A 71,311-nucleotide genomic window follows, 5' to 3' on the forward strand; every position below is an offset into this window, starting at 1 on the left:
AAATGTTGGGTTTTAAGGCTCATCCGGACCAAAGTTAAACTTATAGACTATTTATGTTGGGTTGTTCTTGTGCCCTCGTAGTACTCAGTCGACTAATTAAACCATTTTCTTACATAAAATGAATAGCCTAGTGAACCTTATTTTTGGCTCAATTGGATTGCGAACATAAATTCTTTGCAAACAAGGTTGTAAGAAATTTCCTAAAAAAAGTTAGACCCAATTAAAATGCTCCAATTGTTATTTAACCCTCGGTCACTGGTAGGGAACAATTTACCTTGACTTCGCTCAAGACCAGTAGAAGTTATTTTTCCATATAAGGTGACAAATATTATTTAAAACAAAGTGTGGAGGTGCTTGTCCCATACGTTGGAATGGTAGTAAAGATGCTTCCTCGGTAACATAATAATATCCATCATATTAATTCTCAATTTCTTTTTATTTATCTTGTGATTTTGTAGGTAATTTAACTACCAAAATGGAGGCACATCACTGTAACGTGGAAATTGAGGCCGCCAATCCATGTCAGAGTGGAAATTAAGGGGTATTGAACATGTTGGCCAATGACTTTGCGGAAAAATTGTATGTCTAATCTAATCAGTCCATGTCCACGTGGAATTCCTAACACTAAAATCCAACTTTCAAAGTCCAATTTTTCATTTTTCTAAATCTTTCACGCGTTCTCCCATTATTCAAGTTTTTTCTAAGAAGTTTTTATATTTTTAATTAAGAAGTACGTATTTTTTTTGTAATTATTCAAATCTAATCATTTTTTTTAATTGAGACTTTGTTTTGGCATAATAGTCTTGAAGGTAACACTCATACGAATGAAGGGAAAGAAACCAAATAAACTTGCTTTTAGCAAAATAAATTTCCAACTTCATTCTCATTGTATATATAGGAAGAAGAGTTACAATTGCAATTATGAGAACTATTACAATAATAATTAGTAGATCTAACACAACTAAAGAACTTAATAAGAAGAGATAAACCTACTCTAAAGATAATTACAAAAAATAATTACAAGAGTTGCATTTGGATGCAACTGTGCCTGATTGAAGAGATTTTTTGTACTTCAACTGTTGGATGTTCCTTAATAGGAAGGCCTTTTGTGACTTCCCTTTTTTCTCAAATCTTCTCTCATTATTTTTATCATATTTAGAGAATTCTTAATTGTATCTTAAATATGGTAAATGTTAATATAACAAAATGTAGAATATTTATTTATTTTTTTAAGAAAAACTTATTATATGTTATTCTAGGAACTTTACCATGAAGTTATTTCAAGGAAAGCTAGATGAAATTGATTTATTAGTTATACGAAATTGGAATCTGATAAGCATTATTTATCCTCATGAATACTTATTTGTATTATAATTTCTATCTATCACGTGGTCCTAGTCTTGTGAGTTAATCAACTTAATGGACGGCTACCAACCTCGAGTAAAAAATTCCATCATGTTGTTTCAAGACTAATATAAATTGCAATTGAAAGATAAAGTTTATTTAATATCAGGGAGTATGCCATCTTAAAGATTTTATTTACAATATCTCTCATCGCTTGTAGTAGGTTTGTCTAATTTCAATAGGCTGGAGATTTTAGAGCTGAGTGAAAATTCTTTCACCGGAAGTATTTCTCCATATATCAGGGCACTATCTTCTCTAAAGGCTATATCATTAGCTGGCTATAAGCTCAATGGCACTTTACCTAAAGGTAAGAATCGATTTTAGAACCAATTGTTTACAATTTGTTAGTCTTACCTATAATTAATGACCTTCAATTGACTAATAATGTAAGAAAAGGTGAAGGATCATGGTTCATCTATTTATTTATTTTTATTTTTTTTAAGGGGGATCATGGTTTATTTAACTAGTTGTATGCGCTAGGAAGCACAACAATTCACAGTTCACAATTTTTTATTTTTTAAAAAAAGTCCCGATAAATAAAAAGCTTATTTGTCTAATTCTTAAAGTGGAACATGATTAAGGTGGGCATTGCTATAATATTATTCTTTTTGAAAGAGTTGTGCGCACTAAAGAAGCTTGAAGAGTTAGACTTTTATGATAATTTATTTGAAGGAATCCTTCCATCATGCCTAAACAATATGACGTATCTTTGATTGTTAGATATATCATGGAACCAATTCGCTGGAAATATCTCTTCATCTCTAATAGCCAGCCCTATATCACTTGGATACATTGATCTTAGTTATAATCTTTTTGAGGGTCTATTCTCATTCAGCTTATTGGCTAATCACTCAAAGCTTGAGGTGACTATATTGGCAAGTGGAAACAACAAACTTGAGATAGAAACTTAGTTAAAAATATAAAAATAAAAAATAAAAATTACTCTATTCTCATTCAATAAAAAAAAAAATCAAAAATCAAAAAAATCAAAATTAGCTAAGGAGGAATGGCTTTGTGAGAAAACTAATTGAGCAGTCCAAATGTTTGAGAGCAAGATCCCTTAAATATATAAATAAGGCTCCCAACGGTGGGTAAGGGTCATTAGGCATAAATGCAACAACTCTTATACTTTTAAAGGTAAAAATAAAATTTATTTTTATAACTGATATTTAATTATATATTATTATTTATCGTGTGAAATAAATGACGAGCTTGAGAATTATTTACTCATTTACAAAATCCATAAGAAAATTTCTCCTTTTTTTAAAAAAAAATTTTATTTGAATCAACTATTGATGACATTTGGCCGCCATGACTTTCAAAACATTTTGGGTTCATTAGTGTCATAAGCTAAGCAAAGGATTGCACGTGGAGCTAAGTCTCTATTACTTCTTTCTACAATGGATGGATAATTTGGGTTTTCAAGTGCTTTTCTACCACTATTGTTGTTAGTGGTTGTTAGTGTCATGCCTCCAAAAATGGCCTTGATCAGTTTAATAGGATTACTGGTAATTGTCCAAATTTAGTTAACTGGTAGTTAACTAAAAAATCGCTTCTCTCTAGCATAATCAAATTAAACACATAGGAATGTGAAATTAAAAAATTTTATGGTATCTAAATTACTATATATATAAAATAAGACATAAGAGATATAAAACTTTACTAAAATCAAAATTGCACCAAAGCTAAATCCCCTAAATAATACACCTTCCATAATCTAATTTTTATCCTATTTACAATTTGTTTTCTCATTTCCATGGAGTGACTAAAATTCATAGTTGAGAATTAATTACCCAAGAAGTAAAAAGAAGAAGTAGAAATCTTAGCCTAGACTGCTAAACAAATGTTAAAATTCATTATTTAGGTTACGTTGGTGTGTGGAAATGCTGATTACCTAGGAATAGGAATATGCAATTCCTCATCAAAAGACTTTCAATTAAAAATGGTAGTGTCTTCTTGCTACAAAAGAAATATTGTCTCAAACATGAGATAAGTTTGTGGGGTCCACTATTGACTTATGTGGAGTTCACGTAAGTCCATAAATCTAATGGTTGATTTGTAAGATGAGATTGACTAAATATAGAGAAAATATTGACCTCTCGCATTTCTCCTTTCTAAATCCCCGTCCGATCATTTTGTAAATCTGAAGTAGTCCGAAAAATGGCCGAAAAGAAGAATGGTGAACCATCCTCCCCGATCTGTTGTCTTCTTTTTTCTCTGTGAGGACAACTTTTCAGTGTGAAAATGGAACTACGATATCAACTCCTTCTGTGTCACAGCTAATAACAAACACGGAGATTATAGACCAACATTAAGACATTCTGATATTTTCTTAATAAATTTAACAAACATAAACAATATTAAGCTAAAAGGGAAAAAAAAAATATGACAAAAGAAACAAGAAAGCCCAAACCTGAATCTGCATCAAAAGACTATTAAAAGTAGCACCTCCCTCCCCTGCATCTTTCTGCATTGAATCCAACACAACTTTGACTTGGAAACACATGCATTCCTCCATTTATGCCACCTGTTAAGTTCCAGATTAACCAAGTGTCTATGGTATCAAAAAGAGCATCCCCTGCTTTCACAGCTTCCTTAACAGCATCCACATTTTCCTTCAACCAGAGCAGCTAATTCACTGCACTGAAATAGGTGCTTATGGGCAGACCACACACCTCCACAAAATGAGTCCTTCCCCCTCGCAATTCCTTCTCCAATTTTCTGTACAATTAAAACCACAAAAATCCAAATAAGGTACTCCAATTCATCCAGAAAAAGAACATGTACTCTTATATTGATAAAATATAAAGAAAAATAGTAGTTAATATACTTAAGGAAATCCAAGCCCATTAGCTTAGGCTTTTAGACTAAAGTAGTATCCTTATATGTATATTAATGTACAACGTCCTTCTCAAATTACGCTGAGATATTTTGTCTATATAGATGTTATGACTTGCAAGTTTATTATAGTTATTAAGATAAGAGTTGTAATATGTGGCTTTTTTTACTCCAAATTTATGAATAAAATACTGACTGATCACTCTCTCAATATCCTTCTTTAATTAAATGGACGTCCAATATTTTAACTCGGAATGGTGCAATCTTAATATGTTTATTTAACTTTATCTTGGTTGTGGTTGCCATGCATTGAAGATATCCTTTATCCCCCTATTATGTCTCTCTGTAATGTATTGGGTGAGATCACATACTATGAGCACAATGCATGATATTCTTGAGTGGTCTTAAACCGCATAAGTAAGATTAGCATTATATAATTCATATTTGACAAATTAATTTTTATTGAGAATGAGGAATCAGATGAATCAGGACTATAACTGTTAAAAACATGTATTTGATACGTTTAGATAATTAGTATATTAGGTAAAATATTGCAATCATCCATATACAGATATGATGCTTTGGGCATATGATAATTAGTACCCATAGTTTGTTTTTGATTCGATACTTTTTAAATATTCATACATCTCAGATATGTGTTGCTCTCTGCCTCAAGTTTATATATGTTAACTGTAAAATTACTTTTACTTTGTTGAATATTATGCACTATTCCTTTCTAAGAAGCATGGATACAAGTGGGTAACTAGTTTATTTGTAAGAGTTTTGACTTGATTTATTTGGAGGTTTATATGCAAGTATGTATTCGTAGACTATTTATGTTGGGTTGATCTTGCACCCTCATAGTACTCAATCTATTTGCTAATTAAACGATTTTCTTAGTTAAAATGAATAGCCGCTTATTTTTTGCTCAATTGTACTACCAATAGAAATTCTCTACAAATTGGATTGTAGGAAATTTCTTGAAGGGCTAGCCCCAATGAGAATGCTCCAAATATACTTTCCCTGTCTTACTATCTTTTCAATAATTGTTGCCCATGCTGTCCTCATCTTTCCTTTATATTCTTTAGCCTTATTTTTACTGATGGCTTAGTTTCCTTCTCTACATCATATACTTCTACAAGTAATGTTATGGATCATTATTTTATGCGTTTTTTAACTTTTCATAGCTGATGTGAGTTTTAAAATTACCATTAGATCAAAATTAATAGTTATTTATCCAAAATTCAATAATAATTTAAAAGCCACATCAATTTCTAGATAATAAAAATAGTACTCCTACTGCAATATTAAGCTTGGTCATAGTTAAAGGAAAAACTTGACCCCCCTAAGAAAGAACATTATCTTTCATTTCATTTTGGATCATATGCTTAAAAGAGATGACATGATCACTCATCTTATAGTTGGGCTAAGCCCATATAAGCTACAAGTTCCCAGAATGAGGCCCAAAGCAAATACGGTTTGCAGCACTAGCAACGTCTTCTTTTTTATTTTTCCTAAGTTTAGGAAACAAAACTATTTTGCTTTCCTATCAAAATATATTTCACAATAGCTTCCTTTACATTTTCGTATACTATTAAAATATTATTTCTTTACAAAATATAAGTTCCCTACCTACCCTCACATTTCAACAAAATTTCAACACAATCCCTAATGAAGGACAAAAAGATAAAAGAGAAATATTTATATTAAAATAATATATAGGAACCACTTTTGGTTCCCTACGCATTGAAAAACACTCTAGCTAGTCAAGGATGTTAGTTAAATTTTGAAAAAATGATGTGGGTGAGTTTTTGTGATTTTTTAAAAATTTTTCCTAAACACAAGAAAGAGAAGAGAGCTGCTGCTATACGGTTGGGGCAGAAAACATGGGTTTTCTGCCCACCACTCACCACATGACACATCAATATTTTAAGAAAAATGCAAAAACATAAAATGGAAACAAAACACCAAAACAAAGAACAAAGGAGGACCATCAGAGGAGGTAGAGGAGGACCATCAGCCCCATCCGGCCACCCTCAGGCCACGGGGTGGCCGCGCCGGCCATCCTAGGCCAAGGGGTGGCCGGCGCGGCCACCCCTAGGCCATCTGGGATGGCCGGCGAGCCACTCCCATGGCTTGGGGGTGGCTATCGCGCCACCCCTAGGCCAAGGGGTGGCTCGCGAGCCACCCTGGTGGTGGCTGGGGTGGCTGCGAGCCACCCCATGAGCCCTGGGGTGGCCCGCGAGCCGCCCCCCTGTGGTGTCGGGGGAGGCCGCAAGCCACCCCAGATCTTGTTGGGGTGGCCCACGCCACCCCAGATCTTGCTGGGGTGGCACGCCGGCCACCCCCAACAACATTTTCGGGTGGCGCGGGCCACCCCATGGGCCGGGGGTGGCTCGCCGGCCACCCCCAGAATGTTTTGGGGTGGCCCGCGCCACCCCACGTGGCCGACGAAGAGATAGAGGGAGAGAGGCGACGGCGGTTCTGGCGGAGGCGGCGGCGGCTCTGGCGGAGGCAGGGTTGGTTGGGGCTGTGAGAGGATAAAAAACAGGTGCATGTGTTCTTATTTTATTTTCTTGCTCCTAGCTGATTTGGCATTCAGCTATTGGAGCGCAAATAACCCTCCTTGTTTGCCACGACCGAAGTGAAGTTATTCCCTACATAGAATATAAAGAGAAGAAGCATTGGTTGCTAAACGTGTCACTGTTGGCGCCTTTCAAGGAGCTAACAAGTCTAAATCTGTCCGGCAATGTAATTGGTGGTTGCCTACCAAATCAAGGTATGTCCTCACCCTCCTTTCCTTTCTCATACCGAATCCCTCTTAAAACAAAAAACAAGGAAGGAGAATTATATAATGCTACGTTGAAAAGCGGAACTTACAAATTACAATGATAAGATAATCAAATAGGGAAAAATATAAAAAAGCCCCCCAAACTACTAGTCGTTTTCGATTTTACTCCCTAATGTTTCAAAAGTGATAAAGTAGCCCTTCGAACTACCAAATTATTGCATTTTGGCCACTCCGTTAGTCAAAACCGTCAGTTTGGACGGAAACTGTAAAATGACGTCGTTTTGTTGGGGGTTACTTTATCACTTTTTGAACATTAGGGGGCTAAAATGAAAACGGCTGGTAGTTTGGGGGGCTTTTTTATATTTTTCCCAAATTGTTTTTTTTCATAAAAGGGCATTGTAGTAACTTAGCCATAACAAAACGACCTCGTTTTGCAATTTCCGTCTAAACTGACGGTTTTGACTAACGGAGTGGCCAAAATGCAATAGTTTGGTAGTTTGGAGGGCTACTTTATCACTTTTGAAACATTAAGGGGCTAAATCGAAAACCGTCAGTAGTTTGGAAGGCTTTTTTATATTTTTCCCTTACAAATATTAATTTATAATAAGAAAAAAATATAATTTAGCTCCCCAAACTATCAGCCATTTCTATTTTAGCTCCCTAATGTTCAAAAAGTGATAAAATAGCCTCTCAAACTATCAAAAAGTTGTAATTTGGCCACTCTGTTAGTCAACACCGTCAAATTGGATGAAAAATGTAAAACGACGTCGTTTTTTAGGTTAAGTTACTAAAATGCCATTTTGAAAAAAAAACAATCAATTTAAAAAATGCCCGACGTCGTTTTGAGGAAAAAAAAAAAAAAAAAAACGGTGGTCAGGGGTGGCTTGCCGGCCACCCCATAGGCCATGGGGGTGGCCGGCGAGCCACCCCTAAGCCACCGTTTCTTTTTTTTTTTTTCCTCAAAATGACGTCGTTTTGGGGGCCATTTTTTAATTGATTTTTTTTTTTTTTTCTAAAAGAGTATTTTAGTATCTTAACCTTGCCAAAATGATGAAGTTTTGAATTTTTCATTCTAATTAACGGTAACAACTAACGGAGTGGCTAAATTGCAACTGCTTGATAGTTTGGGGGCTACTTTATCACTTTTTGAACATTAAGAGGTTAAAATAGAAATGACTGGTAGTTTAGGGGCTAAATTATATTTTTTCCAATTTATAAAGTTTTATAATTGGTATTTTCTGTTGAATCACGGTTGTTCCGCTTGATTCTGAGTTAAGAATTACAGCGGTGGACCTTCTACAGCCTTGGAGTATACACATTGTCGATCAGAATGGTTAAGCATCACATTTTACTCATGTTGTTGTCTGTGAATTTGATAGTGCTTGGAAAAATTCCACTCCAAGAAAATGAAATGAGATCAGGAGGCCGTTTTTTTTTTAAAAAAAAAGAAAAAAGTGATGTAGCATATTTAAAATCTTAATTAAAATATTACAAACTAAAACATGACATGACCCACTTAATTTCTTATTTTATTTTAGGGAAAAATATAAAAAAGCTCCTCAAACTACCAACCGTTTTCGATTTAGCCCCCTAATATTCCAAAAGTGATAAAGTTGCCCTCCAAACTACCAAACTATTGCATTTTGGCCACTCCCTTAGTCAAAACCGTCAGTTTGGACCGAAACTGCAAAACGACATCGTTTTGTTATGGGTAAGTTACTACAATGCCCTTTTATGAAAAAAAAAAATTTGGGAAAAAATATAAAAAAACCCTCCAAATTACCAACCGTTTTCATTGTAGCCCCCTAATGTTCAGAAAGTGATAAAGTAGCCCCCAACAAAACGACGTCGTTTTGCAGTTTCCGTCCAAACTGACGGTTTTGACTAATGGAGTGGCCAAAATGCAATAGTTTGGTAGTTTGGGAGGTTACTTTATCACTTTTGAAACATTATGAGGCTAAATCGAAAATGGCCAGTAGTTTGGAGAGTTTTTTTATATTTTTCCCTTTATTTTATCACTTCTAATCTTTTTCCAATTAGTTCGATAATTTTTTCTACTATTTTATATATTTTACATACAATCAGATGCTATTGATTTTAGTTGGACGTTACTACGAGTTTTGATCACTTATCATCATTGTGCCGTTTATTTTAGTACATAACCTAATTAAATTCTATTTACATTTTGACTTTTTTAAAAAAATGATAAAGTAGATTAACCTTATTATCTGTTGAAAATAATATAGTAACAAAAGTTGAACATGAAAATTTGATTAATAATTTTAAATCTCAAAAAGATATAAGAATGATTTTAAATTAATTTTATTATTTAATTAAAATTTTACTATACCAATATTTTAAAATTAAAAATGTCTTATTTTAATTTTTTGCCTTAAACTTCAATTTTCATTCCGCCCATGTCTAACATGAAGCGCCAGTAGTTATTCGGTTTAGTTGAGTTCGAAAATGTCAAAAATCATAATTTTCTATTGATGAGTAAGGTTGTTTACTTTCAATTAACGATTAATTCTAGACAAAATGACCAATCTTTGATCATCAATACGAATAAAAAAAAAAATGTCCAATTTACTACCATAATTAAAAGTAATAGAAAAAAATTTAAGGAGAAAATATACTTTAACTCTCCGAATTATCACCAATTTCGCAATTATGCTTTCAAACTTTAAAAAGTGGCATCGAGATTCTGCATATTATCATTACGTTCAAATTAAACACTTTGGCATTTTTATTCCGTAAATACCTTTGAACTTATTAAAAAAACTAAAATTTAAAATTATATAAAAATAACAATTTAAAACTTTCAATTTAATATTGAAAGAGCCACCCGTTTTAAATAATTTTAATATTTTTCAAATTTTTGTTTTTGAATAACTTTAAGGATATTTTGAGAAGAAAAATGAAAAAGTGTCTAATTTAACATGTATTGATAGTATGAGAGGCTAGGTGTCAATTTTTAAAGTTTGAAGGTATAAGTGCAAAATAAGTGATAGTTTAATGGGCTAAACTGTATATTTCTCACAGTTTAATGTTGCTTATACAAAATTAATGAAATTTTTTAATAATAAGTGATGTGGAATTTTTTTAATAATAGAGTTTAGACCTTTCTCACAACAATTTGAGCGGAGAAATTCTTTCAGCATTGTGTGATCTGAACTTTATAAAAGTGTTCATTGTGGCTTACAACAACTTATCGAGTAAAGTTACAGATGAAAGTACAGTTTGGAACATTTGGGAGGAGTAGTTATGAAGGAAATCCATTTCTTTGCGGACAACCACAAGAGAGTTGTACCAGAAAAGACGAGTCACATTGATCACCAACAAAATTTTTAAATGCAAGTGAAGAGAAATGTATGAAGTAGATCCTCAAGTCTTCTTTGCAAGCTTTACCGCATCTTATATTATTTTCTTCTTGGGTGTAGTTACTCTCCTTTATATTCATCCTTATTGGCAACAATGATGCTTCAATTTAATTGAAGATTTTAAGTACCAAGGTTATTATTCTGTTTTTGATACCTTAAAAAGATTGTCTAACCGTTTATATCCTTAGACATATCGAGTTTCCATGGAAATTTGATTATGAATAAGAGTTTTTGTGCTCTAATATGAGATTAGGTGTTTGCTTACACTTGCTTTCTTCTATATTGTAATTCTTGTCATTTGATGATGGATATTGTCCTTGCAGCTGATAATATTATGAATAGTATGAATAAACTTAGTTTCTCAATACACGTGATTTGTGAACAGGGGCAGACCTACGTCCACGTCCCCCCAAAATTTTTTTAAAATTCCTTTAAAAGTATTATTAAGTTTACTATTATTCTTCATATTTCACTTTTTGTCTCTCCATATTACTATTTCGCCCCCTCAAACTTAGGGAAAGTGGCTTTTACGGTGTACAAAGAAGTAAAACAATATTCAAAAGTCAAATAAGAAAATAAACTGCAATCCTTTTTCATAAGATGTGCAGCTTTTCACACTGCACAAGGCTGCACTTCTTGTGGATTGTGAAAAGAGAAGTAACTTGAGGCTTTTTTGTTTATTTTATTTTTCTACCGGTAATAGTAAAATAGCTAGGTAAGAGGGAAAAGTTTATTTTTCACACTAAGAATCTCCAGAAAGAAGGGCTATTTTAGCTGATCAAAATACATTTTTATCTATTTTAGTTATTAATTTTTTAATACAAATTTTAACAGATTATCTATTTTATTTTATATTTTCTTTAAAATATCATTTTTTACATTTTTTTTTTTATTATTATTATTTTTCCACTTCTCTCTCTCACCCATCGCTCACCACCTCTCTCTCTCCGCTTTCTCCTCCATCAGCAAAGAATCAAAGGCACCCAAAGACGGATTTTTCTCCACTGTTCCTCCAAAAATCAACCCCAATCACCGAAAATCATTCAAACAAAATACCCATTCATCTCTATAGGAAATTAAGCCCAAATCAACAAAAGACCCATTTATCTCAACCCCACCTTCGTCACCGACAGCGGTACCGTGAACACAAAGAGGAGAGAAAATGGGTCAAGCCTTGTCGTCGATTACTTTGTTGAGGAAGAGGGAGAGAGCTGGGAGAGAGGGAGGAGAAAGGCGAGAAGGGAAAGAGAGACAAGGAGAGAGAGTGAGATTTTATTTTTCCTCAATTTTTTATTCTCTAGTGTGTAAACAGTGAATATGCTGCATATTCACTGATCATACTAGATAAAAAATTTACAAATTGACTATTCTGTTGGAGACCAAAAATGACTCAAAATAGTCAAATTTAACTATCTTGAGCCATTTGCCTACTCTTTTGGAGATGCTCTTACAAGTTTTATAGTTGAATTTTCTATTTTCTCTTTCTGTTATGAACCAAATTTATTTTAGGGGCAAACTTAGCACAAGGATTGGGGACTTAAGTCCCCACAAATTTAAACATCTATCTAAAATTATATTTTTTTATGAGGTCCCTTAAAAATTAGTTTTCTTCTCCTTAATTTTTTTTTTTTTTTTTTGGGTCCCCTCACTTAAGCTTCTGGTTTTGGCAGGGGTGTTAATGCGAGCGGTTTCTAACCGCCCGCTAACCGCTATAACCGTTAACCGCTAACTGTTTAACCGCCTTTTTATATAATATATTTTTATAATTATAGTTATAATTATAATAATATTTATACATATGATCATTAAATCACACATTTTTTTTTTAGATAATTAAATTACAATTTGAGTATTAAATGTATAAGATCAATACTTAATCATATGATTCAATGACAATTCAAATACTTTATTCAAGTTAATCATATTATTAATGTACAATAATAATGTGATTCGTATAATATCAAATTAAGGTGTTACTTATAACTACAATTGAAGTATTAATGTATTATCATTATAATTTTAGTAATTTATATATTATCACTATAATTGATATGATTATATCACATGATGAATTATCATTAAATCATGTGATTATATAATAACAAATAATACATATATAATATGACATAACTCATAAGTCATAAGTCTACAAGTTAATCATATGATTCATATTATTCATGTACATTGTACAATAATAATCACAATTGAATTAAAAATTGTGTTACTTATAACCATAATTGAATCAAAGCATTATTATTTATTAGATAATTTATACTTAGAAAACATATGTCACATTATCTTAGATTCTTAGATCTAAGATAGTTTTATTATAGTAAAATGAATTGTAATTTGTGAGATAATATGATCATATAATTTAAGTATGAGTGTATGACCATTAAATCATTAGGTATTTAGGACTTAGGAGTTTGAGCATTAATATAATACAATTAGATAATAAGTTCAATTCAAAAAAAAAAAAAAAAGATTATAAGTAAATATGATAATAATTTAAATCATTAATCATATGATCTAATTTAATGAGATCATATGATTATATAATATCAAATTAAGTAATTGACATTAGATTCAACAATGTGTTTCTTATAGGGGTGTTAAGAGAGCAAGCCGCTCGGGCGTGAGTTCGGGCTCAGCTAGTATAAGCTCGGCTCGTGCTTGACTCGAATATTAAATGAAGCGTTTCATGAACACAAAAAGCCCAAATGAGGGTAAAAAATGCTACAGTAATAAAAAAAGCCAAAAAAAAAAGCCAAATTTTGAAAAAGCGATTAGCGGGTGGTTATCTTAATGCATTACACATGTCATTCTTATAGACTTGATTGAAGGAAATTCCTCCAACCCAGTTTAGAGGAAAACTCTATCCTTTCAAAATTATAATTTTTAGTGTTTTTAAATAACTCACATGCTTTTTCTTTCTTTTTGTTGGCTCTCGAGGTGCTTGTCCCATGAGATTATTTATCAATTTCCTGTTATTTATCCTTTATATCTTATGATTTTGTAGGTAATTTAAGAGAAATGTTATGGGTCAATAAGTTCCTCATATTTAGCTCATATTCTCCTACAACTTCAATAGATCAATCATTATATTTGTGAAGTCTACTATTAATTAACTTATAGAGGAGTCTACATAAGTTCACAAATTTAATAATTGATTTGTACTATAAAATATGCCAAATATATATATATATATATATATATATATATATATATATTAACCTTTAACATTTACCGTAAGTTAACTACCAAATAGACATATCACGGTGACATGGAAATTGAGGCACCAATCCATGTCAGAGTGGGACTTGAGGGATGTAGATGTTTTAATGCATTACATATTTTCTAATGACTTTGTGAAAAAAGTTCTAATCAGTCCATGTCAGTTGACGTGGAATTCCTAACACTAAATTCCAAGTTTTGAACTTTCAAAGTCCACGTATTCATTTTTCTAAATCCCTTTAACATTTCCCGTAAGTTAACTACCAAATAGACACATCACGGTGACATGGAAATTGAGGCACCAATCCATGTCAGAGTGGGACTTGAGGGATGTAGATGTTTTAATGCATTACATATTTTCCAATGACTTTGTGAAAAAAGTTCTAATCAGTCCATGTCGGTTGACGTGGAATTCCTAACACTAAATTCCAAGTTTTGAACTTTCAAAGTTCAGCTATTCATTTTTCTAAATCCCTTTAACATTTGCCGTAAGTTAACTACCAAATAGACACATCACGGTGACATGGAAATTGAGGCACCAATCCATGTCAGAGTGGGACTTGAGGGATGTAGATGTTTTAATGCATTACATATTTTCCAGACTTTGTGAAAAAAGTTCTAATCAGTCCATGTCGGTTGACGTGGAATTCCTAACACTAAATTCCAAGTTTTGAATTTTCAAAGTTCAGCTATTCATTTTTCTAAATCCCTTTAACATTTCCCGTAAGTTAACTACAAAATAGACACATCACGGTGACGTGGAAATTGAGGCACCAATCCATGTCAGAGTGGTACTTAAGGGATGTAGATGTTTTAATGCATTACATATTTTCCAATTACTTTGTTAAAAAAGTTCTAATCAGTCCATGTCGAACAACGTGGAATTCCTAGCACTAAATTCCATGTTTTGTACTTTCAAAGTCCAGTTATTCATTTTTCTAAATCTTCACGCGTTGTCCCATTAATTCAAGTTTTTTCAAAGAAGTTTTAATCTTCAGACACATTTTCAGTTGTACAAGCCATGACGTTTCGTACAAGAAGGAATGCGAAGCAAGCTTATGGTAAATTAATACAAGTTTAGTTAGTAAATTAATACAAGCAAGCAAGCTTTTGTACAAGAAGGTTGCAGGGTTGGAGCTGTCCCGAGTGACATGTAATAAAATGCTAGTGCTCCGACCATTGTATGCTACCGTCCATAATACTAGTAGTTCGACCAAGTCCGGCCTCGGGTGACCCACACTACTAATGATGTACGTTATTAAGTGACCCGCCCGTTAAGGCTGCACCGGTCACGAAATAATCATTAGATTCAAGGCCCATATATCATATCCACACACAATTTGACTATAGAATCAAGTCTATATAGTAAGCTCATAGTCATTATACTGCACGTACCGGTGTACCATATCATACAATACATCTTATCAACCAATCATTAAAGCAGTTACCAGGTTGTACAAAATATAGGCATGCTCATATCATACACCTGTTCAGTAAGCTGACATATAGCACATTTTTAAGAAAAGCGTTTATAAGCATTTACTTTCTCGTGCGCTCGCTCGAATCCTTTGACATCACAATTCCCTGCTATAATGAAACATGATGCATCGTTATAAATGGTACTAGAGAACTCTCCAAACAGCATCATAAGTTTCTACCTAGCAAAAAGGATCGTTAAAACCTTAAAACGCCGGCACAACAACCTTCGTTGGCGTCGACAGAGGACGCTGGTGCATCCTCCTCTGCCGGCGTCAACAGATGACGCCGGCACATATTCCTTCTCCGGCGTTTCCAAAAGACGCTGGCATCCTCCTTTGCCGGCGTCGACAGATGACACTGGCACATATTCCTTCTTCAGCGTTTGCAGAAGACACCGTCCTTGAGATTATCTTCACCAGTGTTCACTCAAAATGACGGGAAAATGCTTTGCTGACACTGTTTAACACGGTGTTAACACCAAACGCCGGGATTACAATTCACAGCGTTTGTTTTCTCTTCCCTAGTTCATTTTAGGCGCTTGGAGAACCTTTTTTTTTTTTTTTTTTTTTTTTTTTTTTTTTTGTAGTGTGTTAAAGCTAGGCTTAATTGCTTAGTAGCTAGATAGTTTACTTATGGCTTGTAATTATTTTCTAGGAAAACATGTAATTTAGCACTTTGAACTATTATTTATTTAGTAAACTTTTATAAGAATAAAAATAAAAAAATAAAAATTATGGTTTGAGGATAGGCCTCTGGCCGGGCAGGGTCACAATGCAAGGAGGGGACAGCCCTTTGAACTATTAATATTTATTTAGTAATTACGCCTTTAAATTTTTATAAGAATAAAAAAATAAAAAAATAAAAATTATGGTTTGTGGAGGGGACAATTCGAGCTTAAAAGGGTTAATTGGAAAATGTGTGTTCGCATGTGGGGATTAAACGCAAAAGGATTTAGATTCAATGGCTCATATTGGAAGCGATTAATCAAAGGTGACAGATGAATGGTATTTTCAAAGGGACAATACATGTAGCTGAAAGTGAATGATATTTGGCATTTAATGTTGATGGAAGAGAACAAAGGATAAGGATCTCACCATTTCATTTAACCAGATTTAAGGAAAATTATATGGTTTAGAGGGCTGCTAGGCATCCCAACACTTTTTTCCAAATTCTCTTTCCAAATGATTTTGACCCCACATTCATTTAAGAAAAATATATATATATATAAATCTATTTATTTATTGAATGAACCAGATCATTTGGGAAAATGGGTTTGGAAAAAAGTGTTGGAATATCTACTATTATCCTATGGTTTATAGGCAGAAGTAACGATCGGGAAAAAGGCCAAAGAAAGGAAAAAAAAAATTACTTTTTATTTTTTAATGTTTCAATAAATATTAAAAATTCATCTAGTACATGTATCACGTTTAAGCGTGTTGATGTGAATCTCAGTTAGAAAAGACAAAACCTGAACCAAAGATGCAAGTTGGTATTTTAGTTTACGACAGGTATCCCATGTAATACATTTTGAAACCAAAGTAGCTATTTGATAATGGCTCTAACCACAACTACCAAAAAAAGCATTTAACTCTTATATAAATATATATACACACGTGCTACTTTCATAAAAAATTAAAAATAAATAAATAAATTCCAATAGTAGATTAAAGATAGATTAACATGTATTTACTTTGAATGTAAAGATAAAAAGAGATTTTCGTCTTTGGAAGACTTATTCTACCAGACATTATATACGCTAGTGAGAATGGGATTACAATATAAAAGAAAGGAAACTAATTAATAAGGTCTAGAGTCTAATATCGCATGGAGCAACAGCTAGTATTGCATGATTTAAGGCTTGATAGTGGCACTTGAGATATTGTCATTTGTCAAATATACTTGCGATATTTCCAGAAAATAAAAAAAAAAAAGAAAAGAAAAAAAAAAGAAGAAAGATAATGGTAGTTGTGGATAGAAACTATTAGTTAGCCCTATGAGCACGTTCACCAGTAGGGGACAATTTACCTTGACTTCGCTAGGGGCCAGTAGAAGTCATTTTTCCACGCAAGATGACAAATATTTGGAAAAAAACACTAAAAATAGTCTGGAGGTGCTTGTCTCATGTGCTGGAATATAATGGATGCCTATTCCTCAATTTCACTTTCATTAGGAAGAGTCCCTAGTTCAGAAGAGTCAGAAGGCTAACTCTATCTGGCCATTCAAACACGGCAATCAATCCCTTCTTCCCGTTATCATTTGACCAAATAAGGATCACAAACAATATCTCTCAGTTTGAAGATAAGAAAAATATTATATTTCAAGAACTTAATTATGAGAAAGAATACCATGAACACAGGATGATATAGATAGCTAATAATAAAAAGGGATAAATGTAAAATTAGTTTCTAAGGTTGGCCTAAATTATAAGTTACTCCTTGTGGTATAAAAAATAATTGATAGATCCTTAAGGTAGACCAAAATAACAATTTACTCCCTAAAATCAATTTATGTTAAGTAACTTAACAGAATACATAACTTTTTCACGTCATACCCAATAAAAACGCGACAGATATTATTAATTTCTGACTTTAAAAAATGACAACAAAATTTTTTCACATCAGCTAAGATTACACATCATCCCTCATTCTACTTTATATTGCTAAAGTAAATTAACCTAATCTATTCTATCCCTAAAATTTTACTATGTGTGTAACCCTTCTCATTTTCACCTTCCTCGTCATGGTTTGGGAGCATTTTGCTAGAATTTGACCATCACATCTTCTAACCCTTGAAAAATAAATAAAAACAACATTCAAGTTAATAAATTGTGACTAAGTTTTAATTCAAATTAAGTTGGAGAAAATCAGTTTAGTCCATTTATTATAGTGACATTTGTTTTTAAAGCATGAAAATTGATTTCAGGAAATAAACTGTTATTTTGGTCTACCCTGAAGACCTATGAATTATTTTTTATACCACGGAGAGTGATTTGTGATTTAGGCCCACTACATGGACCTCTAAATTATTTTTTATATTTGAGTGTGTGTGATTTATAATTTAAGCTAACCATAATGACCAATTTTGCAATATTTATCCCTTATAATAATAATAACTTCACAAGATTAATATATAAGATCACAAGATTAATATATAAAAAATATTAATTTATTAGATAAGGTATACAATATTAATTTATTAGATATGGTATACCATATCTAATAAATTAATATTTTTTCAGAAATTGATTGGTTACTTTTTTTTTTTTTTTTGGGTAATTATCATTTTTCCCCCATGAATTGCCACTCGATTACAATATACCCTCATCAACTATCAATTTTACATTACGACCCCATCAAAATATCATTTCACTACCAAAACCCCATTCCCATCAATTAAGGTCATTAAGTCAGACGGTCAACCCATCACGTGCGCATAAAGTTGGTAATTAATGGGGGTATATGGCCGGTAATCGAATGGTAGTTCATGAGGGGAAAAGATAATTACCCAAAAAAAAAATGCATATGCATTCAAGGCATGTGACGCGCACGTGATGGGTTGACCGTCCAACTTAACGACCTTGACTGTCGAAAGGGGGTTTTGGTAACGCAATGGTAGTTTGATGGGATCGTAATGTAAAGTTGGTTGCTGATAGGGGTACGTATATGGTCATTGAGTGGTAGTTCATGAGAGGAAATGATAATTTACACCCCCCCACCCCCCCCCCCCCCCCCCCCTTTTTTCACTAATCAAATTTTAAGAAATTGTTATTTTGTTGTTGAAGTCTAACATATGCAAGTCAGTTTTGATATGAGAAATGATTATTCTTAATAATTTGTCCATATTTTCTCTATATTCTCCTACAAATTTAATAGATCAAGTATTAAATTTGTGGGATCTACCATTGACTTATGTGGGGTTCACATAAGTCCATAAATTTAATGGTTAATTTCTAAGATGAGATGAGAAAAATATTAACACCAGTCATTTCTCTTTTCGTATTGCAACGCTTATTTGAATAAATATTGATTTATTAGATATGGTCAATAATCTTATTATATCTTAATCTTGTGAAGTTATTATTATTAGCTATCTATATCAACGTGTGTTCTTGGTATTCTTTCTCATAAGTTCTTGAAATATAATATTTTTCTTATCTTCAAACCGAGAGATATTTTTTTGTGATCCTTATTTGGTCAAATAATTATGGGAAAGAGGGATTGATTGCCGTGTTTGAAGGTTTAAGGCAATGGCCAGACAGAGATAGCCTTCTGACACTTCTGAAATGGAGACTCTTCATAATGAAAGTGAAATTAAGTAGGGACTCTTCATAAGCACATGTGCTGGAATATAATGGCTATTCCTACACATCAATTTCACTTGAAGGCAAGTTCGGCAACAGTCATACTAAGGGAGGCCTTTTGTTACTTCTATTTTTCTCAAACTCCAAAATAATTGGGGTAATTATTCTTTCCGCTATGAACTACCACTCGATTACCATATACTCTTATCAATTACCAACTTTACATTACGATCCATCAAACTACCATTTCGTTACCCAAACCCCCTTCCGACAGTCAAGGTCGTTAAGTCGAACGGTCAACACATGCCTTGAATGCATATGCAGTTTTTGAGGGGTAATTATCATTTCTTTACATGAATTACCACTCGATTATCATAACCTCCCATCAACTACCAACTTTACGCGTACGTGATAGGTTGATCATCGGACTTAACGACTTTGACTGACGGAAATGGAGGTTTTAGTAACAAAATGGCAGTTTGATGGGGTTGTAACTTGTAATGTAAAGTTAATAGTTAATGGGGTATATGGTAATCGAGTGGTAGTTCACGAGGGAAAGGATAATTACCAAAAAAAAAAAAAAAAAAAATCTCAGTTTCTGTTTATCTTTTTGTTGACTTCTCTTGGATTTGGTTCAATTTTCCAATACAGTCCTTTTTTCTTTTCTCTTTTTTTTTTTTTTTTTTTTTTTTTTTAAATTTTTTTAACGTAATTACCATTCTTCCGCACATTCTAACTTTGTTAAAAAAAAAATATTCATTTAATTAGTAATTTATATTATGATCCATTCTCTATCATAGTACTATCTTATAAATGGACCTGCAATTTACTGTTTTACCAAAAATCTAGTTAGGTGGGCCCTCGGTGTTTCACCCTTTGAAAGTCTGGAGTTGTAAAAATTATGGACGGTTTTTTGGATTAAATTCGGGGAGATTGGGAGGTTGAGATTAGAAAGGGTTGAATTGGAAAATGGGAGTTGGCAGTCGTAGGTGGGCATAAATGCACAGGATTTAGACTCAATGGGTCATTTTGAAGGGGATTGATTAATCAAGGGCCACAGATGAATGTTATTTTCAAAGGTGCAATAGATGGAGGTGAAAGAGAATGGTATTTGGCACTTAATGTTGATGGAAGAGAGCAAAGAGAGAATAGGATCCCCTCCGGTCTAAAATGGACTGAAGAATATTCAGTTTATGACCAGAATTTCTTCTAAAAAATCTTAGAGCCCCAAATGGGACACTTGTTTCACTAACAAAAAATAATAATAAAATATTATATCATGTTAAAAAATAATTAAAAAAAAAGAGATGGTTGTCTATCCCATCTTGGCCATAGAGGGTGGTCGGACCACCCCATTTTAGTTGGAGTGGCTTGAGAGCCATCCCCAATGGTTGGCCAGGGTTGGCCGAACCACCTTATGGCCCTTGGGGATGGTCTGAGCACCCCAAGGGACAAACTAAAAAAATAAAAAATAAAAAATTTAATCGGCCCTTGGGGGTGGCCGGACCTCCCCCAGGCCCAACGGGGATGGTCTGGCCACCCACAAGAGCCAAACAATTTTTTTTTTTTTTTTTTGGTTTTTTAGATTTGGCCCTTGGGGGTGACTAGTCACCCCATTATTTTTAATTTTTAAATATTTTTCAAATATATATAATATTTTATTATTTTTTTTTATTAATGGGACAGATGTCCAATTTATGGCCTCAGGATCTCTTGGCCATTAACTGGATACTGTCCAATCCAAAATAGACTGAAGAGGATCCGAATCCAGCAAAGAGAGGATTGAAATCTGCAAATTTTTTTAAAAATGGCATAAATTTCTTCCAAATTAATTTGGAGGAAATTTCATTCAACTTACTTCAATATGAGACAATTAAGTGTCATCTCTCACATATTTTTTTAAAAAAATTTAAGAGTTATTTATTGACATTTTACTAACTTAAGAACCTATAGCTTGATTGAACAATCACTTCCCAAAAAGATCCACTAGCATTAAATTACTCCATTATCATTTTTATTTAATTAGGAAAAACCAACAGCTTTAGGTCAGATTCCAAAGCAGTGCTCAATGTTTGAGCGAGGAAGCTAGTACTAAAATTCTTTCTTATAAAAATGGACAAAGTTTTCCTTCAACTGGGTTGGAGGAAATTCTTCCAACTTAATCTATAAAAATGACATGCGTCCCTTGAACATGTGAAAATTACATGTTTTTTTAATAGCAGGGACAATGTTAGAATAAATTGTATTAAAAATTCATGTGCATCTTACATGCTATTAAAAAAAAGTGACACATGTCATTTTATAGATTAGGTTAGAGAAAATTCATCCAACCCAATTTGAAGGAAAATTTTGTCCTTTAAAAATTACTTAAGTCTCCGACTTATGACTTGACCTCTTTTAGTTCGGACACATCCCACCCAAACGGAAAATACCCAAATGGTACTTTCGAAAATTACCATTGATGGGTTGATTAGATCATCACATTTCATTTATAGTAGTATTAGAGTAGTACCATCAATTTTTACTATAAATTATTTACAAGTTGATATGAAAGTTTATGTGATACTTATAATGTCACTCCTTAAAATATGAACTGCCACGAGATTGTCTATAGTTTTCGAATCCAATCTCAATTAGACAATCTTCTGGCATGTCAATTTTACAAAACCAATCTCAATTTACCAAGTCAGCCTTAGATAGAATAGCCTAACAAATGGTGAATTCAGTTGCCATGTATATAAACTACAAAAGTAAGTCATCGAACAAAATCAAAAGTTTGTTTTCTTTTTGAATTTAGTCGTTGAGTTACCCAGTGATGCCTTCGAATCTTCCACGTGCGAATCACTCATCTCACGCAAGTCTTTTGTTTAAAAAAAAATAAAAAATCATTTATAACTTTAATAGGATTTTACATTTACCAAGGCTCTAGCTACAAGCCTACGATCTACGCCTAGAAGAAGGGAAAAAAAAATTAGGAATAAGCACATATATATTTTGGTTTTCACATTAAACATTCAAAATTAAATATTTAAATTAGGATAATTAAATTCTCTTTTATCAACCATGTTACATTAATAGGACACGGCTTAATAGTGATTCAGCAAATGAAGCCACTATCCAATATTATAGACACGCACACGCCTCAATACATGAGAAAATAATTTTTTGGACAAACAACTTTTTCTGTGGACCCATTAATCATGGATTCGGAAATGAAACCGTCAAACTTGTATATACCTATATATATGAGAGGCCTTTCCCTTCGGTGTACACTGGTTTATTATTTAGTTACAAAATAATGAAACAATTTTTGTCAAGAATGGAGTGGCCTAGTTTTGTGAAAGCTTTGCTGTGGGGTTTACTTGTGTTTCTTCAATTTCATCAGCACAGAGGCTGCTTTCATGAAGAGAGGATTGCTCTGCTTGAGCTGAAGGCGTTTCTGAAATCCAATATTATTCATGCAGATGTTCTTCCCTCATGGATGGACGACGCAAAGAGTGATTGTTGTAGTTGGGAGAGGGTCACGTGCAACTCCACCAACTCTCATGTCATCAACCTTTCCCTCTACAACTTAAACCATGATCCTTATTACTATGACAATCGTGATGACTATTATTGCGGTGAAGATGAATATAGTTATGATGAGAACCGTTGGTTGCTAAACGTGTCAATGTTGGTGCCATTGAAGGAGCTAAAAAGTCTTAATCTATCCGCCAATTCAATTGGTGGTTGCCTACCAAATGAAGGTATGTTCTCTCCCGCCCCTCTGCTTTTCCTTTCTTATGCATATATACCACCGACCCCCTCCATAAAAAACGGGGGCAGATCGAACAATTATATTATGAACGTCTTTATTCTAGCTAATTCCCTCCACCCAAAAATAAATAAAAAGCGAAAAGATTTCCTTGAGCCCTTTTGTTCTCTTGGGTGATAAAATTAAGAATTGCAGGTGTCGGATTTACTTCTTTAGTTACAAATATTAATTTATTAAGTTTTATAATTGGTATTTTCTGTTGAATCACGGGGGTCCCGCGTGATTCTGAATTATATTAATAATTACAGCCAGGGGTCGGACCTTCTTCAGCCTTGGAGTTGGAGCATACACATATATATTGTCAGTCTGAATGGTTAATTAAGCATCACATTTTACTGATGTTGTTGTCTGTGAATTTGATAGTGCTTGGATAAATTCCACTCCAAGAGGGACCATGTTGATGGAAAAAAAGTGAAAGACCTCCAGAAAACTAAAATGAGATCAGGAGGCCTTTTGACAAGCTACGAGGTCTCTTTTTTACAATAAAGCTATATATGTGGTTACAATGTCATAAAGACAAATATAGAAGTCTTACAATCAAGTCATATTTATAACTTCAACATTCACTAACTCATGTCTAAACTTCAGTTATAGAACAGATTTGCTCCAAGCAGACTGAACCTAATACATAGGTAGCTCATATTCCTAACTTTTATTTTCTCGATCATGGGAGTAAAACCCTCACACCGAAAGTAATCATCTTCGATTCAAAGGCCAGGATAAAAACTTTCACCCTAGAGATTGCTCATGAAAGTATATAGAAGGAGAAGTCAAATCCTTATTCAAAAAACAATAAAAAAGCCAGCAAACAGCTACAATAGCCAGGACAAGGGAGGCGAAGCGCACTGGCCGGCGTGTGATGGACAAGATAGAGCTGTTTTGCGCCAATGGGCAGCTGAGGAGCTAGGGAGCATGGTGGGCCGACACATGGTTGAGCGAAACCAATTAAGTAGACTAGATCTTGTTGGGTGGACTTACGCCTATCTCAACCCTAAAAGCTAGCTCAAGAGGTGAGGCTTTCCCTCACACTTATAAAATCACCACCAACCCCTTCTACAACCGATGTGGGATAACCTCAACAATCTCCCCCTCACACATCGGGCCCTGGGTCGAAGCAAGGACAACCCGTTTCTCCCGTGGACTATTGGGCCGAGACTTATTGGTAAACCTGAGCTTTGATACCAGTGTTGGGTAGACTTGGGCCTATCTCAACCCCAAAAGCTAGCTCAAGAGGTGAGGCTTTCCCTCACACTTATAAAGTCAACACCAGCCCCTTCCACAACCGATGTGGGATAACCCCAACAGATCTAGATTTGAAAAACTAGATCTAAAGCCCAACTGATTATAGGGAGGAGAAGAGTGGTGCAGCACGGGGGGAGGAAGGATGGAGGCACGGTAGCATAAGCTAAGGGGAGAGGGAGGAAAGAAGAGGGGAGTAGGGTGGAGGGGAAAGGAGGAAGCGAGTGCTCCCTCCTCTCCACAGGGTTTTTAACCTTGAAGTTATTAAAAAATTAAAATTAAAACATATATGAAAACATATATCCTTCAAGTTATTATAAAAATAAAATTTCCTACTTCCCTCTCCTCCTATCCTTTTTCTGTACTTTCCTTCACCCTCTACACTTCCAAGTAAACCATTGGATAATTTCCATGTTAAGTAAATCCACAATACTTAAAATGAAATGAAAGCCATTTAATGTAAAACTAGATTACTCTTGCATTCCATTAGCCGAATGGTCATGGGTTGTTACACATATACGTACTGAAGTCTGAAGGCATGCATGTTTTGTATGAATATTTTAGAAGTATAGTATAAGAATTATGTAGTGAACAAACGACGTTGACAATTAGCATCATTTTTTCAATTAATTTTCCTCATTCGACCAGTAACTTTTTCTTTTTCTCTTTTGTAGGATTTGAGAAGATGTCAAGCTTAAGGAATCTGAGAATATTAGACCTTGGTTATAACTACTTTGATAATAATAGTATTTCACAGTCCTTGGGTGTAGTGACATCGCTTGAAACTTTGATTCTTACTCGGAATAACTTGCAAGGATGCCTTCCTGCTCAAGGCGATTTCTTCTATCTTATATCTTATGAGAGCATTTACAGTTTGATACCTTTGATTGTACTTAGTTCTTACTAATTTTCATTTATCTTTAATTTGGAATGCAGAGTTAATTGCATTGAGAAACTTGAACAAGCTTGATATAAGCGGGAATTGCTATAATGGTTTCCTGCCACAGCAAGGCAAGTTTTCTGTCATGGAGAGAGTAGTTTAACCCTGGGTTAGATGCATCAATGATGAATATCAATTTGAATAGATCGATCCCAAGATTTTTATCGAGTTTCTTTTGAAATTTTTGTACCGAAGCAAATATGATGGATTCAAATAATGTTCTTATTACAGGTTTTGAAAGGCTAGCAGTACTTCCAAAATTCGAGATATTCAACCTTGGTTATAACATTATATATAGCATCTCTAAGTGGACTTACGTCCCTTAAAACATTGAGTCTTGCAAGGAATTCTTTTGAACGTTGGAATACATCGGAATTAAGCTATTCTACTACTATAGCCGGCCTTTTTCCCTTTATATTTATTATTATCATTTCAAATCTCTCTTTAATGGTACTTATTCCGTGATTATATTCATTTCTTTATTATCTATTAATGGCATGCATGCATGTATTGTAGAATTATATTAAAAATATAGTACAGCAATTTTGTGGGTATATGACGCACATGGATGCATGGATGGATAAGTTATGCAGGGTGTGACGCATAGAGAATTTGCCTTTTAACTTATAGAGAACAAATTCTGTTGAGAGCACAATTTGATACCTTCCATTGTACTTACTTCTTACTAATTTTCATTTCTCTTTCATTTGGAATGCAAACTTATTGCATTGAGAAAGTTGAACAAGCTTGATATAAGCAGGATTAATCACTATATATAGTGGTTCCTTGCCACTACAAGGCAAGTGCTCTAGTATTATATATGGAGAGAGTCTTTTAACCATAGGTTAGAAGCATCAATCATAAGGTTCAAGCTAGAGTATGAAAACCAATTTGAAATAGATCACTCAGAATATTTCTATCAAATTAATCTTGAATTTTTTGTATTGAATCATAAGATGGAGTTCTATTTTGTGTCTTCCAATCATTTTCTTACAGGTTTTGAAAGGCTAGCACTACTTCCAAAATTGGAGATATTAGACCTTGGTTATAATATCTTTGGTTATAGCATTATACCATTTGTAAGTGAACTTGCGTCCCTTAAGACATTGAGTCTTGCAGGCAATCATTTGGGATGGTCGAATACAACTACAGGTAATCAACTATCGCTAGCCTTCTTCCTTGTATATTTATGATCATCATTTCAAAGCTTCTTTAATTTTACCTTTTCCGTAATTATTCACTTCTTTATTATTGAATACTTGTGATTATCAAGTAAGGTTGTCCAGAAGTTTGAATTGTGAAAATCTAGTTAGTAAGCTGTAAACTGTAAAATACTATTTTTCTCCTAAATACTACAAACTGTATACTTGCTTCTTTTTTTTAATAAATCTACTACAGGTTTAGAAAGCTTGTCAAGATTGAAGAACCTGAAAACATTAGATCTCAGTTACAACGATTTAAACAGAAGCATCATAGAATCATTGCCTGCACTCAAATCCCTTAAGAATCTGAATCTTAGTTGGAACGCTATAGAAGGATCCTTTCCAATCAAAGGTACATATGTTGATCTTTAGTGTTACTTTATAGAAACTGCAAGCAGTTCCAATTATATTTGAAATTTTCTATGTTCTTTTTTTATGTAGAATTATCGGCTTTTGAAAACTTGGAGAAGTTGGATTTAAGTTGGAATTATTTCTATGGCCCCCTAACAATCCAAGGTAATGAGCAGGACTTAAGTTTGAGGGATAAATGTATTTTTAGTCCCTGTGATTTGAAGTTTAAACAAATAACTACCTTAGTTTTTAAAAAAGTGATTCAACACTCATTGAAATAAGCACAAAAGACAAATTAGTATTTACATTTAGAAGAAAAAAAAAAAATAGTACATATTAAATTGTTCCATTTTACATAAAAGTCAACTAGTTTACTCTCAAGATAAACCATTATACCATTACTCTACAATTATACCTCTCATTTCAACTTTGAAGATAATTTTCTCAAGCATACTTCTTCAATAATAATCTTAACATTACTTATTTGTTACAAAGAGAATTATTAATCACATAGGACTCTTAAATCATCTAATTATCTGAAAAGGACGGACTCTATTAACTCACTGGAATTCTAACTCTACTAATAATCGAAATCAAACTTCGTATTAAACTCTGACACAACTCTTCCAAGACCAAAAAAGTTATGTTTACATCATTTGTTTCTCCTAAAAATTTCCTCGTTCCAGAATAAAATTCTGGAACTAAACTACTAGACAAGAAAACCAATTAACAACAATAAATGCTGGAAAAAAAAAAAAAAAAAAAAAAGTACAATAACAAAGGCATTGTCAGATGGCATTTGAAGACTCCAGTGGCCTTTTTTCATCTTTAACAAAACTCCTTGTCCTTCTCGTTTGACCATTTTTTTTTTCTTCTTTCGAATTTTATGAGCCAAACAAAACAAGAAGAAGAACAAACTCTATTTTTTCTTTTGTTGTTCGTCTATGCTCTTTCACCATCAGCTCCTACTTTGAACAAATCAAGATTTTTCCTAATGCCTTCATGTATGTACATGCCATGGTAAATGGGCTTACCAGTTCTCTTTGATTCTCGGTACTTACGGAGCAAACGCCTTGCCTTCATTTTCATTTCCTAGAATTGCCTCTAACATGATCTTCTTGTGTTTCATATCTCCTTGTGTTTTTCTTCTTTGCTTTCTTCCACAACTGGAGGTTTCGTGGTTTCTTTTGATTTTTGAATGGCAGTGATTGCTATAGAAAACAATCAACCTCACTTTTATACTACTGTTAAATTACCAGTTATCTTAAAAGCTAAGCCGATAGGAAGAGAAAAATTTAATCACTTAACCCTTACTTTAACAACTACTTGATGCGAACCCATTAGTAATCGGGTAGATTAGTAAGAAAACCTAGACCTTTGCATTTATAGAGGAACCTAGACCTTTGGTCAAACACAAAGGAGATAATTTTCTCAAGCATACTTTTTCATTAATAGTCTTCTCTTTTAATAGAGGAGCAAGACTAATTAATAGGTTCCAAAGAGAATTATTGATGCAAGTAGGACTCTTAAATTATCCAAGTACCCGACTGATTAGGACTAGGATTCTTAATTCACGCTAATAATCGACTTCATGAACGTCTACCAGTCATGAGTAAAACATTTGGTCATCTAATTTCAAAGCTAAAATAAGTTGCAATTGAAATAGATTTTCTATTTATTATCTATCGGTATGCCATTTTAATTTTATTGACACTTTCTCTCTCTTCATTTGTGGTAGTTTTGTCTAATTGCAGTAGGCTGGAGATTTTAGATTTGAGTTACAGCTTTTTGACCGGAAGTATTTCTCCTTATATTGGAGCACTTTCTTCATTAAAGGCTATATCATTAGTTGGCAATCAGCTCAATGGCACTTTACCTAAAGGTATGAATCAACTATATATAGAATCAAGTGTATATAATTTGTTAGTCTTACCTATGTAATTAATTATCTAAAATTGATTAAGAATGTGATAAAAGGTGAAGGACCATGGTTGATTTAACTTAACAATTCACTCTTTGTTATTTTTTGGTTTTCAAAAATCCCATATTTAAAACCTGATTTTTCTTGTTGATTCTTAATAATTAGGATAGAAATTTCTAATGTTATTCCTTTTGACAGAGTTGTGCAAATTGAAGAAGCTTGAGGAATTAGAACTTTATGATAATTTGCTTGAAGGGATCCTTCCAACATGCCTAAACAATATGACATCTCTTAGATTGTTAGATATATCTACCAATCAATTCGTTGGAAACTTCTCTTCATATCTGATAGCCAGCCCCACATCACTTGAGTACATTGATCTCAGGTATAATCATTTTGAGGATCTACTCCAATTCAACATATTTGCTAATCACTCTAAACTTAAGGTGATTCTATTAGGGAGTGAAAGCAACAAGCTTGAGATAGAAACGGAAAAATCTGTGAGTTGGGACTTCTCGTTTCAGCTAAAGGTCCTTGTACTATCTAACTGTAATTTGAACAAGCTCACAGGAAACATTCCCAAGTTTCTCTTTGACCAGCACAAATTGGAAATAATTGATTTGTCTCACAATAAGTTGAATGGAGGCTTCCCGATTTGGTTGCTTGAAAACAATACAGGACTACGAGTTCTAAATCTTCAGAATAATTCTTTCACAGGTAAATTTCATATGCCACCAGATCGCTACAAGAGTATTTCTTGGATGGATGTCTCTCAAAATTACTTAGATGGGCAACTTCAAGAAAATATTGGAAAGATTACTCCACACTTACAATATCTAAATCTTTCCCGAAATAACTTTGAAGGTTATCTTCCGTCTTCAATTGGTGACATGAGTAAATTGCAGAACTTGGACATGTCCTTTAATAATTTCTCGGGAGAGTTACCAATGGAATTGGTAGCCAATTGCACCTCCTTGTCTACTTTGAATTTATGCAATAATCGCTTTAATGGTGAACTTTTCTCAAACCACTTCAAGCTGGAATCTTTGCAATGTCTGAAATTAAACGACAATCAATTTACAGGTACTCTATCAGTTGTATCCTTGCAAGAGATTATCCTAGATTCTTTTGATATTAGCAACAACAACATGTCAGGAACCATTCTTGGAGGGATAGGAAATATGACGTTTTGGGAGAGTCTAATCGCGAGAAAAAATTCTTTCCAAGGTAATATTCCTTGTGATCTACGTTTACCTCACTTTGTAGACCTTTCTTATAACTCACTTTCAGGATCGTTACCTTCTTGTTTGAATCTACAAGAAGTTAAGCACCTACTTTTGCAAGGAAACAAACTTACAGGACCAATACCAAAAGCTATTTTCAATTCATCGTCTCTTTTGACATTGGACCTTAGTGGTAACAGCTTTTTTGGCAGGATCCCAAATGAAATCGGTCCACTTTCTAACTTAAGAATCCTTTTGTTGAAAAGCAACAATTTCAGTGGTATAATTCCGAATCAGCTGTGTTGGTTAAAAAAGATAGGCATAATGGATCTTTCCATGAACTCTCTTTCTGGGACAATACCGGATTGCTTTCACAACATGTCCTTTGGAAAGATACTTACTACGGATCATTATGTCTATAACGATGGTGGTTATACACCGCTGTTCATTCCATTAGCTTCCACATTCCAAAGGCTCTTAGAATCGGAAAGTAACAGCTATTACATCCATATAGAACGTACTCAAAACGTTGAGGTTGATCTTGTAACAAAATATAGGTCTAGCTCCTACCATGGTGGCATCCTTGATTACATGTCTGGAATGGATTTGTCATGCAACAATCTAACAGGTGGAATCCCATGGGAATTAGGAGAGCTATCTTCAATTCATGCGTTGAACTTGTCTTACAATCATTTGACAGGTTCCATTCCACAAACATTCTCAAATTTGGCCCAGTTGGAGAGTCTAGACCTTTCTCACAACAATTTGAGTGGAGAAATTCCTTCAGCATTGATTGATCTGAACTTTATAGAAGTGTTCACTGTTGCTTCCAACAACTTATCGGGTGAAGTTCCAGACATGAAAGCACAGTTTGGAACATTTGGGAGGAGTAGTTATGAAGGAAATCCATTTCTGTGCGGACAACCACTAGAGAGTTGTACCAGAGAAGACGAGTCACATCGATCACCAACAAAATCTTCAAATGCAAGTGAAGGGAAATGGTATGAAGTAGATCCTCAAGTCTTCTTTGCAAGCTTTATCGGATCTTATATTATTTTCTTCTTGGGTGTAGCTTGTCTTCTTTATATTCATCCTTATTGGCGACAATGGTGCTTCAATTTAATTGAAGATTTTAAGTACCGGTGTTATTATCCTGTTTTTGATACCTTAAAAAGATTGTCAAACTGTCTAAAATCTTAGATATATTGAGATTCCAAGGACATCTTTGATGGTAGTGATCATAGCTGTACATTTGACTATGAATAATGGTTATTGTGGTCTAATATAAGACAAGGTGTTCAATTGCACTTGCTTTCTTCTGTGTTATAATTCTTGCCATTTGATGATTGATGTTGTTCTTGTAGCTAAAAATATTATTAATAGTATGAATAGACTTAATTTTTCCATACATGTGATTTGTGGATGCATTTTTAATAGGAAAACAATTTGTTATATTTGTAATTATAACTTGTAGCTGTACAAAAAGCATCAATCTGTCTAATCCTTTGCATTAGAAGAAACAAAATTGGTACTTGAACCCAAATTTGATATTCCAACTTATGAGTCAACTCTTGATCGACTCCACTACAAATACATGGATGCATTAATAATTTGGTGTTTTACATACATTAAGGGAGAGAGTCTTAGTTTAAGTAGAAGCAAATATTAGCAATCCATAGACTAAAATACATAATCATAAACAGTTAAACATCTTCTTTGTAATAGCATAATCAAATATCCCATTTCTAATCATATCCATTTTCCAAAGCTTTAACCAATCCTTATTGTGTATCTTTAGACATTATTCCCACTAATTTCTCTATATCAAATCTTGCTTGACAAAGTTGCAAGTACTATCCTAAAATTATAAGAAGCAAAATTTTGATGGAAACAAACATTACTCTTATACTTTCTCCAAAATTTTAATTTGTCTCAACAGTAGAACTTTTTTTTTTATAGAATTTGTTGGTAATCAAGTTGATATTGAATTTAAGTTTGCACAAAGATATTTCACTTCTTATATTCTTAGTAAAAAAAAGGTAAAAAAGTGAAGTCCAAAATATGGAAAATAAATCTAAAAACTGTGAATTCAATGATATATATTGTCATGATAATATAGGCGTGGCAACAAGCTATAAATTTTTTTGCTTTTAATTGGGTTGGACAGGCTATAAAATTGTGCATTTAATGAGTAATGTTACACACTCATACTTTCTCATGACCATTTTCACACTCCATTAGATGGCTTTTAAAACTACTATTGAGTTAAAATTCAATACAAATCCCTTCCAAATCCAATGGTTGTTTTAAAAGCCATCTATGAGGAACAACAACGTGTAAGAAAGTTTTAAAAGCCCTCCCAAATCCCACAATAGAGTCCTTTCACTCTAAACAATGATGTTTTATTAAAAGCCCTCCAAAATCCCATATTAGAGTCCTTTCACTCTAAACATTGATGTTTTGTTGAAGTATTTCTGGGGTCAAAACAAGATACCTCACAGTCATGTTCTTAGTTGAGTTGAGATAGGAGGTCTCCGGTGTGAGAATACACTACAAAAATGGTGATAATTTTTGACAGGGAGTTTTTGACGTGTCAATGGTATTGACACGTCAAAAACCCCTTTTGACGTGTGGTTTTCGACGTTTAGCAACGGTTAAAAGGGTGGGTGTCAAAAATCCCAGATTTTTGACGTGTCTACAATGCTACGTCAAAAACTTTTGACGTGTTGGGAGCAACACGTCAAAAAAATTTTTTTTGACGTGGCAGCAATACCACGTCAAAAGTTTTTGACGTGGCAGAAATGCCACGTTAGAAATATTTTTTGACGTGTCAGTTTTTAGCACGTCAAAAATTTTGGCCATTTTTTTTTCAATTAAAAAATTTATTAATTTAAATTATTTTTCAATTAAAATAATATATATATATATATATATATATATATATATATATATATATATATATATATATATTATTTTCACCCCACGGTGGAGAGCTGGCCAGCTCTCTCCCTCTCTTCTTTTCTCCATTTTCTTCCCATGGCCCAGCTCTCTCCCTCTCTTCTTTTCTCTTTTCTCCATTTTCGTTACTCCCTCCCAGCTCTCTCTCCCTATGTTCTTTTCTCCATTTCTTACTCTCTCTTATTTCCTTCATTTTCAAAAACTCAAACCCAAAAAATCTTCAAAAAATGAAAAACCAAATAAAAAAATCAACCTGAAAAATCAAAAACCCAAACATGCAAACTCAACAAATCTTCCAAAAACCCAAAAAATCTTCTTATCTTCTATTCTTCTTCTTCTCTTTTCCTTTTTTTTTTTTTTTTTTTTTTTGGAGATCTGCTTCTCTTCTCCTTTTATTTTTCTTCTTCTTCCTCCTTTTTTTCTCCTTTTTCTTCTTCCCTCTTGAGGGAGCTGGCCGGCTGCAGAGAGAAGCTAGGGAGATTGAGAGAGGAGAGAGAGAGAGCTGAGTCTGGAAATGAGAGAAAAATGACCAAAAAAGTTGAATATATAAAAGAATTATAAAGGGAAAAGAAGAGGGAAAGAAGATAGGAAAAAGAGGGAAAAAGTTAAAAATTCAGCTTTTTTTTAGTGACGTGCCAACATTTAACACGTCAGAAATTTCTGACATGCTAGTTTTAGCACGTCAGAAAAAGTTTTTTTTTCCTATATTACTACATTGAGAATAAAAGAATTTTTTATCGGAAATAATTTCTGACGTGCTAAAACTTGCACGTCCGAAATAAACCAGATTTAAAAAAAAAAAAAAAAAAAAAAAAAAAAAAAAAAAATAGAAATAATTTCTAACGTGCTGGGTTTTCGCACGTCAGAAATTTCTGACGTGCCAAAACCCAGCACATCAGAAACTCTATATATATATATATATAATCAACACAGAAAATAAACCATATTTAAAAAATAAAAAAATAAAAAAATTGAAACAGAAATAATTTCTGACGTGCCAAAACCAGCACGTCAGAAACTCTATATATATATAATCAACACAAAAAAAAAAAAAAAAAAAAAAAAAAAAAAGAATTGAAACAGAAATAATTTCTGACGTGCTGGGTTCGGCACGTCAGAAATTTCTGACGTGCCAAAACCCAGCACGTCAGAAACTCTATATATATATTATAACCATTCATAATTATAATACCTAATTATAATTATCATTCTAATAACAACAAAATATCATCACTCCACCTTTGTTAGCTAACGGTCTAATCTAACCATCTTTCCTGGCATACATTAATATATAGCATGATTATGTTTAATTAGTGTACATTAATTAATTATATAATATACATGTGATATTAATTGGCATGCATGTGATATATATATACATATGCATATATACCAAGTAATTTATACTAATTAATATGATAAACTTAATTTTCCTATCCAATCAAAATTAATTTTTTATGCCAATTAAAATTAATTGTTTTTTAATACATATTTTTTATATCAATTATTTCTTAATTACAATAAAATGTTTTTTGTTTTTTTTTTTTGACGTGTTGGTTGGACACGTCAAAATGTTTTGACGTTTTAACTACAACACGTCAAAATATTTTTGACATGCCATGGTTTTTGACGTGCCATGTGTGGCACGTCGAAAAACATATAATATAATATTTAATTATATTATATAATTTAAAATATAATAAATTATATTTATTTTAATTTTATTAAGATTATATATTAAATTATATTTGTATTAAAATTTTATTTACTCTATCATATAATTTCGATTACAAATATAATTTATTCTATTATATCATTTTTTTCTTCATATATGTCCACATTATATATCCATACAACACAATTACAATTAATTAGAGAATAAATAAATTAATATTCTATATGTATAGATATTTAGATGTATCCACTCACCGACCACATATTTTGTGTTGGCCAAGTTCATGTGAAGTTTGCGGGTCTTTTAAAATAAATGTATTCAGTATGTTTTATATATTTTTAAAAAATTAATATGGCTATGATATTAATGTTACTAGATTGATTTATGTATGATAATATCATGTTCAAATTAATATTAATGAAATGGTTGAATTAGATGCATGCATGTGATAATTATATTAATTGGTACACAATATATAGCTAGAATGATTATGCATGCATATATATACAACAAACATATATATATATATATATATATATATATATATATATATATATATACATGTGATATTAATTGGCATGCAAGTGATATATATATACATATACATATATACCAAGTAATTTATACTAATATGATAAACTTAATTTTCCGATCCAATCAAATTTAATTTTTTATGCCAATAAAAATTAATTATCTTTTAATACGTATCTTTGATATCAATTATTACCTAATTATTTACAAATGTTAATTGTTTTTTTTTTTTTTTGACGTGTTGGTTAGACACGTCAAAATGTTTTGACGTGTTAGCATGACACGTCAAAAACTTTTGATGTGTCAAATTAACACGTCAAAAACATAACAAATTATATTTAATTATATTATATAATTTAAAATATAATAAATTATATTTATTCTATTATATAATTTTTTCCTCTTATATAACACATTATCCGATCCATACAACACAATTACAATTAATTAGAGAATACATAAATTAATATTCTACATGTATAGATAATTAGATGTATCCACTCATCGACCACATATTTTGTGTTGGCCGAGTTCATGTGAGGTTTGCGGGTTTTATAAAATAAATGTATTCAGTATGTTTTATATATTTTAAAAAAATTAATATGGCTATCATATTAATATTACTAGATTGATTTATGCATGATAATATCATGTTCAAATTAATATTAATGAAATGGTTGAATTAGATGCATGCATGTGATAATTATATTAATTGGTACACAATATATAGCTAGAATGATTATGCATGCATATATATACAACAAACATATATATATATATATATATATATATATATATGTGATATTAATTGGCATGCATGTGATATATATATATATATGTATACATATATACCAAGTAATTTATACTAATATGATAAACTCAATTTTCCGATCCAATCAAATTTAATTTTTTATGCCAATTAAAATTAATTATTTTTTAATACATATTTTTGATATCAATTTTTACCTAATTATTTACAAATCTTAATTTTTTTTTTTTACGTGTTGGTTAGACACGTCAAAATGTTTTGACGTGTTACAATATAGCACGTCAATAATATTTTTTTTTACGTGTCTACTTAGACACGTCAAAATGTTTTGACGTGGCAAAGATGAGTTACTGTTTGCCTCGTCAAAAAGTCTCATTTTTTTTGTAGTGATAGTGTGACTGCAAATCAAAGAAGGCGTCAAAGGCCCCTAGGCCGGATCCAAAGGCTCTCCAATACTTATGTTAGCACATTTATTTTAAGAGTGAGGAGGAGATAGGAAGGCCTGAGAGACTTTTTTTAATCTCAAAGAGGAAGAATGAGGAGTAGGGTGCTGGCAATCAAGTTAGAGTGCGCTCTTGACTTGTTCCTCCTCTAGGGAGCTTCCAGCTGGATACACAGTCCCACGGGGCATCCGGAAGCTAGCAAGACACGTGGAAAACCCCCCAGTGATTCTAAAAGAAAATGGTTTGAGTATTTTCATATTGAAAAGTTAAACCCACACTTTGATGACATTAATCAAATTGAGTATAATATGGATGCATTGATAATTTGGTGTTTTAAAGTATAAATCAGCATTATTATAAGTTTATTCACTTCAATACATTCTAGTCTCCATAATTCACATAAATGTACCCAACATTAAATATTCCATAACTCAAGACAAAAGGACATGGGAAAATAAAACAGGGATAATGGGACAGGATTGACACGAGTATATCAAAGAGAAAGATCAGCCAAGTCAAAAGTTCTAGAAACAGCTTTGCACCAAGATTCCACCTTCTTCTTCCTTAACTCTTCATTTAATGTTGAACGGAAAATGGTTGCAGTTTTCAACTTTTCCTCATAAGCAAATATCTCATCATCTGTCCAAAAACCAACTGCTAATCCAGCAGCATAGGCTGCTCCACGAGCGGTTGTTTCTATGTCAGCTGGTCTCACGACCGGGCTTCCCAACAAATCTGCCTACAAAACATTAATAAACAAAATCTACAACTATTGGACCACAAAAAGGAGCCCTCACTTTGAAGAAAAATATTAGATCACACAGGATAATATAGATAGCTTTTTTAAAAATAAAAAATAAAACTTCACAAGATTAATATAAGATCACTAACCATGTCTAATAAATCATTATTTATTCAAATGAACATTGCAATATGAAAATATCAAAACTAACTAACTGCCTTGGTATGAAAATATCCACTAAAATGTCTTTTCTCTTCTTCTCCCAAGAAAATTAGATTCAGTTGACGACTCAAAGCAACTCAAACTAGCATCATGTTGCAAGAAAAAAGGTTGCAAATGATTTCCACAATTTGAGGAAAGCATGCAGCATAAATGGCCCAAATTCAAATGTGATGGTGAGACATCATTCGGTAACCAACATTTTGGTAAAACATTTGGTACACCTAGCAATTTTCTTTATAAAAAGGGTGTTGATAGAAAAATAGGGAAAAATGATCTATTGGTAATGTTGAACTATAAACTACAAAGAAAAAAATATGACAAAAGAAACACAGACAGCCCAAACCTGAATCTGCATCAAAAGACTGTTAACAGTAGCACCACCATCTACCCTAAGCAAGAATTCCCCCTTCTCATTCTTAAGCTCACCCCCCTCCCCTGCATCTTTGTGCATGGAATCCAACACATCTTTGACTTGGAAACACATGCTCTCGAGCACAGCTCGAGCAATGTGAGCCTTGCTTGTAAACCTTGTGATCCCAATACAAACTCCACGAGCATCATCACGCCACCAAGGAGCAAACAATCCATTAAAAGCAGGCACAAAGTAAACCCCACCGCAGGATTCAACCTTTAATGCCAATTCCTCAATCTCACTCGCACTACTAATTATCCCAAGACTGTCTCTGAGCCACTGAACTGCAGCTCCAGCAATAGCAATCGATCCCTCCAGAGCAAAATTTGTTGGTGCTTTGGGGCCAAGCTTGAATGCTAAAGTCGATAGGAGCCCATGCTTTGACTGGATTATCTCTTCACCTGTTTTGACAAGTATGAAAGCACCAGTTCCATAGGTGCTTTTAGCTTCACCTTTCCGGCAAGATTGCCCCAACATTGCTGCATGTTGGTCACCTTTGGAAATTTGTCCAATAAGCTCAGAATTACTGACAATTTTGGGCAGAATTTCAGCTGGATTTTTAAAGTGGGTTTATCCCAATCAAGTGTTTTGAGATTCACGAGCATTGTTCTTGATGCATTCGAAACATCGGTAGCATGAATTCCTCCATTTATGCCACCTGTTAAGTTCCAGATTAACTAAGTGTCTATCGTACCAAAAAGAGAATCCCCTGCTTTCACACGGGTGTGAATCACACCCTCCTTAACAGCATCCACATTCTCCATCAACCAGAGCAGCTTCACTGCACTGAAATAGGTGCTTAAGGGTAGACCACATACCTCCACAAAATGAGTGCTTCTCCAATTTTCTGTAAAATTAAAACCAGAAAAACCCAAATAAGGTACACGAATTCATCCAGAAAAAGAACATGTACTCTTATTGTATATTAATCGTTCAGTGAAAGGTTTAGGATATGTGAGAGTCTTAACAAATCAGTGAAAGGTTTAGGACAGATATTTTGTCCCATTCTTTGGCAATCTGTTCATAGATGGCATGACTTGCAAGCTTATTATAGTTATTAAGATAAGAGTTGTAATATGTGGCTTTTTTAACTCCAAATTTATGAATAAAGTACTAATTGATCTCTCTCTCAATATCCTTTTTTCCCTCCAATTATGTCTCTCTGTGATGAATGTGATGCTACTAAATCGACACCATGTTTGTTTACTCTTTTTTTGTAAAATATTACTATCTATGACTACTATGGGCTTTGACATTTCACCATTAATTACGTTGTGTATATATATGCCATGAAATTCTTGAGTTGGCCTTAAACCGCACAATTAAGATTAGCTTTATAGAATTCATACTTGACAAATTAATTTCATTGAGAATGAGGGAAAGGAATCAGGACTGTAACTGTTTTTTTTTTTTTTTTTTTTAACATGTCCACACAAGAGGAAGAGGAGGATTCGAACTAATGACCTCCGATTAATTAGGCATGGTCCCCACCGATTGAGGCACCCCTTAAGAACAAGAATGTACTGTTAAAAACATGTATTTGCTTACATAGCCATTATGCTTCTTACACTCACAAGTTTATAGTGCACCCATTTGTTTTTGACTCAATGCTTAATTCATACATTACGGATATATGTTACTCTCTGCCTCAAGTTTATATATGTTTATTGTAAAATTACTTTTACTTTGTTGAATATTTATGCACTATTCCTTTCTGAGAAGCATGGATATCTGTGGGTAACTTGTTTGTAAGAGTGGGTGACTTGATTTATTTAGAGACGTGTGCAAGAGTGTATTAGTAGACTGTTTATGTTGGGTTGATCTTGTGCCTTCCTAGTACTCAATCTGCTAATTAAACCATTTCTTAATAGCCCAATGAAGCTTGTTTTTTGCGCACTTGTACTACCAACAAAAATTCTCATCTTTCAGTTGGGCCTAGCCCGAATAAGCTATAGGTTTGAGAATGAGGCCCAGATCAAATTGGGTTTGCACAACACTACTTGATGGATTGTGCTGATTTAGTCCCTGCAAAGCCCAAATTGCTTATAGTTGACATGATTTTTTTTTTTCCTTCTTAAATTATGAATAATAAGATAATAATCTCTTTAACGGTTACCAATTAATGCAAACATGAGTTAAACATATACACCTTTTATTTTTTACAAGGAAAAAAATGGTATAATTTAACAATGAGATATGCTATATATTGTCCCTGGATCATTTTCCCATCCTTCAACTTTTTAAAATTATAATTTTTAGTGTTTTCAATAACTCACATGCCTTTTCTTTCTTATTCACTAGGGAGCAGTAGAGGTCATTTTCCCATGTAAGGTGACAAAGATTTGGAAAAAAGGTCTCAATGCAAAGATGCTTCCTTGCAAACATGATATCCATGAGATTATTTATCAATTTCTTTTTATTTATCCTTTCTATCTTATGATCTTCTAGATATTTTGTAATTGCATAAAACATATTACAAGTACTAAAATGCTTTTGAGAGTAGGAATCAAAGCATTCTCAGCTACATATTGTAAGAAAAATGTCTTTTGAATTGTAGCCAAACAATGTTTCATTTATTTTCCGTAATACAAAAATTTCTGCTTTATCTACACTAATCATATCTATTGCACCATTTTTTTTTTTTTTTTTCATATTTGTCTTTGCACAAGTGATTAGTCTCTAATTAATCTTAAGAAAACAAAAAATGGTTTTGAAGCTTGGTATGGAAGCATGTGATGTGATCACCTTTGCTCTCGCAAACCTAAAAGCCCATAATTAATTACAAGAAAGTGCCACACTTATTACTTCAGATAAACCTAACATCAAAATCATTACAACACCATTTCGGATGAATACAATTATTGCCGCATGTTAGGAGTAAAATATATGAACCCTAGTTCCTTTGAAAATAATTACATCTTTCGCACGTGTAATCAACCATGAAAATAATTGCAAACATGTTACAGAAAGAGGAAGCAGACTCCTATTTGTTTGTTAGATCCTACAAGTAATTAGATTTGGACCATAGCACTAAGGATATGTTAATATGTGCGTTTGATGGGCTTAAAAGTGTATTTAACACTCAAAAAGTTTGTTTGAAGAAAAAAGTACGCGTTTGGAAAAAAAAAATGAAAGCATTTTTAAGGGTTTAAAAAGCCTAAAAAATTGTCAAATGCAATTTTGGTAAAAGCTTAAAATTGAAGTTTTTATCAAAAAAAGGTTTTGTGACTTAAAAACTCTGCTTAACAAATACAATTTCAAACAAACTCTAGTCGATAAAGAAAAAAAAAATTATGGTTGTTGTGTACAGAAATTGTTCTTTAAATTTTAACCCTCTGGATACGGTCACGAGGGGATAGTTTAAATTGTTGTGTATAGGGTTATTATGTCTCGAAGGCAACAGTCATACGAAGGAAGCCCTGTTGTGATTTATGTTTTTCTGAAACTCAAAAATAATTCATGCTAATGTGATCAATAATAAATAATAACAAGGAAATACGGAAGTTTATTGAGCTGGTTCAAAAAAATTGACAATAATAAAAAATAAAGGGTAAAGTTCATATACCCCACTCAAAGTACTACCCAATTGACAATGTCCCTCCAAACTTTTAATTGCGATAATATACCTCCCAAATTACCAAAACATTGTCAATATCCCCCCAAAGCTAGCAAAAAGATCAAAATGCCCCTTTATATTTATCAATATGACAAAAATACCCCTAAAATTCAAAAAAAAAAAATTAAAATGAAAATTTAAAATTTTTTAAAAGATTATTTTAATTTTTAAACGATTTTTTTTTAAACCAAAATTTTTATTTTAAAAAAAAATCAATTTTAATTTTTTTTTAGATTTTTTTTAAAATATGTTTTAAAAAAACGAAAATTTTATTTTTTTTAAACGAAAATATTTTAATTTTTTTTAAAAAAAAAACGGAAATTTTTATTTAAAAATTATAAAAGAAAACATTCTTTTAAAAAAAAAAAACAAAAAAACAAACGAAAATTTTTCAATTTTTATAAAAAAAAAAAAATAATAATATAAAAAAAATAAAATAAAATAAAAAATCGAAATTTTTTATTTTATTTTTTCTAATAAAAATATTTTTTTATTTTTTTTTCCAGAAATTTTAGGTTTTTTTTTTTTTTTTTAAGGGTAGTTTCGTCAATGAGGGGGACATTGGTAATGTTTTGGTAGTTTTGGAGGTACATTGTCGCAATTTAAAGTTTGAGCTTTGAGGGGGACATTGTCAATTTGGTGATAGTTTGAAAGAGGTATGTGGACTTTTCCCAAAAATAAAAAATAAAGAAAACTAGATTTAACATTGATTTTTATTGTCACATTAAAATACATTTTCAGATAAAAATTAAAAAAATAAAAAGCACCCTCTAAAAGCCCCTCTTGCATGCTATAAAATCTCACCAAAAAAAGAAAAAGAAAAAAGAAAGCAATGTACAAGTAAACAGAAATAGGAAAGGAAAGGAAATGAAATGAGGCTAAAAATAACATACGACTGCATTCAGATGTCACTAGGATTGCATTGGAGTCTTAATTAAGGGATATATGTAAAATTGGTCTATGTGGTTGACCTAAATTACAAATCATTCCCAATGGTATAAAAAATAATTTATAGGTTCCTGTAATGGACTAAATTACAAATCACTCTCTATGGTATAAAAAATAATATAGAGGTCCTCAGGGTAGGCTGAAATAACAGTTTGCTCTCTAAAATCAATTTCGATTAAGTAACTTAACAGTATCTGTTATTTTGTCATGTCATATCCAATAAAAATGCGACACGTGTTATTATTAATTTCTGGCTTAAAAAAATGACAACTAGGATTTTCTACCTCATTTTAGGACACCGGCTAAGATTACACATTGGCCCTCACTCCATGTCATACTATTACAGTTAATTAATGTAATCTCTTTTACCCCAAAATTGAGCTGAAATTTTGCAGGGACGTTCATAACACATGAATCTACATTATGAACGGTGGAGATTGGATTCTGAGCATTCTATATCAGTGTTTGAGCCATGAACAGTAGCATCTGCATTTTGGAACTGAATTAAGCCAACACAAGAACTAACAAACTCCCCCTTTGGCAATTCAGTGACAAAACCAAAATGTCGAGCCAATCCCATCATCTCCCCATATTTACTCCCCCTTTTTGTCACAGAATGACAAAAGGTCTTCATGTTTCCTGAAACACTTCACAAAATACATCAAGGCATATGTGGAACAAGAAGACATAAATAAAACCCATGATAAAAAAAATGACGTAGAATGCGTGATTATAAAGAAACATCAGCAAAACTCCCCCTCAATGTATGACTCAATTAACAACAGGAAACTGGAAATGCAAAGCATGTTTCTCCCCCTTAAAAGTTAAATGAACACACATGATAACACATCAATGACTCATGTATTGCACAATGAATATCCAAATATGCTCCAAATATGCAAAATATACATGAGACTAGAAATGGCTAGAAACTCATATTGCTTAACCCAAGCCAAGAAAATGTTCCATCCAACCTATGCTTGTGTGGTGTGTGGGTAAGCCATCCAAAGAGAAAAATTTTCAATTTACAAAATGAGGAGAAAGTTTCACCACCATGAGGTTTTGACAAGTATATCAAATCAAAAGTCAAACCTTATCATACTAGGACCTAGCCACTCTCATCCTATACAATTCTCTTTATAAAATATTTTGCACAAGTTTGACACAGTGAAATAAATTCCTTTTGGAATATAATCTTTTGATTTTATTTGTTTCACTATTTTGTTTATTTTTCTCTTTGAGAAAGTGTCCTTAAACTTTTGGTGCTTATCACAAGAGAGAAAGCAGGAATTTTTAAGCCCTAGGTTCAACTAGCATATGGTCAATTTGAAAAATATGACTAGTCAAAAAACCTCATATGGCTACCTAACAGACCTTACAAATAAAGTGAAACAAAACCTCAATTTAAGCTTAACTGTGCACAAGAAATAAAGCATAGGTAAAAAGTACCACATAAGCTCAGGCTTTAGGTAACCACAAAAACAAGTCCATTGACACAAATTTTCATCTCATGCATATTAAGAATATTCCAAGACGTAAGGAATAAAATTCATAAAAAGCAACATGAGAAATTAATGAACTATCTAGGTGCATAAGACAAAATAAAGAAAAGAAAGAAAAAAACAACCAAAGTAAAATATTTTTGTCTTTTTGTTATTTTTCACAAAAGAAATGCACACAAACAAAATACAATTTCAAAACAAAATAAAACAAAAATGCAATGAAAAACGAAAAACAACATGCTCTAGGATATGCAAAGATATGCAAGAAAAACAATCCTAGACATGTGGGTGACTCACTTAACATAAGGTGAGATCATCACCACTCCCCCTCAAGGGGTGAATGATATCATCCTTCCTAACCCAAACTTGAGAAATCTTAGGTCTAGACTTATGACTTTGCTTAAACTTATCTAGCCTAGATAGCACTCCTCTCATCATTATGACCAAACCCTCACTTTCTTTCCTAGAATAGGAATTTTTATTTATATGCACATGAGGTTTCAAATTAAAACAGTGAGGTCGAATGTGACCCACTTTGCCACAGTGATGACATGTAGGGACAAACCTTTGTGAAAGTAATTTCCTAGGAGGATACATGGCTCTAGGCTTAGGGTAAGATGCATGATGCTCAACATAAATTTTCTTACCTTTCTTACCATGGAGAGTCGGAGCAGCTGCATGATTTTCTTTCTTAGGAGCAGCTTTGAATTTCCAACAGTTTGGTCTAATGTGACCAACAATCCCACAATGATGGCATGTAGGAACAAACTTACCTTGAGTTTGTTTAACTAAAGGAGTCTTAGAAAAATTAACCTTGGTTTCTTTAACATTCATAGGCTCAGCATTCAAGGACTCATTAGAAGCATGTGAAGTAGATGCACCAGCATTATCAACAACCATACTAGGCTTGTTAGGAACAAATTCTTCAGTACAAAGAAAACTTTTCAAATTATCACTAGAGAAATTTCGTGAGAGTTCCTTAGAAACATTTAATTCATTCTCAAGTGATAAAGACTTTTCAACAAGCACAGAAATCTCAGATTTCAAAGAATCAATCAAGATATGTGATTTAGACAAATCATTCGCCAAAGATTCTTTATCAGATTTCAAAGAGTCAATTAGGACATGTGATTCAGACAATTCATTAGCCAATGACTCTTTATCATTCATAGCATCTTTTAGTTTACTGGAAACCTTGTTATAGGCTTTGAACACTACTTTAAAATCATTAAACAACTCTTGAACATCAATCTCATCATCAGACTTAATGAAACTAAACTGAGAGGTATTCATGGCAAAAGGAAGTCAATGATCTACACTCAGGAGTTTAATCCTTCACGAAGTGAACCCGCTCTGATACCAATTGAAAAACACTATGCCGACTCCAAAAAATTGTTTATCACAATTTATGCGGAATTAATATTATGAAGCAATAAACAATTCAATCACCCAAAATATATAAAGCAATAAAGAGGCAAACACAGATATTTTGGTTACGAAGAGGAAACCTTTTAGAAAACGTTCTAAAAGTAAAACCTCTCCGGGGTAGCCAAACCCAGGAAATCACTATCAAAAGATTATCTAGAGATTACAGACACTAGGAACACTTACAACCCTTTGCAAGACCTTGGCTCTGTAAGATCGACAAGCCTACAACTCGTCTCCTTGCTCACAATCTTCTTCAACGTGATTCTCCTTTATCGGACCCTTCCGATAGACTTCAATTAAGCACACAATTAAAACTAACAAAAATCCTCTAAGAGGAATCAATTTGGCTCACAACAAAATAATCACTCAAGCACAGCCTCACACGAACTCTCTGGGGGTGAAAATTTGTGCTTCTCTCTTCTATAATGATGTATATATACCCACGACAAAACCCTAGACCTAACCCACTTAAAATCATGTTTTTGGGCCTAAAACTTACGGGGTGTCCGGACATGTTAATGGGCGGTCCGGACACGGCTTCGCGGAGCAAGATTTTAGTTTCTGGAAATGAGGTCCGGACCCGGGGAATTGCGGTCCGGACCCGGCCTGTCCAGTCTTCATCAACAGCTCCGATCGATAGGCATTTGTGGTCCGATTGAGCTGAAATTTTGCAGGGACGTTCATAACACATGAGTCTACATTATGAACGGTGGAGATTGGATTCTAAGCATTCTATATCAGTGCTTGAGCCATGAACAGTAACATCTGCATTTTGAAACTGAATTAAGCCAACACAAGAACTAACACATGTCATTTCGGAATTCCTTTCTTTTCTGTGTTCGTGTTTGGCTCCTCAATTATAATCTACTCCTTACTATTGTGAATTGTCTCTTATTTTGATCTTCTAATGATCAGATGAACAGTTTGTAAAACCATTTGTTTTGCTGCCATTGAAATGATCACTTGCATAAACCAAAAGAAATGAGGCAGATGTTTCTCCCTACAGTGGTTGAATTGTTTATATGTTTTACAAAATAATTAATTTTTATTGAATTATTTATTTATTTCGTTAGTTATATTCTTTTATATTTTTAATCAACTTTTGTTTAATTTTATTTTTTAATCTTGGCCCATCTTAACCAAAATCCTACTCCACCCCTGCTTAATTTGAATATGCAAAAAAGAAGTACGTGATTCTGTAACGAGCTCAAAACTGGCATTGACCAGTCTGGTAGGGTTATTGACAATTACCCTAGTTTAACCAACTGGTGGTTAAATAGGGAACCACCCCTCTAAGCATCATTAGAGTTGATGCATAGAAAGGTGAAATAAATCTGAGAAATCTATTAATCATTAAAAGGACAAGTATAATCCTCAATACAAAGACACGGAACAACTAACAATAACTTAAGCAAAAACCTAATAGCAATGTGAAGATCTTTTTTAAGAAAAGTCCGTAGTGGCAACCGTGCCACTCTTTGGTTCTAGAAATAGGTTTCCTACAAGAATAATAACCGCGTAAGTCTAACGACTTAGTAAGTAAACCTCACAATTGGGTATGACGTGAGCTAGTTATCATTAAGCAGATATAAACGGGCAATGTTGGTAAACAGTTGAAAGAGATGTTGTTTCTGTTAATACACCATAAAAGTATTGTTTGGTTAATAAAATGTGGTGTACTTCTGGTGACAATTGCTTAGGTGTTTTAATGCAAAAAACTAATGCTTTATAGATCATAACTATCATATATGGTACACCCGAGATATTACTCATTCTCAGCAGGGTTGGCGTTGTCACGAGGGACCTGTAATATAATGCCGGTGCCCTGACCATTGTACGCTACCGTCCATAACACTAGCAGCCCGACCGAGTCTGACCTCGGATGGCCCACGCTATTAGGCTCTGTTTGGTAAAAGAGTTGGGGTTCCCTCGTTACTATTCATTACCATTTCCCAAAAAAAATCAACATCAAAATATTCTAACTTTTTCATTTTTTATATCATATCAACATCAAAACATTCTAATTTTTTTTCACTTTTTATATCAAATCATTCACTTTTTATTATTATTCAAATTAAAAAATCACTACAAAACAAAACTTTTTCACTTTTCCATACCACTTTTTCATTTTTTTTTTATACCAAACATTCTTATTTTTTTTCACATCAATCTACATCAGCTACAGTGTCTAGGCCAACCCATTTTCCAAACACCACCTTAATGATGTACGTCCTGTAGTGACCCGCCCGTTAAGGCTGCGCCAGTCACAAAATAACCATTGAATCCAAGGCGCATATAACACATCCATACAGTTTGACCATAGAATCAAGTCTCTATATTAAGCCTACGGCCATTATACTGCACGTACCGGTGTACCATGTTATACAATGCATCTTATCAACCAATTGTTAAAGCAGTTACCAACTTGTGTAAAATATAGGCATGCTCATATCATGCGTGTGCTCAGTCAGCTGACATATCACATGGTTTTAAGGAAAGTGGCCGTAAGTGTTTACTTACCTTGTTCGCTCGCTTGAGTCTCCGATGTCAAGAATCCCTGCTATGATGAAATATGACTCATTGTTATAAGTAGTACTATAGAACTCTACGAGGTTTCATTTAATGAAAAGGGCTGCTAAAAACCTTAATATCACATATTTGGGCTAAGTGGCGTTTCCCTTGCTCTCTAGGCGAGCACGCACTCTCGAGTGCAAGCGTTCGGCCAAAGAATTAAGACTCAGCTAGAAATTCCCAAATGTGTTTTAGGCTTCTATCTAGAACTATGGGTTGGGATATCTCTTGCTAGGTTCTAAATAGACACGTCTAGGTACAAAATATACTATCATGCAACTTTAAAGAAAACAAGGGCGGGTTGAAATCTTTTCAAAATCATTCTTTGTTTTGTAAGAAAATGAGTGCAAGCCTTGCAAAAAAAAAGAAAAAAAGAAAACAAAATGAGTGCAAAAGTTGGCATACTTAAAAATGTGTAACACTAAGAAAGCAATAATAGCAGCATGAAGAACTAGAAATCACCTTGAGGATGACAAGACTCCACCAAGGCTTCCTCCTCCTCTCTCAAAGATCATTCCTCACTTTAGGGTTAAGATTTTTTTGTGTAAGAAGGGTCTCAAGGCGAAGAGTATGGCTTACATAGGGGCTTGGGGCGTGCTTTAGTCTGAAAAAGTGGAGAATGCGTTAAAATTGCTTTTCAGAAATGTTAGCAAGCGCTCGGGTACTATTACATAATGGGGAAAAAGGTTCAGATGTACGTTTGGGGCCCAATGGTTTTGAAGACTGGTTAGCGAGCGCTCATGTGGTCCCATGGCGCGCGCTCGGACCTAGGCCAAGAGCGTGCTCTTGGTGGTCCCCCAGCACATGCTCGGCCAATGATGGTTGTCTTGGGGTTTTTGCTTTGAAAAGTCTCAAGGGGTTGGGTTATTTGGAAAAAGGTTTAGGTCTTTTGGTTTAAGGCCTTGTCTTATGGAAACATTAACCGTTTTAGTAAGAAATCATTAACATTTTAAAACAAGTGTTTTGTTGGAGAATTATAGATTCTTACTTTTAAAATTGTGTGCCGTGTTTGATGGGTTGATTAGAAAAGTAAACAAGTAGGAAGAAGTTAGACTAGAGTTGGAATTGCTAGCGATTTGGGCAAGTAATGTGAAAGAGTGAGGTGGAATTCACTTATTCGAATAAATTTTGAACTGTCGAATTACCTATTTTAGATAGATGAATTTCATATGGACTCTTTCACATTACCCACTTAAATTACTAGTGATTGAAACCAATAATTACAGTGATTGGTTGCTGCCCATGGGGTGGTGTGCAGCCACCTCCAGAAACCTCTGGGGGTGGCTTGCTGGCTACCCCCCTCCGCCAAGGGTGGTTGCTAGTTTGGTAGCCACCCCTTTATTTATTTATTTTAAAAATTATTTTTATGTGTGTGTGGATGAGAAAGGGAAATTGTTTGAAGTTGTTGGGTACGTGTGGTTGTTATAAACGCAAATAATGACGTGTGAATAGTAACACTATTTAAACGTTGTCTTTCATGTGTGAATAGTAACATGTGAATAATATCACTATTGAAACATCGCCTTTGAAAGCGTGAATAGTTATGCATGAATAGTAACTCTGTTCAAATGTCGACTTTCACGCGTAAATAGCAACACTATTGAAACGTCGCCTTTCAATGCGTGAATAGTTATGCATGAATAGTAACTTTGTTCAAACGTCGACTTTCACACGTAAATAGCAATACTATTGAAACGTCGCCTTTCAAAGCGTGAATAGTAACATTATTCAAAATGTCACAACTTTATAAATAGTAACATTTGAACCATAAAACGCCGCATTTTAGTGACGTTTTGAGGGAAAAAAAAAAGATCCACTAACATTGAATAACTCCAATATTATGCTTTTATTTTAATTAGGAAAAACCCACAAAGGGTGAAAGTTGCTGTTTTATATCAGATTTCAAAATCATTTTCTTTGAGCTGTTGGACTGAAGAAACATTTTGTGTTATAAGCACTAAGCACTAAGCACTAAGCACTAAGCAGTGCCCATTGTTTGAGTTATATCATTTTGCTCTTACTTCATTTGATAATTTTATAATACAAATGGTCTATATTTATAGGGATGCGGAGAGAATACAAAATGATATGGTTGATAAAATCAAATTAGAATTGACTATATCTGAGTTGATTTTATCAATTACAATCAATGCTAATATATTCTCATAGAGAATGACTTATATAGGGAGGTTGCACAAAAGGTGAGTTTTGTGCAACCAATCAGAAGGTGACACCTAAGCTAAACTTACCAAACTTAATTTTTTTAAAAAAATAGTTCAACTACACCAGATTATATCACATATGACATTAAAAATTAATTTTTTCTTTAAAAAAAAAAAAAAAAAAAATTGAATTGAAGGGGTGGTTGCCGGCCACCCCAAGTGGGGGAGGGGTGGTCGGCAGCCACCCCTAGGCCTATGGGTGGCCACGCGGCCACCCCCATGGCCTATCGGGTGGCCAACGAGCCACCCCCAAGCCATGGGGTGGCAGCCAGCCACCCTAGATCCGGATCTGGGGTGGCTGGCCGCCACCCCCAGCCCATGGGGGTGGCTCGCCGGCCACTCCCATTGCCTATGGGGTGGCTAGCGAGCCACCCCCAGGCCATGGGAGTGGCCGCACGGCCACCCCTCACCCTAGGGGTGTCGGCCAGCCACCCAGGTGGGGGAGGAGTAGCCAACCAGCCACCCCTTCAATTTTTATTTTTTTTTAATATTTAATTTTTTTATTTTATCTAGAGTATAGTCTGATGTAGTTGAGTTTTTATTTTAACTATAAGTCTAATAAAATTGGCTGATATGTCTGCTTCTTATTGGTGGCACAAAATGTGACTCTTGTGCAACAGGTGCACCTAAGTCGCTCTCATTCTCATAATACACGATAAAGAAATGCTATGGGTTAATATTTCCTTACAATCAACAATTGAATTTGTAGACTTACGTAGATCTCACATAAGTCAATGATGGACCCTACAAATCCAACAAATCCAATGGTTGATTGTAAGAAAATATGAGCCAAATATGATAAACTTATTGACTTCTAGCATTTCTCTACACAATATATTCTAACACGATTTACCAAGTTAGCCTTAGATAGAATAGCCTAATAAATGGTGAATTCAGTTGCCATTTAAACCGTAAACTACAAAAGTAACTAAGTCATCAAACAAAATAAAGAAATTTGGTTTCGGTTTTGAGTTTAGTCGTTGAGTTACCAAGTGATACCTATGAATTTCTCTCATGTGCGAAGAACTGATCATCTCATGTACGTAATGCAAGTCTTTTGTTAGAAAAAAAATATATATCATTTATAATTTGGCTTTTAAATTTACCAAGACTCTACTATCAACGCCTAAAAGATGAAAAAAAAAAAACAAAAAAGGAATTAGCACCAATTTTGGTTTTCACATTAAGCATTCAAAATTAAATATTTAAATAAGGATAGTTAAATTCTCCTTATCAACCATGTTATATTAATGAGTAATTCTAGAAGTCCCCATTGAATCCCTCCAATAATGACTTGGTTATTAAAATCATCATTTGATCAAAATTCAATAATGATCAATTACAAGCTCAATAGTAATTTTAATAGCTATATCATTCTTGAAGGGACTCAAGAAGAATACAAGAGGGATGTAGCATTACTCTATATTAATAGACTGTAATGTAAAATAACTAATAGGATAGACACGCCCCTGGCCTACACATGAGAAAAGACCTTTCTGGACACAACTTCTGCAGTAAAACTGTGAAACTTCTCTAAATAAGAGAGCCCTTTTCCCGCGAGTGTGCAATTACAAAGGAAACAATATTTTAGAATGGAGTGGCCTAGTACTTTTGTGAAAGCCTTGTTGTGGGGTCTACTTGTGTTTCTTCAATTTCATGAGCACACAGCCTGCTTCCATGAAGGGTGAATTGCTATGCTTGAATTGAAGGCGTTTCTGAAATCCAAAATTATTCATGTAGATGTTCTTCCCTCATGGATTGACAATGCCAAGAGTGATTGTTGTGGTTGGGGGGGGGTCACGTGCAACTCCACCACCGCTCACGTCATCAAGCTTTCCCTCCACAACATAAACCAAGATCCTTATATTAATCCAAATAACAAGTACCATTGGTTGCTAAACGTGTCCCTGTTGGTGCCTTTCAAGGAACTGAGAAGTCTTAATCTATCTGCCAATGCAATTGGTGGTTGCCTACCAAATGAAGGTATGTTCTCACTCGCCCCGGCCTTTCCTTTCTCATACACACCAACCCCCTCCTTACCAAAAAGGGAAAAAAAACAGAATTATATTATGGTACGTACGTTTGAAAGATGCCATTTCAACGTCTTTTGTCTTTCCCTCCACCCAAAAGAAACAAAAAGCGAAAAGATTTCCTTGACCTCTTTTGTTCTCTTTGCTTATAAAATTTCCTTAAGCTCTTTGCCTAGGCCTCTTTAACAATGATAATATAATTACAAATATTTATTTATTACGTTTTATAATTGGTTTTTCCTGTTGACTTTGATTATTATGTCCCGCGTGATTCTGAATTATATATATCATGCTAAAACTAAGTATCAAAATTAAATTGTCAATGTATTAGAGAAAAGATAAAAGATTGGATTATATATATTAGAATTATGCAATTGATATAAACGATAAAATCATATTTAAATGATCCTTTAATTTTTGAATAGCTCATTTTATATCGTCTTAAATAGTGTTTTGTCTCAATTTCTGGGTTCTGAAGTAAAACTCTTTAAGCTCTTTATAGACATTGTCAGTCTGAATGGTTAAGCATCACATTAGATAAATGTGATGGTTTTGTTGTAACTATAAATTGCACAACATTTTACTCATGTTGTGCAATTTATATTTAATTAAATTTAAAAATATAAATAAAAATCGTAGCCACCCCCTTTGACCATTTGGGGAACCGGCCACGGCCTTTGGCCATGTGGGTGGTTCGGCCACCACCAAGAGTTTTCCGGCAATTTTTTTTTCAATTGGCCCTTGGGGGAGGCCGAACCACCCCCATGGCCAAAGGGGGTGGCCAGCCAAGCCCAATTTTTTTTTTTAAAAAAAAATTTTATTAAATATAATTTTTTAATTTTTTTAGTGTTTTTAATTTTTTTTTAAAATTATTATTTTTTTAATTAATTATATGGACACATGTCAAACTGTGATTGGTGCTGACGTGACGTTCCGTCAAATTTTGGATAAAATTTTGACGGAGGGACCATCTTCGTCTTTAAGTAAACCAGAGGGACCTCCTGTGATAAAAAGTAAACCATAGGGGTCAAAAAATAAAGAAGTTAAGCCATAGGGATGAATAAGATATTTAACCCTAAAAATTGATAATCTATTTCTCAAAACTCTAAACCACACATTTATTCATAATTTTGAAATTTTCGTTCATGACCACTTTACACCTATCTTTCATATTTGTATATAATTGCTTGTTTCGTTTCTATGATACAACTCAAAATTTGCCCGATGCACATTCAATTCTCTGAGTCTTTGTTTTTTTAGTTTTCAAATTTATTTACTACTCCAAGGTTTTAGTTGAGTTATAGAAGTCATTGCGATTAGCAGTTATTGCCTCTAATTGCTAACTGCAACTGGCTTAAACAGTTATTGACCACATCATATAACCGTGTTTTGAAATGACCATTTTGGACATATTTTTGTGTTTTGGGCCTTCCTTAAGCCTCATTTTAGGACCTATTTTAGATGGTTTTGGGAATTTTTTTAAATAATTAGAAGGCTTCAAAATGTAAAAAAGCTCATTATTATTATGTTATTATTATTGTTGTTGTTATTGTTGTTGTTTTTGTGTTGTTGTTATTATTTTGATGAATAAAGATAAATTTCATTAAACTCAAAATGAAAACCCCATATCAAATGCACCAAAATGATGTCGTATTGTATATTATTATTTTCATTTTATATATATAAAATATATAAGGGTAGGTTGTTAGCGATTTAACCACCTTTGCTTACCCCTAAAACCGCAACTGCCCCAGCTTAGACAGTTAATGATTTTTTTTTAACAGCCTACAAAAGCGGTTATGCGGTTAATAACCTCCCCCTTGTACACCATTAGGTTTTAAAGAATATTATATAAATTTCATCCCCACACGAAATATTAAGAAATTATACTATATAATTAAAAAAAATTATATCTCACTCACCGTCAAGGCAATAAAAAGCAAGATTTTAAAATTATTTACTTATTTAGAAAAAGTCTGAATTTTTTTTAAAATAAACTATTCTTAGACCCTTGATATTCCGTTTTTCAATTTTGCCTCCCAATTTCAAAACATATGTCCTCCTATAAGGAGGCAAAAGAGATTTGAATTTAATTTCAATAAAATAAAAATAATGGAAAATTTAAAAATTAGTTAAGGGGGAATTGTTTTTTTGAGAAAACAAATTGAGGTTCGGAACAAAATCCCTTAGGTAATGGTTATTAGACAAAAAAAAAATTGGTCTATGTGGGTTATCTGTTAGAAAAGTTGACAAACTCCTCTCTCTCTATCTGCGAATTAGATAGGTTTTTTTTTTTTTTTTTTTTTTAATAGATCTACTACAGATTTTGAAAACTTGTCAAGATTGAAGAACCTAGAGATCTTTTAGATCTTAGTTTCAACAATTTCAAGAGAAGCATTATAGAATCATTGAGTGGAGTCAAATCCCTTAAGATTTTCAATCTTAAATGGAATGCGATGGAAGAAGGGTCATTTCCTGGCCAAGGTATGTTGATCTTTCATATTACTTGATAGAAACTGTTACCAGTTCGATTTATGTTAGAAATTTTCTATTTTATGTTTTACGCAAAATTATCAGCTTAGAAGTTGGATTTAAGTTGGAATAGTCTCAATGGCTCCCTAACAATCCAAGGTAATGAGAGAGAGACTTAAGTTTGAGGGATAAATGTGTTTTTGCTCCATGTGAAAAGCAAAAAAAAAAAAAAATTAGTGGCGTTAGAAAAGTTGACATAATCTATTAATGTGCCATCTCAATGCAATCAAAATATAACATGTGTACAATACATTTTTTTAAAAAAAGACTAAAAAATATTAAAACTAAGAGTAGAAAATGCAACATAATTACATAAGGCGTACCAAACAAAATTTAAATTTGAATCATGTAAAAGAACATCCGCCAGTACTGTAAGATTGTAAGGATTACTTCAAGGTGTACTGCAATAGCCATGTCAGAATATCTCTTTTCCATCGGCGAATGCCATGTCATCTAATATCTAATATCTTCTTCCCTCTTTTACATAGTTCTCATAATACTCTAGATAGTAGACTATATATATTAGACGCAGGATAAGGGCACAATTTTTTTGCACAACTTTGACACAACTTTTCTCTTATTTTTTATTTAAAATAAAAAATAAAAATAAAAATTCTGAAGCAATAACATCCTATGCGGTCCTTTTTTTATTTGATATTTAAAAAAAAAAAAAAAATATTTTCTTCATAAAAATGGTCATTTTTTTAAAAAAATAATAATAATATTTTCTTCATATTATGAAGAAAAAAGATCATTTTTTGCTTCAGAAATTTTTTTATTTATTTTTATTCTTTTTTTTTAAAAAAAATGACTACATAAGGGAAAAATTGGGCTAAAATTGTGCATTTATCATTTCTCTATATGCTTAAGCCCCTTGAACTAAGTCATTTTTAAAAAAGTTGCACAAATTGATAAGGGTTACACTTAGATATATCAAACCACAATTGTGTTGCAATTAAGCCACTTTTCTGTCATTCTTCCAAATATACCCCAAAAAAATTTAAATTTTGATTAAATACTAAAATATATTGACTAAGGTTGGATTACTATACACTACAAGAAACTGACTCATCAGGGGCGACTTATTAGGGGCGACTAATACTCAACTTAAAAGTCACCCCTAATAGTTAAGTATTAGCGTCCACATCCAAGTGGACGCTAATAGCCGACCCAAAAGAAGAATAATAGCGTCCACTCTAAGTGGACGCTAATAACTCGACCCTAATATACACGCGGGAAATATTCAAGAGGCGGGAAAAAGCTCAATAGAAAGTCGACCCTAAAGAGTGTGTAGAGGAATTATAAAAAAAAAAAATTAATCACCAATAGCGTCCACTACAAGTGGACGTTGAAGACTCATCATTAGGGGCGACTTTGAAAGTCGACCCTAAAGAGTGTGTAGAGGAATTAAAAAAAAATAAAAAAATAAAAATTAGTCACCAATAGCGTCCACTAAAAGTGGACACTGAAGACTGATCATTAGACCAGGGTCGACTTTGTCGACCCTAAAGACTACGTAGAGGAATTAAAAAAAAATAAAAAATAAAAAAATAAAAATAAAAAACTAAAAAAATAATCACCAATAGCGTCCACTAAAAGTGGACGCTGAAGACCCATCATTAGGGTCGACTTTCAATACTTAAGTATTAGGGTTGACAAAGACTACGTAGAGGAATTAAAAATAAAATAAAATTAAATTAAATTAATCACCATAGCGCTGAAGATCCATCATTAGGGTCGACTTTGTCGACCCTAAAGACTATGTAGAGGAATTAAAAAAATAAAAAAATAAAATAAAATTCATGAGCAATAGCGTCCACGTTTAGTGGACGCTGAAGACCCATTATTAGAAAGTCGACCCTAATACTTAAGTATTAGGGTCGACAAAAAGACTATGTAGAGGAATTAAAAAAAAATAAAATAAAATAAAATTCATGAGCAATAGCGTCCACGTTTAGTGGACGCTGAAGACCCATTATTAGGGTCGACAAAGACTACGTAGAGGAATTAAAAAAAATAAAATTCATGAGCAATAGCATCCACTTTTAGTGGACGCTGAAGACCAATTATTAGGGTCGACTTTATAGAGTAGGTAGGAAAATAAATAAAAAAATAAATAAAAAAAATTGATGCCCAATAGCATCCACTAAAATTGTGTATATATCACTGCATTGTTTAAAATTTTCAAATAAAGTGACACAATATGCACTTAATATTCGATATGTACAGTTGTTTCAATATATATATATATATATGTTTTTTTTTTTTTAAAAAAAAAAAAAGGAAAAATTCTTCTATTTCAATTCCATCCTCCTAAAGAAAGATTTTAATTTGTATATATTTGCCATTTGGTTAGGAGTTCCATTTGGAGGATAAAGTTTTCATTCGGACTAATTTGAAGACTTCAGTTTTAAGTGAATTCCCCAAATGATTCCTAACCAAATGGGAATTAATTCCCCGAATGAAAACTTAATTCTTAATTCCCATTTCATAATTCATATTAAATTTTACAGATCTAATAGTGTATATATATGATACGATGAATATATTGAAACAAAACTAAAGACAAATAAAAAGAAACAAAACTGAAGACAAATAAAAAGATTAACTTAAAACATACTAAACAAAATAAAAAGGGTAAACTATTGGGTGCCTCCCATGAGCGCAAAGTTTAACGTCTTCAGCCAGACGGTGGTCCATGCTCACTACTGTCCAGAAGATGATGCTCCTGCAGATGGCAGTGGCAACCGGGTGAGAATGGACTGCATCAATTCTTCTAAGGCGCCTAGGCGTTTGTCCATCAATTGGAAAGTTTTGGATGCCTCCTTTCTTTCGCCAGTCAACTCTCTCCGAAGGCCCGTTATTTCTTCAATAAGTGAGCGGTTTTGTTCCTCCTCATCAGATGCCTCTAGCTCAACTTCAGGTTCATCTTCGGCCATCAGCTCGGCCTCACTCTCTTCCGCACCAGCTGCTGGTCCCCGGGGCATGTGGGACAAGCTCTTGTTCCATTGGCGAATGCCAAGTATGGGAGTAGTAGTGATTGGCTCATCAGCTGCGGTACCCTTGATGCCTTTCTTCCGGAGGATGTACGAGATTAAGTACGGGAAAGGCAACCCCCATGAATGTGTGGACTCCGCTCCTCCAACGTGCACCCCATTCCAAAATTTCTGAATTTGTTTCCAAATTATGTCGGGAATGGAGTACCAAGCATCTTTATGGAAGGCGTAAAGTGTTTGAAGAAATTGATCCCGCCTCTGAGATTTGTGCCCCAAGGGAAAAGCATTACGGTGTAATATAGAGTCCACAAACCAACGCCGTTGAGGTAGCTTCGATCGGCTGCCGGCATTATGACTGGAATCGGCATATTGCCCATCGCACATGTCCTCAATGATTTCCACCATGTAGAATCTGGCCGGTTGCTCAGCATGTTGTGCGGCTTCTGGAGGGTGGTCATGATTGCATTGAAGGGCAGCAGCAATGTCGGCCCGTGTTTCGTCAATAGCTTTGCCTTTCACTTTGGAAGAGAGGGCCGCCACGTTGTTGCAGTCATGCGACAGGTTGGCATATAACTCGATCACCAATTTTCTGTAGGCAGTGGTGGTGACCGGCTTGACAAGCTTGTTGAGCCCTCGTCGCTTGAACTCGGTGACCGCCTATTGAGTCGCCTCAAGATTTTGAAAGTCTTCGCGAATGGCGAAGGTGGTCTCAAATAGCAGCTCCCGCTCCTCAAAAGTGGGCGGGGGACAAATGGCTCGGGTATCGGACCCTCGGGAGGACGAAGCTCGAGCTCTTGGCATGATGAGCTATATTGGGGACTTTTGACAAACACCTGGTGTGCACTAGAGATAGCCAAAATTGCAAAACAAAGCAACTCTGCTCAAAACCCCCTGCAAAAACAGCAAAATCCAACCACAACAAAGCAATGTGGGTGGATGAACACCCACAATTGCAGAAATATCAGAAAAAAAAAAAAAAAAAAAAAAAAAAAGTTGGGGAAGTGATCGGGGTTGGAGTGTTGATGGGAATGGGGAATGGGGTGTAAAGTAGCTTTCCTTGTTGATTTTCCTACTAAACCCGTTAAGTAGGATTGATGGAACTAATGGAGGTATTGATTTTGTCTTTTCCTCATAGGTTGGGTACTAAATTTGTCATGTTTTAAAACTCAGGGGAGAAAAAATAAAAAAGTGAAAACTCAGGTACCAAAAAAGTCATTAACCCTTTTTTTTGGTGTTCACTTATTTTGAGTTTTTAGAATACTATGTCAAACCATATGCTTACACCTCTTTAACAATGATAGGATAATTATAAATATTAATTTATAAGCAATTATTTATAAATTTTTATACTTGGTTTTTTCTATTGAATTTGATTAATATGGAAGTGTGTCCCGAGTGAGTCTGAATTATATATCATGCTAAAATTGTTTTATCAAATTTTAATTGTCAAGGTATAATAGAAAAGATAATAAATAGGAATATGAATAGCGTCATGTATAACTTGAGTTTTATGGGTTTTGTAGTCAAAATATTGAACTATTTTTTTTTTCTTCTCTCTCATGTAATCCAATTACCCAAACTCCAGCTTTATTTGCACCAAATTGAACGAAACTCTTTTAATTTTGCAATTCCTCTCCCATTTTCAGGGACAGTCCTCAGAGCCAAGTTGACTTTCTACTCTTCTCTGATGTTTCTGCCTTAGTTCTTTCACTATATGACATTGATCGTTCACCCTCAACCTAAAGAGAAAACCCATGTTGCTTTTTAATGCTTCCCCGTCTATTCCCAATAAACATCGTTTTTATTTTTTTTTAACATGTCCGTATGAGAAAGAGAATAAACATCACATTTGCTTTAGGTCATATACAAGTTCACTTTAGACTTTTCAAAAATAATAATTTATGTGGTTCACTTGGGACGACAATAACGCCTTCGGTCGTCCTTAAAACCAATTTTTCCTGTATACGGTCTTTAATTTGTGGGCCGGGCCTAAGGGATATTCTTCTAAAGAATTTATCCACATTTGGGGTAAGAAAGGAACCCTTCTGTTGTAGCCGCTCAAGGTGTTGAGTCAAGCAACCATCCTAAACCATAATGGGCTAGTTGTTGATCCAATGGACCAGCTGACGCGCATCTCATTGGCCAACGTTTTCCAACATTTCAACTTTGATGATTGTTTCATTGTCAAAGTGGAAATTGAAGTCACCAATCATTTCAAATTGGAAACTAAGGAATTCATTAACGTGGGAAATTAAACTATTATTTAATTCTAACCATAAATTTTAGTAACCACTTATTCTCAACTGTCCGATCAAAGCTATCCTCAAGAGGTAGCTCAGTTGGCTGGAGACCACGCCTCATGAAATGGGGGTCACTAATTCGAATCACCTTCTCCCCTCTCTTTGTACGGACACTTCAAAAATAATAATAATAATAATAACCAACTATCTGATTGCTCCGAACTTCCAACAAGGGGTTACTAGACACTAGCACTCTACAACCCAATGCATTAGAGTATACACACAAGTGCATATATACACCCAAGCATTGTTTCAAAAAAAAAAAAATGTTTGATGTGTGTTGGGACTTACAGATTGAGATCTCCTCAGATTTTCTAAAATATGAGATTTTCATAATTTAAAATCTCAACCCTCCATTTCATATAACGGTCTAAACAAATGTAGAAGTTTGTATGTTGCCGAGGTAATTAGTTTTAGTTTTCAACATGTCAAATCTACTTGTCTCGGTAATACAAACTTCTGCATTTATTTAGACCGTTAGATTAAATGGATAGCTCAGATTTTAGAATATGAGAATCTCATATTTTAAAAAAATCCGAAGAGATCCAAATCCCTTGCTTATAAATCCCAACTTGATATTTTCTTTTTTCCATGTGAGATTCTTTCTTTCAACACTATTTAATACGTTCCATTTAAAACATTCTCAAACCACGAAACTTACGTGGTTTTAAGGGTTTGTTGCTTTAAGTTCTTGGATCTTCCCTTTGGATTTTATTAGGGAAAAGTACACTTTACCCCCCCCCCCCCCAAAAAAAAAGTTTGAGCCGATTTTCAATTCGACCCCCATTGTTTCAATTTTGGCAATGCACCCCCCAAAATTTGATTCGATTTTTAATTCGACCCCCAATGTTTCAATTTTTGCAATGCACCCCCCTCAAAGTTTAAATTTTTTTCAATTTCGCCTCTCTGTTAGTCCATGTCATTTTATCTAACGGACCTGTGATCATGTGACCCGTTCGTGATCACTTAAGCCCATTTTTTCCCCAAAATGCCCCCACCCACATGATTAATCCTTTACCCTCACCCAAGCTCACGTGCACCTACCCAAGTTAGCTCACCTCACCATCACCAACACACATCTCACCTCACTTAGAGCAACTAGGGTTCTTGCGCTGAAAAGAGAAAGTACGCTGGTTCAAGGGCAGACGCAGACGTGAGTGAGAGTGGATCTAGGGTTCTTGCGCTGAAGGAAAAACAATGGAGTCTACCTCAAGTTCTGGTGCATCGCTTGGTTCCACTCAAAGCGGAGCTTTATCTTGACCGCAGCGGCTTTGCTACTGTGAGCGGCCGATGATTGTAAAAATAGCTCAAAGAGAGAAAAATTTCGGTAGGAGGTTCGTGGTTGCGAAAATTACAGACACCTCATTGTGCTCCCAAAATTACACAATCACAAAAACCTTGTGCAATGTTGTTTTTGTGAGGACAATGTGCTTTTTGGGGAAAGAATGGGCTTAAATGATCACGTGCGTGTCACGTGATCACAGTTCCATCAGATAAGATGGCATTGACTAACGGAGAGGCGAAATTAAAAAAATTTTAAATTTTGGGGGGTACATTGCAAAAATTGAAATATTGGGGGTCGAATGAAAAAATTAGCTCAAACTTTGGGAGGGTGGATTGCAAAAAATCAAATATTAGGGGTCGAATTAAAAATCGGCTCAAACTTTGGGGTGGTAAAGTGTACTTTTCCCTTATTTCTTTATTATTTCTTACAATTGGACTTACATCCCTTAAGGCAATGAGTCTTGGTGGTGATAATATGGAAAATTCATACCAGCTGAAGATATATTATCCATTTAAATTTTGTCACTAAATACTTACAATTATGAATTGATGGTGTCCAAAAGTTTGAATTGTGCATATCTAGTTAATAAGTTATAAAATACTATTTTTCTTCTAAACACTATGACTTGCATACTTTTTTTTTTTTTTTTTTTTTTTTCATTTTTTCTAACAGATCTACTATAGGTTTTGAAAGCTTGTCAAGATTGGAGGACCTAGAGTAAAAACAATTTCAACATAAGAATCATAGAATCATTAAGTGCTGTCAAATCCCTTAAGAATCTGAATCTTGTTGCAAATAAGATAGAAGGATTCTTTTGTCTGCCTAAGGTATGTTGATCTTTCGTATTACTTTATAGATTGTAAAGTACTATTTTCCTTCTACATACTACGAAGTGCATAGTTTAAATTTTTTTTTTTTTTTTTTTTTTGTTGTTTAATAGATTTACTATAGGTTATGAAAGCTTGTCAAGATTGGAGAACCTAGAGACCTTAGATCTTAGTCAAAACAATCTTAACATAAGAATCTTGGAATTGTTGAGTGCAGTCAAATCACTTAAGAATCTGAATCTACTTGGTAATCAGATAGAAGAATCATTTTCTCCCCAAGGTATGTTGATCTTTTGTATTACTTTAGAAACTCTAAAGTACTATTTTTCTTCTAAATACTACAAAGTGCACAGTTTTTTTTTTTCTTTTCTTTTCTTTTCTTTTTTTAATAGATCTAGTATAGGTTATGAAAGCTTGGCAACATTGGATAACCTGGAGACCTTAGATCTTAGTCAAAACAATCTCAACATAAGTGTCAGTTTTTATTTGTTGGCTAATATTAGGTGATCAAAATGATGTTCAAAGTGTCAAATCTACATGGGCATCCGGACGGGATTCATAGCTGTCTGGACGAAGTGCCAAAAAATAATTGTTCAACCCAAGAGCTTCATCTGCAAGCACATCTACATTGTGTCCGAATGAGATAGATGAACATGAAAACCCAAGAGCCTCGTCTGCAATCTCATCTCCAAGCCATTCAGACACGCCACACCAAGAGACGCTACGAAGCGATGTTGCCCTAAGCCTCGTCCGGACGGACATACTCTCCGTTCGGATGGCCTTCTACGAGAACTTAGTTTCCTGTGTTTTACAAGCCCCGTCCGGACGAGCCCACTTACCTTCCGGACGGCTCGTAGCTTCTAGGTCTATTTTACAATGTAATTAAGTTCTAACTAGACTAGGGGTCTTTAGGCTTTATATATAGATTTCTACAGATCTGTATAGGTACGAATTTTCACCAGAGCGTTCGTGAGAGGCTATGCTAAGAGAGAGTTTATGTTGTGAGATAAATCGTCCTTCTTAGAGTATTTGTTAGTTAGATTCGTGTGTTTCATCGAGAAGTCTATCCGAAGGGTCCGATAAAGGAGAATCACGTGTGAAAAAGATTGTGAGTAAGGAGACGAGTTGGAGGCTTGTCGATCTTATAGAGCCAAGGACTTGCAAAGCGTTATAAGTGTTCCTCATGTCTGTAATCCTGGAATATTTTCTCATAGTGATTTTCTGGGTTTGGCTGCTTCAGAGAGGTTTTACTTTTAAAACGATTTCTAAAAGGTTTCCTCTTTGTCACCAAAATCATTGTGTCTGATTGATTTACTGTTTTGATTATTTTGGTGATTGATTGTTTATAGATTGATATCTATTAATTCTACATATTGAGTGATATACATCTGCTTAGCGTTTTTCAATTGGTATCAGAGCGGGTTCACTCCGTGAAGGATTAAATTCCTAAGTGTGATCCTTGTTTCGTGTCTAAGATGTCTCAAACCCTTAACACTATGCCTAATTTTGATAGATCTAATTATGACTATTGGAAATCCCGTATGAGATTTTTCTTTAAAATCCAAAGACGTTTGGTTTGTTATTGAAGTCGGATTTAAAGCTCCAGCTAAGCCGACAACCGAATGGTCTAATGTTGTAAAACAAACTTGCATGGTGAATGACAAAGCTATGGCCCTATGCTTGGCAATGTCACAAACTGAGTTCTCTAGAATTTCAATTTGTTATAGTGCCAAAGATGCATGGGAGATCCTAGAAACTACTTATGAAGGAACTAATTTTGTTAAAGTTTCAAAACTTCAAATGTTAGTTTCTCAGTTTGACGATATTAAAATATTAGAGGATGAAACATTCAATGAGTTTTGTTGGTAAACTTAGTGAAATTAGAAATTCCATGATAAATCTAGGAAAGAAAATTTCTGACACTAAGCTGATTAGAAAGGTTATGAAGGTAAGCTGATCAGTCCCTAAAAGATTCAGAATGAAGGTAACTACTATTGAGTCATGCACTGATCTTGCAACCATGAGGATAGAAGAGTTAGTTGGTGCTCTTCAGACTTATGAGTTTTGTTTGCCTCAACCGAGGAAAAATAAGGATTTTGCCTTTAGAACTCTTAGGAAAAACTCTGACGAGTTATCTGATGAAGAATCTCTAGATGATGAAAAACTTGCCTTTATAGGTAAAAGGTTTTATAGGAATGAACATAGAATTTCCAAGAGATTTGGAAGACAAAAAGAAAACACTTAGGAGAAAAGTGAAAGAGACCCACGTGGTCCAAGATGTTATGAGTGTTCTGGCTATGGTATTACTAAAAATCACAATGTTATTTTTTAATAACATTGGGAGTAAGTCGATCGATTGCTAGCTAGTTCATAATTGTTATATTAATTTGAATAGTTTAACTATCAATACAATATGATAAATATATTAACTGGTTTACCATTAATTAATAAATTTATAATGCTAATCATCATTTCATCAGAGATATATGATTCAAGCCACAACGTCATGCATTATATATATATATATATATATATATATATATATATATATATATATATAGTCATTAGATGAATCGGTATGATTTATATGATTAAATCATATAAAACTAACACATTTTTTATTAGATTATATATATGTACGTTTTTCCTTCGATAATGTTAAATATTTTTTTTGTAAGGTCAAAATAATTAACAGTATGTCCAGTGTAGAAATGTGATGAAATCTGCTATACTGGCCGCCATACTTATAATAGTCTTACGTTGTAGCATAGTAGTCATATATAAATTGGATAGATACGCGAGATGCTTATAGAAGCTCAAGCAGATTCTCTCACAGTGGAAGAAATTGATCTGTTAGTTATGTACGTACTTAATTACTTAATTAAAAACGAATAAACCTCAGTTCCAAGAAATTATAACTTCCACCAAGACATTCAATGAGGAAGCAGAAGCTCTTTTCACAACAATTGGAACTCTTCCTACTTTAGTATATATTATTATGAAATATATAACGAAATTATTATGAAAGCTAAATAAATCATTTTAGTATATATTATGGAATTACTAATATAATGTTAATAGTATAAATAATATTTTAGTGTCATAATTACTATGAAAATAATTAATAAGGACAAAAAATTAGTAATGTGCCAGTTAGGCACGTTATGAATGTGGTAACGTGTCAGTTAGACACGTTACTAAAATATTTAGTAACGTGTCAATTTGTGATACGTTACTAAATGGTAACGTGGCAAAAAGTAGTGAATAGTAGACACGTTAGAAAGTGGTAAGTTTTTTGTAGTGTGTGCGCAAGGATTGTGTTAATCTAAAGAGTAATAAGCCAAGAGATCAAAAAGCTTTTAATATTATCTTCAGTGACACCGATGAGGAAGTCCTAGATGAAAATGCTAATTATTTGACGTTTGTTGTGTCTTATGATTTTGATGATTCTAAACAATTAGATGTGCAGTTTGCATCTGATAATGAATCAAAAAGGGTAAGTGATCTACAAAACTCCTTTGACAATTTGATGGAAAAAATTTCTATGCTTGGAAATACAAATTTGAAAATTATTAAGAACGTTAAGAATCTTGAGCTTGAATTAACGTACCCATTTTGTTCTGTTGCTGGTGATCCGTCTTGGAGATTGCTATAGTTTGCCTTACTAATTTCTCTCAATGGTGAGGAATTCTAGGGACTAACCCGACGAGTACCAGGAATTCTAGAAAACTTTTTTTTTTTTTTTTAATTTATTTAAATAATAATAAAAAGTGATTAATTTGATGTAAAAAATAAAAATATTAAAAATTTAATTATTTTTTAATAAATGGTAACTTTTTTTGTTCAAATTTGTGGCTGTTGCCAAACACAGTCGTCAAAGTTCAGTAAATCCTTCAACGCGTTCAACATACTTTGAAAGTCTTTCATTTCATTTATAGTCTTCCGACACATTTTCAGTTCTACAACCAATAATGTTCGTACAAGAAGGAAAGCAAACCAAATTTATAGGTAAAATACTTTAAAAAAAAATAAAAATAAAATAAATAAAAAATAAAAAATAAAAAATTATAGGTAAAATGAAAGTAATTTGTAGTCTTAGTCAACTTCAAAAGTAGAGGCACATTGCTGTCAAATTGGAAATTCAGGCACGAATCTTTAATGCATTGTTCCTGAGATATTTTCGGAGTGAGGTCCATTTGTCTTATACAATAAAAAAACTTTTAAAATAAAAAAATAAAAAAATAAAAAATAAAAACCTATACACCTTTTATGTTTTGAAAGGGGCAAAAAAAAAAAAAAGGCACAATTTAACAATAATTCACATGTAGTTTCCTGATGAGTCGTTTGTAGTTTCCTGCCACTCCTATTTCTGGATGCTTAGCTTACAACTTTGCAATGCATATGCACGTATTCAGGCATGCAGTAAATTAAGGTGAATCAAATTAATATTTTCTACGTTATAAAGGCTGATAGTAGATGCTTCCTTGGTAACAAAATGGAGGCACATCTCTGTAACGTGGAAATTGAGGCCACCAATCCATGTGATGTCAGAGTGGAAATTAAGGGGTATTCATGTTTTAGAAGACTATCTCTAGCCACCGACTCCAACCTTCAACACGGCAATCAATCCTTCCATACCATAATTATTTGATCACAAAGAAGAGCTCTCAATTTCAACATAAGATAAATATTAGATTTCAACGACTTATATATATATATATATATATATATATAAAGAAGAAATGCTTCAGTATAATATAATGTCTATATTTGACCCATTTTTAATGACGTGACAAATGAACAATCATATAAAAGAAGAAAATTTAAATTTCAATTCTCTCTCCCTCACTATATATATATAACACGTGTTACGTTCATCCAAATAAAAAACATTAAATTTCATTAGTAGATTAAAAACATGAATGTGTATTTACTTTGAATGTAGAGATAAAAGGTCCGTTTGGCAAAAAATTTTGTCAATTTTTATTATTTGACATTATTCACTTTTATTTCTATTAAAATAAAAATAAAAAATTACAAAATAAAATTTTTTCACTTATTAATAAAAAACATTCAAAACTTTATTACACCAGTCTCCATGTGCTTGTCCCATACCATGTGCTGGATTTAATGCATTAGCCTTGTGTAATCAGTCCTTGTTGTCGGCGTGGAATCAGAGCTCTCTGAACACTAGATTCCATGCATTGAACTTTCAAAGTCCAGTAAATCCGTCATGTGTACTCCAAACTTTGAAGAGTGGTGATAGAGAACACAGGCGTGCTTTTTTAATATTTTTTAATATTAAAATAATTTTAATATTATAATTAAAAATATATATATTAAAAAATAAAGGGGTACATCATGTCCGTGTTCTCTCTATCATTACTCAACTTTGAAAGTCTTTCTTTTCATTTATGATCTTCCGAGACATTTCAGTTGTCCAAGCGAATTTATGGGTAAAAATAAGATGAATGTAAATTTTAGTCCTAGTCAAGTACAAACGTGGAGGCACATTGCTGTTAAATTGGAAATTCAGGCACTCATCCTTAATGCATTATTCATCACATATTTTCGGGGTGAGGTTTATTGGACTACATATTATACCTAGTGAGTATTAAAATTTAAATTAAAAATTAAAAATAAATTGAGGAATGTCTGGAACACTATCAAGTTGTTTTAGGGTAGCTAAACCACATCAAACTGTTTCATGGGTGGTCCACCGCTCTCAAAGAGATGGTTCTTAAAAGAAAAAACTTTTAGAGGGTGTGTTATGAGGTGATTGACTACTCTAACCAATAGTAACCACATTCCTAGAAGTAGCTGACCACCTCCTCAAAAGATAAGGAAATGGTTAGATCATCCCAACCACTATCTTAAGAGTAGTCAATCATGCCTAAAACAGTGGGGGTGTGGCGCATGACAAAAAAAAGAAAAAAACAATGTAATGATATAATCCTACTTTAATTGAAAGTCTCACTGAATAATGATTGGAATCCAAGTTCAATCGGAGTTTCACTAACCAACAATAAAATTTAGTGAAGTTTCACCACTAAAGCGAAGATTAATCGCACCTCAAAAAGGAAAATCTTTTCTCAAAAGTAATTGAAGAATAAATCAAATCGATATCCAATGGAGTACACTAAAACACTTAAATAGAACTCATTAACTACTGTGACTTGTGAGTGTTCTATTTAAAGAAATGTGAAAAGATTTACAAGTGAGGGAGAGTTTGGTCAATATGGAAGAAACTCACAAGTGAGAGTGAGATTGTTGTGAGTGCACTTGTGAGTGTTGAATCTTACATTGAGAATGTATAAAGAAAAATAGTACTTAATATGCATAAGTTGACCCAAGCTCATTAACTTAGGCTTTTGGAGTAATGGTACACTTACTCCCACTTCTTCACATCCATTTTTTCACACCCATATGTGACTTTTAAATTAACCATTGGATATGAGATGAATTTTTATTAGATTTTAATCTAATAGTGATTTTAAAAGCTACCTATGGGTGTGGTGTTCAAAAATGTACATAAATGTAGTCTTGTAAACATATATATCCATTTATCTCCCCAACATTGACCAACCCTAACTTTACCCCTAAGTTGAATGTCTTTGGTTCAAGCCCATTATGAAATACAAATAAATCTGGAACTCTTACAAATTAAATACTTATAGCCACTAAAATACCACACTAGACTCCAAACACACCTAGAGGGCGGCGTATAGGTGTTTTAATCAAATATAGCAAAATTAAAAATATAAATCATGCAGCAATCAATCACCAAAACAAAGTGATAAATCAATCGACACAAATATTTTAATGACGAAGAGGAAACTCTTAAAGAACTCTTTAAAACTAAAACCTCTCAAGGGTAGTCAAACACATGAAATCACTATAAGAAGATTCAGATTACAGGTACAAGGAAACTTACAACCCTTTGCAAATCCTAGACTCTGTAAGATCAACAAGCTTCTCGCTTGTTTCCAAGCTCGACAATATTCTTGTAGTGCACCTCCTTAACCGGAACCTCCGATTGGCTTCTTGATATTGTTCACAATCTACGATGTAATGAAGGCACAACATTTTATTATAAGAGAGACTAACCCTAACGCTCAATATCTTAAATACTTTCTTAGCACATCGTATTCAAATGTAGAAATCCTTACATTTTTGTACATAGCAGTTCCCTATATATAGACTACTAAAAAACCTATAACTAATTGAAATGGGAAGAAAACCTAGTATTAATTGAAATAGGATTCATTCATATTTTCGTTTTTATATTTCATGACGATTTTGATATAGTAAACGTCCAAATTAGAAAAATTTTATTTCACAGTGATTTGTGGCATTTTGAGTTAACTTTCCAATGTCATTAGTTTCAATACTTGAGCCAAAAGTTGTGGCGAAAATACGGAGACATGGCCATTACAGATGAGCTTATGGGGAAGTTCTTCACAATTATACCTTCATCAAATTGTCCCCAAAATAAATTACATACATAATTATTTTATCACTGAATTAACCAATTTAAAAACCTAAGAGCCTCATTAATAAGTAAACCTAAATAAAATTAAAAGACCAATTATTTATTGTGTTGTCCCGCATCATGGTGGCCAACCACCCAAAAACTAGTTTACGGGATAATTGAACCATCTCCCTTAACCTTTTTTTGTTTCATTATTATTATTATTATTATTATTATTAGGGAAAATTTTACTTACCACCCATGGACTTACGCGCCTTTTATAAACACCCTCCAATGTTCAATGTCTCTCACTTTGGTGTATCCAACTTTCGTTTTGTTTCAAATACCCCTCACCATTAAATATTGGAGTTAAATCAAACAGTATTGTGAGTAAAAGACTTTTATACCCCTAAAAATTTAAAAATTTCAAATTTACCCTTATTTATATATATATATATATATATATATATATATTAATAAAAATAAGGGCATTTTAGGAATTTCACACCCCTCTGTTAGGATTTAACAAAACATCCTAACGGAAGGAGGTAAGTGGAAGGAAATATTAATGGTTACGTGACATACTCTAAACCATTGATTTATAATGAATGATCTGAATTGAATGAACTGTTAGCCTTGCAATTTTAGAGAATTGAAGAAACCTTAATCCTGATATTTTCAGTAACAATATGAAGAGTGAATGCCTAACCGAATCATGTTGATGCGGAATTAGTGCTCCTAATCAAGACATTGTGGTTCATGTCAGGCTGAGTCTTGTTCCGTTTCTATTATATATTTCTCCCTCGAGCGACAATAGATAGCTTGTTAATTATTGGGACATCGGTGATACTATTATGAGTTCAGGTTAGTCACATGTTCATGTACTCTTGTTTGCTGCTTAACTTTCTATGGTTCCCTATTGAAGTTTTTTTTTTTTTTTTTTTAAGAAATTAATTATATGCTCAAGAAGAAACAAGTTAGAGTAATAGAGCTCACCCGATCTAAAGGCGAATTTTATCCAGAGACGACTTGACTTAAATGTTTTATTGGATGGGTGTTATTGAACGATCACTTCCCAAGTCATCAACCCAAGTCAATGTGAAAATATGGGCCGCCAACATTTATATGGCGATGGTTGAACTTTATAAGCTTTCACACGTTTTCTAATAATGTAAATCTTTTTGTTTTGAGATAATGGTCTTGAAGGCAACACTACACTCAGAGGAAGGAAGGCCTGTTTTTCTCAAACTCAAAAATTTATGCTAATGTGATCAATAATAAATAATAACATGGAAATATGGAAATTTGTTGAGCTGGTTTAGTAAATTTTACAAAAAGAAATAAAAACAAAAACAAAAACAAAAACAAATCCACATTGTGATGTCACCAGTAATGCCTATTCTTCCACAATTTGACTCGCATTACGAAGGGCCCCCAGTTCTGAAGACTGTCACTAGCCATTGACCTCAACCTTCAAACACGGCAATCAATCCCTCCGTGCAATAATTATTAGACCAAACAAAGACCACAAGTAAAATATTAGATTTCAACTACTTATGAGAAAGAATACCAAGAACACACAATCGATGACATAGATAACTAATAATAAAAAATAAAAAGCTTCACTGGATTAATATATAAGATTACTGACCATATGGAATAAATTAATATTTTTTTCAGATGAACATTGCAATATGAAAATATCAAAACTGACT

General features: G+C 33.4%; 1 protein-coding gene and 1 pseudogene across 9 annotated transcripts; one reads left to right on the forward strand and one right to left on the reverse strand.

Moving 5' to 3' along the window:
* The first annotated feature begins 22,724 nt into the window (after positions 1-22,724).
* LOC148585033 (cuscuta receptor 1-like) lies at positions 22,725-31,316 on the forward strand. 9 transcript variants are annotated; one of them, XM_088517099.1, is made up of 7 exons: positions 22,725-23,172; positions 25,154-25,312; positions 26,416-26,571; positions 26,818-26,973; positions 28,711-28,854; positions 29,092-29,904; positions 30,049-31,316. In XM_088517099.1, the coding sequence occupies exons 1-7, from the start codon at positions 22,725-22,727 to the stop codon at positions 31,314-31,316; spliced, it is 3,144 nt and encodes a 1,047-aa protein (XP_088373225.1). The 9 variants fall into 9 exon arrangements, with proteins under 9 accessions (XP_088373225.1, XP_088373226.1, XP_088373229.1 ...); XM_088517097.1 differs by adding an exon at positions 25,416-25,490 and having other exon boundaries at positions 22,746-23,172; positions 29,092-31,316; XM_088517100.1 differs by lacking the exon at positions 25,154-25,312.
* Positions 31,317-36,985: 5,669 nt separating this feature from the next.
* LOC148585034 (glycerol kinase pseudogene) lies at positions 36,986-57,704 on the reverse strand (annotated as a pseudogene).
* Between the last annotated feature and the right edge of the window lie 13,607 nt (positions 57,705-71,311).

This window comes from Corylus avellana, chromosome 6, assembly GCF_965113065.1.
Source record: "Corylus avellana chromosome 6, dhCorAvel1.hap1.2, whole genome shotgun sequence".
NCBI classification, from domain to species: Eukaryota; Viridiplantae; Streptophyta; class Magnoliopsida; order Fagales; family Betulaceae; genus Corylus; species Corylus avellana.

Coding starts and splice junctions, on each gene's coding strand:
- LOC148585033 (XM_088517097.1), top strand. CDS start 22,746: ATGGAGTGGCCTAGTTTTGTGAAAGCTTTGCTGTGGGGTTTACTTGTG. Junction 26,572..26,817: donor ATGGTCGAATACAACTACAG/GTAATCAACTAT, acceptor AATCTACTACAG/GTTTAGAAAGCTTGTCAAGA. Junction 26,974..28,710: donor AGGATCCTTTCCAATCAAAG/GTACATATGTTG, acceptor CATTTGTGGTAG/TTTTGTCTAATTGCAGTAGG.